This window comes from Diuraphis noxia, unplaced genomic scaffold (assembly GCF_037042655.1).
Source record: "Diuraphis noxia isolate RWA-SAM2 unplaced genomic scaffold, SU_Dnox_SAM2 contig0001, whole genome shotgun sequence".
NCBI classification, from domain to species: domain Eukaryota; kingdom Metazoa; phylum Arthropoda; class Insecta; order Hemiptera; family Aphididae; genus Diuraphis; species Diuraphis noxia.
This window is the reverse complement of record NW_028301711.1, coordinates 23052453-23124541: the sequence shown is the minus strand read 5'-3', so window position 1 is coordinate 23124541 and position 72089 is coordinate 23052453. Positions and strand designations below refer to the sequence as shown.

At 28.0% G+C, this 72089-nt stretch overlaps 5 protein-coding genes across 7 annotated transcripts; 4 read left to right on the top strand and 1 right to left on the bottom strand.

Moving 5' to 3' along the window:
- The first annotated feature begins 11886 nt into the window (after positions 1–11886).
- On the top strand, positions 11887–24781 carry LOC107170050 (uncharacterized). Of its 3 annotated transcripts, none has more exons than XM_015520056.2 (3): positions 11887–12155; positions 19735–19956; positions 23951–24781. In XM_015520056.2, the coding sequence occupies exons 2-3, from the start codon at positions 19770–19772 to the stop codon at positions 24301–24303; spliced, it is 540 nt and encodes a 179-aa protein (XP_015375542.2). In that variant the 5' UTR covers positions 11887–12155; positions 19735–19769; the 3' UTR covers positions 24304–24781. The 3 variants fall into 3 exon arrangements, with proteins under 3 accessions (XP_015375542.2, XP_015375543.2, XP_089073382.1); XM_015520057.2 differs by lacking the exon at positions 11887–12155 and adding an exon at positions 17241–17403; XM_089217256.1 differs by lacking the exon at positions 11887–12155 and adding an exon at positions 19415–19435.
- A 7961-nt stretch (positions 24782–32742) lies between these two features.
- LOC149060350 (condensin complex subunit 2-like) lies at positions 32743–37895 on the top strand. Its single transcript, XM_089218132.1, has 12 exons — positions 32743–32974; positions 33053–33169; positions 34550–34657; positions 34730–34900; positions 34964–35240; positions 35342–35524; positions 35739–35909; positions 36010–36277; positions 36360–36450; positions 36534–36671; positions 37290–37397; positions 37463–37895. The coding sequence occupies exons 1-12, from the start codon at positions 32951–32953 to the stop codon at positions 37673–37675; spliced, it is 1869 nt and encodes a 622-aa protein (XP_089074258.1). The 5' UTR covers positions 32743–32950; the 3' UTR covers positions 37676–37895.
- A 705-nt stretch (positions 37896–38600) lies between these two features.
- LOC149060349 (condensin complex subunit 2-like) lies at positions 38601–44170 on the top strand. The gene is made up of 12 exons (XM_089218133.1): positions 38601–39240; positions 39319–39435; positions 40816–40923; positions 40996–41166; positions 41230–41506; positions 41608–41790; positions 42005–42175; positions 42276–42543; positions 42626–42716; positions 42800–42937; positions 43565–43672; positions 43738–44170. Exons 1-12 carry the CDS (start codon positions 39217–39219, stop codon positions 43948–43950), a joined length of 1869 nt encoding a protein of 622 aa, XP_089074259.1. The 5' UTR covers positions 38601–39216; the 3' UTR covers positions 43951–44170.
- A 705-nt stretch (positions 44171–44875) lies between these two features.
- Positions 44876–50460, top strand: LOC149060348 (condensin complex subunit 2-like). Its single transcript, XM_089218134.1, has 12 exons — positions 44876–45515; positions 45594–45710; positions 47091–47198; positions 47271–47441; positions 47505–47781; positions 47883–48065; positions 48280–48450; positions 48551–48818; positions 48901–48991; positions 49075–49212; positions 49840–49947; positions 50013–50460. The coding sequence occupies exons 1-12, from the start codon at positions 45492–45494 to the stop codon at positions 50223–50225; spliced, it is 1869 nt and encodes a 622-aa protein (XP_089074260.1). The 5' UTR covers positions 44876–45491; the 3' UTR covers positions 50226–50460.
- Positions 50461–54652: 4192 nt separating this feature from the next.
- TfIIA-S (general transcription factor IIA subunit 2) lies at positions 54653–59323 on the bottom strand. Its single transcript, XM_089218135.1, has 4 exons — positions 59045–59323; positions 57503–57607; positions 54985–55114; positions 54653–54906 (listed from the first exon to the last, which is right to left on the bottom strand). Exons 1-4 carry the CDS (start codon positions 59114–59116, stop codon positions 54875–54877), a joined length of 339 nt encoding a protein of 112 aa, XP_089074261.1. The 5' UTR covers positions 59117–59323; the 3' UTR covers positions 54653–54874.
- Between the last annotated feature and the right edge of the window lie 12766 nt (positions 59324–72089).

Here is a 72089-nt window from a genome sequence, read left to right as displayed (position 1 = left end):
TTCCAAAATGGTCACCACACCGGTACAATTTATATTGCGTGACCAACAATTTCTTATTTGTTGAGACTTGGTACGCATCATTTGGTCCTTCGAACCGGATTAGTGATTCCTTATAGGCAAAGAAAGAGTTTATACGTGCTCATTAGTGTTTTATTCCGTTAAAACGTGGAAAAAAATTATATTTATTTAGTAATTAATTTTGCTAGCATTATTTATAATCACTCTGTATACCCTGGTCAATTCCCCATATCTACTGGCTACGATATTTTTGTGTAGGTAATAATAGTCTGTGTACACTCACACCAGATGTAAAGTACAATAGTGCAACGATTCCTGAATGCTACAATTTTATCATTACGTTCAACTATATATTATATTAGATTTAGATATACCTAATATATAATATACAGATATTCATATTTCATATGTAATTACGCGTTCCTATAAATATCGTTGTGGGTCATCGCCACTGTCACCGTACGAACATTTGGGCTTTTAACTATCAACGGTTATCTAGCAACTTTGTCCAGGTATATTTAACCATTGATAACTACTACCGGTCTTCATTTATTTAGTCTTGTATTTGTTGCAAGTTATCTCCGCACTAACTTCAATTACGACACTCAATTTGCGATTCGTGTTACGGTCATAAAACGTAAACAAAATAAGATATAGCTAAACAAATAGTGTTACTATTTAATATCTCTTAGCATATCTACGCGAAATTAAAAACAAAGATTTAATCAATTTCGTATATTTTATTAAATCGTTTAAAAATTGAGTTTTCATTATGTCTTTAAGTGCAGGTGACCGAGAGCGATTTTAACGCGCACTAAAACGGAATATTATTAAACGCGACCAAGCTGTCAAGCAATTTTCAATTTTAATGGGTCTTGTGAATAGTTCTAAAACCGACGAGTCCGGAATCTCGATACTACAACCGCGAATAGACGACCTTTAAATCTTAATAACTGATGTCCGTCAATATCAAGATGCTATTTTAGACCAGCTTATCGAACTCGACCGTGATAGTGAATTCCCGACAGTACACAATCCGAGAGGAAAAATCGAGTTGGAACACTATTACGCTATTAAGGCTATAAGTGCTGAACTTGGTATAAACAATCGCAATATTACTCCAACTCCTAGTACACATAATATTAAATTACCAAAAATACAATTGCCGTCGTTCGATGGAAAAATTCTACAATGGCGATCTTTCCGTGATACATTTACGGCGTTAGTGCATGATAACAGTCAATTATCACTGATTCAAAAATTCCACTATTTATTGTCCGCCGTATCTTGTTCAGCGGCCGCAACGGTTAAATCGGTTCCGTTAACAGACGCCAATTACCCTATTGTATGGCAAAGTTTGAACGATCGCTTCGTCAATAAACGTGTCCTTTTAGGTGCACAAATGAATGCACTGTTTCGAATTTCTCCTATGAAAACCAAATCCCTCGTGGAATTAAAACATTTTTTAACTACATTCCAAGAAAACATATCAGCATTAAAGGCTCTTGAAGTCGACGATTTCCCAGGTTTTTTATTTTTTATATTGCATCTCTCGTATTAGATCCCGTTACTCGCCAAGCATTTGAATTTGAATACCACGCCGCGGACGTACCTACATTTGATATGTTGGCAGATTTCGTACAAATTCGTTACCAAGTGTTACAAAATTCGTATCAAGCGTCAAGCACTCATATTAGACACAAAACCCACCTTAAACCAAAAGTACCACTAGTTACTTCATCAACTACTGAATCACTAAAATGTGTGATGTGTAAATCAACCCATATGTTGTAGCAGTGTCCAAAATTTATATAGCAAAGCGTGAAACAACGTTTCCGCCTTGTGAAGGCAAACCGCGTGTGTACAAATTGCTTAGGTACGTCCCATAAAATGTCGGAATGTAAGTCTACATACACTTGCCACCATTGCGCCCAAACACCACTCGTTATTGCACATGGATACAGCACAAATGCGGAAAAATTCATCTCCTACGAATAGCAGTATCGGTGTTAGTCAATCGATACCTCTGCCCACCGCTATTTCTACACCAATTGTATCAGATACTGTTGGCAGTACGCCGTTTGTGGGGACGTCAAGCTCGAAAACAAATGTAGTACTCGGTACAGCCGTTATACGTATACGTAATAACTGTGGACAACTATCTCCCGTTCGTGTGCTCATTGATACAGGGTCACAAATATCTGTAATCAAATCATCTTCAGGGAAGTCCTTGAACGATCTGCTCCATGTTGGCCCCAAACTACAGACAGATATAACTGATCTGTTACACCGCTCTCGTTTTAATCAATACATATTTACGGCAAATATTTGTAAAATGTACCGCCAAATCACAATTAATACAGAAGATTGTCAATACCAGCACATATTTTGGCGTGCAGCACCATTAGAACCTCTACGTGACTATGAACTTATGACAATTACCTAAGGACTCACGTCGTCTCCGTTTCAAGCGATTTGTGTGCTGCATAAATTGGAACAAAACGATGGACATCTTTACTCTTCAACTAAGGATGTGTTGTCAACACAGACATATTTAGAAGATATCCTTACTGGTCGTAATAGTATCACAGACTTACTTAAATTACAAGATGAAGTCACACAATTACTACTTCGAGGTGGTTTTGAACTTAAAAAATGGTCGTCAAATTCTAAAGGACTACTGTCTGAAATTCCTCTTGACGATCAAGCTAATAGTTTATCATTCGATCCTAAAGATGATGCTGGAAAAAAAATACTTGGATTACATTGGCAACCAGCCACCGATACGTTTAGTTATCATACTTCATCAATACCTCTAATTTATACAAAAAGATCAATAAAGCGTTAACCCCCGGCCACTTCCTTATTGGCCATCCCATGGTGGAAATCCCAAAACTAGATGTGACACGTCATGTACTCCATGACTTCTCCGTCAAATGCACCAGTCATTTTGGAATCGATGGTCTATAGAATATTTAACATCATTACAACGCCGTAAAAAATGGGATGAAAACCAACCGAACATCAATGATTGATGATTTAGTATTAGTAAATATGCCCAACCAACCACCAATACAGTGGAAATTTGGTCGAATACAACAAATCCATCCAGGCGTGGATGGTGTGGTTCGAGTAGCCACGGTTCGTAAAGAACACGGAAGCCTAACACGACCCATAGTCAAATTAGCCATCCTTCCCGTTGATAAGTAAATTAACGTATGTTCAACCCTGCTTCCTTGAGTGAATTATTGTATTTATTATTTTTTGTATTATTTCGTATTATTTTCTTATTATATAATTATGACAACGTAACCACTAATATATGTATGTGATGAGCAGTGAAAATGATGCGTCCCAAGAACGATGATTGAAATCCAGCCTGCATTCCAATGGGGGAGTATGTTACGTATACTTTTCGTAGTTATTTATTGTGCCTACGTATTACATAAGCCAATGCGGTTGTCGCGGAGGTCGCGGTAACAACGGACCTACCCAGCGATCTCTGCGTTGTCGCGGCGGCAGTAGACGTTACACACCCGGTACAAACAGTGGCAAGGTTGCTTGCGCCTTTTTCTCTTATAATCAAACCAACGTACATCGTCCGTACTCATACGCTCGCGCCCACATACGCATATGAGCACCTAAATGGTAGACATTACAATGTACCTAATATATTACCTATAGCCATAACGTTCGCCCGTTGTGTCACCACCTGCCGCATTGTCTGCACCAAACCATTATATAACCATCACCATCTTCGACAAGTTCATCGCCATCTTCATATCCACCCAGGCATACTACATATAGGTTACGTGAGTCGGCTTTACGCCACATCATAACCTTGTATTCTTATATATGCCATGTTATCTATTTGTTATTATTATCGTCATCGTGTGTTAAATGATGCGGGGGGGGGGGGGGGGGGGGGTACTAACACTAGTATTTTAAGTACCCTGTTATATATCAAATAGTTATTATTTAGTATTATCATCTAAGCCAATATTTGTCTGTTTATTATATATATTACTATTTCATTACACCTATATTTCCTTGCCATAATGGTCACCACACCGGTACAATTTATATTGCGTTGCCAACAATTTCTTATTTATTGAGACTTGGTACGCATCATATGCATATAGCATATGCAATATTGAAGAACCGAATTCCCAGTCAACCTAACCACATGATCAGAGAATGACTCAACAGCTTAGACTCGGGCTCGACGGGGACATAAATTTTAAAGTTTTTAAAAACCACAAATTGTAAAACCATATTATACATTATAACAAAAACAAAAAATTTAACTAATAGCCATCGATATTAATTAAGAACAATTAAAAAAGTACATGCATAGCATTTAAAGTATAATGCTTTAATGTTTGGACTATGAAATTAAAAAAAGACGTATTATGCTTTTCAAAACAACTTCAAACTTTGTAAAAAAATATTTCAAAAATGTTAATACTTTTTGAAATATGAATTTTTACTATTAAAAAAATCACCCTGAGTAGTGAATAGTGCAGACTAGTGCAGACATTAGAAACGTAATACAAACAGTTGTTTTTCATGGTTTTATAAAAAAAAACACAATTCATCATCATCAATTTTTATTGTTATTATCATTATTATTATATTTATAGGCGTTTCCATAAAAAAAATATTTTTAAAAGAATTGGAGACATACAATCCATTCAAACACAATAATTGATATGTATCAAAATTAGATATGTTCTCATTATGTCAATAAAGTAATTTTAGATTTTAAGAGGAAATACCGATGATTTGCCTTAGTTTTATTTATTAATCTATTGTTTTTTTTTTTGTGTGTGTTCGTTGTCACTTTAAGAAGTAAAAATGCTTCAATTTTTAAATTTTAGTGTGTTGTCTTTTAGAAAATTTTATCAAGCTAATACTAATAATCGGGTCAAAAATGTATCTTTTGTCATTACGTAGCCGTAGGTAAGTTATTATTTACTGTATAGGTATGTCCGATGAGATATTAAAAGTATTTAGATTAAATTTAAGCTATTCACACGGTTTTATAGTACGTCACTATTGGCATATAAGTTAATAACATCTAGTAAAAACTATAATTATCCATGAAATGAAATAATATTATATTAATCATTAAATATATCTTAAATTGTAAAGTACATGTAATTATTGTTTTTGAAAAAAATAGTAGAATTTATCGTACTAACTGGAAAATAAATACATAGTACAATAGCCTTAAAAATATAATTTGAGTCCACTCAAAATTGTTTTTCGTCGTATACAACAATTTATTGTCGAATTAAAATTCAACTCGTTAAAGTGACCTTCTCACACTCAACATCTACTATACAGTAGAGCAAGTACTCTAGTTTTTGACTTTATTGAAATGCTTGTACACAACCACTCTACCATATAGGTATTATGTATAAATAAACATACTGCATAGCCACATAAGTATAATATGCATAATTACTATAAATTAAAAATTGAACTTATAATTTTATAACTACTTAAATTCGTGTGTCGTATTTCAAATCATATTATCTACCATCTTGCAAAATACAGTTGTTTTCTTCTCGACACATTAGAAAACACACGTACATGTGACGTTTTATTACAATAGTGTAATGAAAGTGTTAAAGAATGCTGAATAATATTGAGACGTGAGAACCTAGTCAGATGTCCTATAATCGTCTGTATAGGTATAAAGATAGATATGCATCTGCTAACAGTAGGAAAGAACCTCAACATATTTTTTGGGTGGTAAAAATTTTAGTAACCATTGTAGTTAAATCTATAGTATGCACTATAACTGAAACAGAACGTGAGAATATGTTGTTTGTTCGATTAAAATCGATGTTCTCGTCTTACTTGTGAATTATTGGCCGTGAAAAGAGGAATGAGGGTGTCATCGTATCCCCAGAGCTTAAAGGCTCCTTTATTTTATTTTTATTTTTATTTTTTTTAACTGTGTATTAATTAAACGTACGATCTATTATGCGACAAAATAAAATATATGAACTGAACTTAAACCTTTAATATCTGATTGGTAGGTATGGGTGTATTGAGAATAGAGATTTTATTATCATCTAGATCATACATTTTAAAAAGCTGAGTATGTCAAAGAGCTATATAAAAAAATCATATTTGATAAAATGCAAATCATATAGTATAATATGTATTAAAGACTGATATTATTATTTTATTAGTTTGTTGTATTAAAATAAACCATTTGACTATATTCTATAATGGATTTTAATTAAGAATGTGTTTTTTAACCAGTGTATATTTATAAATGATTTTTCTATATTATAAAAAGCATATCATTTGAGTAACTTTAGATAAAGTTCTGAGATATTTTCCATCGTAGATGTAGATCAAATTTAACTCCCATGTATTTTGTATGATTAACTATATACTTATGATAAGACAATTACATTGTATGTCCTGTTTAATGTTATTATCATTGAGTTTATTTAATAACATTAGAAATTTAAATCGATTTGTCATTTGTATGGTCGAATTTTTTCACACAAAACTAAATTATAAAATAATAAATATGTTTAATATGAACCTCCGTAGATGACCTGTTTTTCAGGCTGTTTCATTTGACTGAACACCATATTCGGCGTACATGATTCGTCTGAGGAATGAGCAGCTAAGCTTCTTTTAAAATTTTCTTGTTACTGTTATTATTAATATATTTTTTATTATTATCACTGCCATCTATTACATATGCATAATTAATTTAATTATTTTGTTTTTATTCTATTGTTGTTAAATCTATAACTGTAAGTCTGTGTTGTATTAACAGCTATTATTTAATGTATTAATTGCTACCACTGTATATTTATAGTGTATACTGCCTTTTGATATTGTGATATACTGATATATTTGGCATTATACCCGTTAAATAATTTAATATTATAATATTATCATAACGAATAACGAATAAGCTAGTCGGAAAAAGGTAGTTTTCTGTCGAGACCCTAAAAAACCATAGGTACTGTCAAATGAGCCTATTCAAAATGACAAAAATCGATTTGTTTAAAAAATTGTTAAGTGAAATTGACAAGTAACAATCAACGATGTATTTTTATATACACGAAAAATAAATATTTATTATAAACCTGAATTTTATATTTATTTATGATAATCTCTTAAAAAATAATTTGAATAGAATATTAAAAGTATTTCCGGTATTGAAAGCCATGGGCCAAATAAACAAATAAAATAAATATTTTCATTACATAATAAGTAAATATTTTTATCAATATAAACTTTTATAGAAGTACGGATTACCGAAACGTTATTGATTGACGACTCACGAAAATATATAGTAATTAGTAATATATCATATATTTTACACAGGTTAATTTAAATGCAAACCTACCTACCTATTTTTTTTTCGTTATTTAAAACAGTACAGAAAAAACAACATATTTTAAAAAGGATACATTATTTACAGTTCTACAGTAAATTGTAAATAGTTCTATTTCGAACTTATCATTTAAATTTTATTAAACAGGTAGGCTTTTTTTTGAGAAGTTGATCATGTTGTTGGTGTATTCTGTGTTCGAACCTAAAACTGTGTCTAAGTTGACAGGGATATTGAATTTTTTTGACGTTTTCTAAACATTTGTGAAATTCAGTTATGATGTGCTTTGTGCTTAACTGTTAAGTTGACGCCGCAGGTTGAGCACTAAGATGGTTTCTCTTTAGCCATTAAGAACTTATCGTTATCCCAGTGTGACCTATCTTAAGGTGATTTATTTTTTTTCTCATTGTCTATTTTAAAACACTTTTTATATATCTCTACTAGTAGTTTATTTTTTTTGGAACCCAAAGGTACCCATGATCTAATAAAGCATTTTATGTGTTGATAGGCAAATAAGAAAAAATATAATGATAATTTTTAAATTGTAGGCATATATATTTTTTAAATAATTGTTATTTACAATCTATATTAAATAATACAATAAGAAAATGTTATCAGAGTAGAAAAAAATGTCATGAAATTCCTATGGCTGGATAAAATATTCATCGCTGTATATAAATATATTACTCTACAAATATAATAATATATATACCAACATAAATAATAATAGCATACTTAGTAAGTTTTATGATATATGTTTACAATTTAAGAATAATTTTTAAAGTGTCTTAATAAATTCTTCAATTAACTGAATCTCCGCTATATGAACCTTCTCATTTCGAAATGCAATTGCAGACGTATACCTATTCTTAATATCATATTATTTTGTTTTACTCAACATAATAATTCTAATTTATATACTATCTTAAAAAAAAAACACAAAATACAACTAATTGGATATTTTACTTGTTAAAAAAAATATATAGTACCCATATTTATAATTAAACATGAACACATTAAATATATTTAATTTATTACTGATAATACTAACTTTAGTTATTTATAATACCTTAGTGTAAAACTGATATTGATATTATATATCAATATATATTATAAATTTTTATAATATATATACCCTACCATTTTAATAAACGTATAAAATCAATGACTTTTTTAATTTTGGTTATTTTGATTTTTTAAACATCAATTTAAATTTCTAAACAAATCATTAAAAAAAGCATTGAAATATTAAATAATACCTACAGCAAAATTGGCTTAATATATTTATAAGGTAAGTACAATAAGTACATACTACCTACAAAATACACTAAACATTATGATATGAAACCATGCTATAGATACCTAGGTACCTAACTCCTAAAAAAAATATTACATGGGTAGGTTCGACGCTATATTATGTACTTTAAGCTCGACAATGGATGGATAGTTTGCGTATTATTCGTAGATTTGAAGACAATACATTTACGTAATTGAAATATATACCTGTATATTGCTTATAATATGCATATACCTATATCTAAAGCTAATAAGACATGCCCTTGAAATATAACTGCAGTATAACAGTTATATTTGTCTCTCAAAATCTGATGCTCTCTGACAACAATACTGGTCCTGTCAACGTCCTCTGTAATTATTATAATAATAGATATATCCTTTTTCTAATAAATAACACCATTAGTATATAGTTGTCACGCTCGCATAAACAAAATGTATTAGATTATTCCTTGCATCGTATTAAATATTAATAACATTATAAAGGACTGTTGATCCGGGCGTGTTGAATTCCACACGGGCGTATCAAACAATGACGCGTCCGTAAATAGCATAAAGCACAAAAAACTATATAATTAGATGAAATGCCAAGAAAATACCAAGCACGGTATATGTTAACTATATTGGTATATTATGCTATATTTCCCATCAACATTGATTGCTCTGCGAAAGCTGTAGAATAAACAAAATAATTACTAAATACCATCGTTAGACATCTTTATCATTATATTGTTAAAAAATAAAATCTCGTCATTTCACAACTATAAAAATTGAGAAAAAAATCTGTTGATATAATATTTACTAAGTTTAATAATGACAATCTGAATAAATAAAAAAATAAAACGTTAACGATATATTATACAAAAAAAAAAATTTTTAATTAAAATTAACTGCAACAGTAATAAAAGTCAATGCAGTATTATAGTTAATTGCATATTAGTAAACAATAAATTTAGATACATGAAATTTTCACCAAATGTTTATATTAGTATTTTCTACACATGATGGTATATCTAATTTTCAAAATATTTAAAATATTTTGAGTTATTTACTTATAGCTAAGTACCTATATAGGCATTTGAAATTTGAAATTTTAGTTTTGTTTGATATAAATATTTATAAAAAAAATTTGTTTATCTTATATAATATAGGTTGTCAACTTCATAAAAATCTCATCTCAACTTATGAACACAATGCAATAAAATAAAATAATCGTTCCACCCCTATACCTTCTCAATAAAGCTACTAAGTTACTCCACTCGAGGGTTAGGTTAGGTTAGGCTCCACAGCGGGGGTGCTCCAATAAAAAATGTAAACAATCACGAAGGAAATGTCACAAGCATCGATGCAAGTTCAACCTGAAAATACAATCTCCAAATCCTTCAAAGAACTTAATTCCACCATTAGCCCCATAAGCGTAATCAAAAATAATAGAATAATATTTCATATACATTATACATACTATAACCTATATTATTATGGTTTCCATTTGAACGTACCTATATGATAATATGACAATATTGTAAATAATCGTTGAGATATAATACTACTTATAATAGTTATAACACATAAAATGATTAATTTCTCAACAAATTAAAAGTATAACAATACTTTGAGTCAGACTAGACTGTGCTCAATGAGAGAGTTTTTGATGGTGGTCCAGAAAATATATTAATGAGCACTCACCCTTCTCACAGTAGTTTTTTTTTACAAGCTAAACAGACATTTACACAGACACTGACACTATTATAAAAAAACATAATTTACATCAATCTTCAAATTAAATATTTGGAACGTGCATTCCTATTTAATAAATAGTGATTATATCCTAGTTTTGAAACTTAACTTTTTAACTTTGAAATGCATGAAACTATTACACTAAATTTTAGTGTAAATGATCTTTTAGTGACTAAAAGATCAATAACGAAATACACTGAATAAGTTTTATAGTGATATTTAAGAATATGCAAAACCCGAATAAAGTACCAATCAGATAATGTTAGCAAAACATAGTTAACATTCGATCAAATTTTCTGCTTCAAAACGTGATGACCCAAAAATTAAAAAATATAAAAAACATTCATCATCATATGTGAACATGGTATACAACTCAAAATCATTATACATATGCTTTGCCCTTCTAAGAATAATACATTCATAAAACAACTTATAGTATGATGTTCAAGTGCAGCTCATCTTAGTATACCTTGTACCAGTTGTACCTACGCACAAAACGATGTTATGTTGAGAATCCGTGGACCGTACCATAGGTACACTCATAAACATATAATTAACCGGTAAGAAGTCACTGGAAACTGACATTCATATAGGAAGTAATTACATTTTAATATTTTATACTAGTTTATAAATACATTTTTTTAAATCGTAAAAGGTTTATTTTTATTACAATTTTACCTACCTATTTTATAATTTATTAAATTTTTAATAACCCTCTCATTCACTTTCTCGAAACACCACAGATTTCACGAAATCATTATTAGAATGATTTAATTTAATTAAAATTAAATTTTGGCAGGATTTTAAATTTGATGAGACCTCTAAAAGAATAATACAATTTATAAAATAAGAATCAAAAACATTAGTATTTTCAAAAAGCTGCAGTTATAAATAGAAACCGAAATTTTTTTGAAAAACTGTTATCATTAAACACTTTATTTTCTATGGGTTCCTTCAATTACTTTTATCAATTTTACGACTTTACAATAATAATTTTCCATACTCTCCCCTGCACCACAAAAAAATACACTTTTTATGTCTATGATCGTCGCCGCTATCATGGAAGACATGACGTGACTATCTATCATAGCGGTTCTCATAGTACCTTATAGTTATATATTATACCTCATAGTTCTTATACTATATAATTATAATTATTTATAGTATCTCGCTTATACCTATTATATTATTATTATATATCAACACAATAATAATTATACTTATCTAGTAATGAACAAGATTTGCGACATTCGGCACGTCCGTTTTGTAGCGTCTTCGGGCAAACCGGTACCTATAATAAAAGTACGATGTCCGTGACCGTGGTATTGGTAGGTATACGGCCACGGTTGACGCGGGCGAACCGGTGCGCGGTTTTTATTTCATTCGCTTTCCACAGGCTTTCGCACTCTTTCACCGCCCCGAATTCGCCTGGTGGGAATCAATTAAATACCCGGCACCGGACTGTACCGGCGAACATTCAACCGGAGCATTTTGTAACCGCGAACACGTTCAGCACTCGTCCAACACGCAACGGTAACATAACACGGTCGCGAGTCTTATACGATTTGATTTGAAATAATTGTATTATTGTAATATTAGATTGGTCATCCGTCCTTTTGTCTGACAACCGTTCTTTACACTTGTCTCAGTTTTTTTTTTTTTTTATTGATCCTTGCAATTTTTTGTTCGCCGCACAGCCGTATACACCGTCGTCGAATCCCAAACCAATCAGGTACCTACTATAATATTTAATATGAGATTAATAATATAAATATTATCATGATGATAGCAAAATGTAAAGTAATGTATAATTTGCCATCGAACAGACGGAAGATGCCACTTGGAGTATAACACATAATACACTTCATATACCATATATATACTCATTAGTACTAGTACATAATAATAATAATATATTATAATATCATATACGTATTTAGGTAATTATTAAAACGGTTTTATGTGTAATAGGGCAAAAGCCTTCCCTAGAATTCTAAAAATGCAATTTGGTTTAAGGAAGGCTTTGGTTTTCGATTAGAAACCGACTTTAGACTGTTTAGACAGTTTGCGATTTAGAACGACGTGTGGAATTAATAAACTAGTTACTTAGTAATCACGAAACCAGAGCTATTGATACATATTATTTTGTAGTACCTAGGTACTATAAATTAAACCAAATTAAATTCATATTTCATAATAAGTCTATAAGATGTATTTTGTATGATGAATATGTAGAGAAGATGAAAAGGAGCCACCCAATAGTGACACACTTAATAAGGTTTTTAACCAAAAAAAGACATGATAATTTAAAAAATGTTAAACATCTCTAAAATAATTAAAAATTTATTAATTATGGCTTTTATTTTCATAAAATAACTAGGTACACCAAAAAATATTTATGTTAAGGAAACAAATAAGCAATGGACAGTGGCCATTTACAAATAAAAACAGAAAAAATAAATAAATATAAAGTTATACTGACCTATTAACTAGACACAATTCATTCTTTAGATCAAAGCAAAATATTATATCAAATTAATGTCACAGACAAAGCAATTCGTCAAATATAATATATAACTACAAAATAAATCATTTTGCTTTAGTTGTATTTTGATACTATTTAGTAGGAATTTCTATTCGCCCAAAATATAAGAAAATACTTATAGATAAAACATGTGTAAATAATTGATTACACAGGGAAAACGTAAATTTGGTAGATATTATAATTAATAATTTATACACCAAACAGTAAGATCAAAAAAAAAAAAAATGTTTTATATCAAATTAAATTAAATTAAATATCACACATTTATTTACATTAGATTTTAGGTACTTATATAGTTTTATTAAATAAAATAAATTACTATATTTAAAGATCTAAAATGTATGCATCGTTAATTCATAATATTCATACTTCTAAAATTACAATTCCATTAAATTAAAAATGTGTTTAATGATAATTGTATTATAGACACAATAATACCTTTAATATTATAATAGGTATTATATTATAGTCTATAAAACTTACAACAGTTTAAAAATTATTTTTTATTCAGAATTAAATTATATATTTTTTTATTATTATTATTCATTGCTAACATCAGTAGCAATGGCCATTACTAAATAATTTTTAATAATTATAAAAATAAAGACAGTATGTAAATATATTTTAGATTCGATTTTACGCACAATCAGTTTTCGACAAAGTCGATTTTGGTTTTTGATGTAACTTTAAAACAAATGACCATCGACACATGAAATTTTCACCGAATGTTTATATAAGTATATTCTATCCACCATGCAATTTTCAAAAAATGTTTATTTAAGTTGAACTATTTATAGGCATATGCAATTCTTAATCATTATAATTTTTTTTTAAATTAATATCGATAAAAATTTAGTTTTCGGGATAGGCAAGATTTTTTTTTATAAGCATTTAAAGTTCAAACTTTGACTAAATACGTAAAAATTACGGCAATGTTCAAATTATCTTGGATAGAAATTCATAAAAGTTTTTCTTTTTAAATCTAAGATTTGAAAATTTAATACAAGGCTTCTAACATATTTTTATAAAAGCAGTTGAAAAATAAAAGAAATATAATAAAATAGTCACAATTTTTTTTTTATAAGCATTCAAAGTTTGAATTTTGACAACATACGTAAAATTCACGAAAATTCGCAAATTATTTTAAGCTAGAAATTAATAAAAAAATTTCTTTTTTAATTTAAGATTTGAAAATTTTTAATAATTTATAATATATCCTAGACAGATAAACCGTCTTTGCTCAGAATCGTTTTTCGTATACAATGATATAATATCATTAGATTCAAATTTAATTCCATCCATTACAATAACCGGCCATTTGTAACCTACTGTACAGCAGTGTGACATCCACGACTTACCCGCTTTTTTATTTACTATTATTAAATAAGATTTCTACTGTGAAAATAACAATCATAAAAATTTAAATCTTTACAATATTATCATTGTACCTACTACCTATATAGTTTATCAATATCATGATAATTTGTAAAATATTGCAGACAATAATAACATAGAAAATTACTGCCCACTATTCAGTAACAACTGGTAGTCAAAATTAATTTCATATTTTATAGCGTATTAGCTTAAATATGTTAATCAGTTTTAAGCTTTTTAAATAAAAAATATATTTATAAAAAAACTAAACGTCTATTGAATTTACCTATATCATAATATATCGTTAAGATAAAGCTTAAAAATATTATTTCTATTGTTATCATTACTATTTGATTTATTGTGACTTGCAATAATTTAGAGTATGTGAAGAATGTATAGTCTTGCGGGCATTATTACCTGTTTCACCGTAATAATATGTGCGATACGTCTAACGAGTTAAAATGTAATTTAGTAATTTTCATGTATACATTTTTATATATATATATTATACAGATGTATAAAATCCCGATGACACATTTCATCCGGTCATATCAAACTGGTGTTAACTTATATTTTCCTTGACTAATTGTCAACCACAGTTAATATATAGGTAATAGGTAGGTTAGGTTAGATATTATCCAGATATCCAGTTATTATGAATTCTATTACGTGGAATTTTGATAAGTATACATGTAAACTATACACGTTTAACGGAAACATATTTTTTACATAAATATTTATTTGAAATTTTACGAAACTATAGATTAATAACACTGTTAATAATATAATTTTGTGTCCAGGTCCCAAATCATAATTGCTTGATCATTTTGACTCAAATAGAATGATCCTTTAAACGTTATATTATTTTTAACTTGAAGATTGACGTTGAGTAGTAGATCTTGCCAAGATCATCTCGGCCTAATAAGACTTCTGTGAAGAAAAAGAAATACAACACGTCTATGTACCACCCCTGGTTCCTCCTTTATTAACTATTTCGTAAGCATTAATCTTGTCTCTAATAGAGCTCATGTATTTAGGGTACCCTCGGGATAAAACTTTTATGTCACTCGAGTTTTGACAGTTTTAATTCGATCAAAATTATAGTACGAACTCGACAAAAAATTTACACAAGTCATAGATTTTTATTACAATATAAATAACCACGGTTTATAAAATTACAAACAAAAAATCACAGGTAAAGTGAATTTTTCTCTTTCTTTTACGTCAAACTATGTAAAATGAACATCCATTGCTTTTTAAAAACGATTCAGTTTTCTCGTATAAAGAATTTAACGGTCCAACGGCAATAAATCATTGATACTGTAATTAAATATTAATCTGATCTTTCACTCAAATCCTGCCACATCAATTATTTAAATTGCAATAGAACTGCAAATCATTTCGTTCTGGCCGATGACACTTCTAAGTAGGTATACAAACAAAATAATCAGTAATAATTACTTACATATGTTATACAATATGACATGATATTAAGTAGATACCTATACCTGTGTTGTAAATCACAGAAAAACAATATATATCATTTAAATTTTAAATAATTAAAAACCGGTGTTGTTTTAGTACATAATCTTATGCATGGTTCTTTATATTAAGTTAAAGAAAGTTCAAGTTCACAATTTTGATGTACCTATCATATAATATTTGCATAAACCACTAGGTGCCTAGTTGTGTTTGAAAACTATGTAGGTAGGTGTGTATATATATTATATATAGAAACAATGATCATTAATCGTGATCGTTGGGAAAGCAGTCTGCGCTTATAACAATTAATAAGTGTATGTTTTTATACAGTTTAAGCAGTTTAGGTTGCAGTAAATTTCACGTTCAACAGTCGGACGATTTCAAGTCATTTAGGTATACTTAGTGGCTAGTACCTCCATATCACTCAAATATTCGACTGAAACTAGTTTATCGGAAATTCTAAAAGAAATACATCCTTGTCAGACATTAATGTTTAAGATAAAAACGTAACAAAAATGATATTAATTTATGTAAGACATACAATTTTCTTTTGGATATATCGACGTAATATAACTTATAAGTAGGTATAGATGATAGAACTAAACTATTCGTATATCATAATTAATAAATCAAATCCATAATTGGCTATTGACATACAAATATACGAATTACTAGGTATATATATTACATATGTGACCTAATATACGTATAATAAATAACAAATATTGATTTGTGAAACGACAAATGAATATTATACATATTATTTACTATGTATATAACTATTCGGCTTCAACTGGAATAGTTCGGCGTCTCCGGTCATTTTTTGAATTTTGAATCATTATTCATTAAAAAAGTCGTCGCGTGAAAACAGTAGTTAGAACCGCTCATCGAATGTTAATAAATAATAATCGTGTTTGTTGCACAGCTCGTGGCGAATCATTGTCATCATTATAAATGGATGAGTTTGTAGTTAATAAAAGCGGATACGGTCTATCGGCAAAAGACTATGTTGATATTCCTAAGTGGCGTGATATATTAACCATTCGGTTTCAGACTGGGACGCGACCAGAATTATGTTAAAACTTTAAATCATTATTACCGCCACACCAAGAGTTTCGATTATAGAACTATAGAAATAATAATTAACGGACACAATGGAAAACTACTAAATAGTAATGTGCATTATTAGAAATCCGATCATCGCGCACATGCATATTAAAATATTAGAGCGCGTATATAATATACCTATATTAACTGTTTTATTGTATGTGATGGGTACCTCTATATATTATAAATTATAATAATATACGGTGAGAGTATTTGGTGCCAGACACGAGTCTCTGTTCGTAACCGCCACATTGTGGTTTCCATTACGACCGGACACCCGCATAATATTACACTAGACGCCGTCGATTACAATGGAATTCAGTCGAAAATGTATACATATGACGACGTGTGCTCCACTCCTGAGTTTGGATCTCACGATTGTCGTTCGATCCGAAAACAAATGACAATCATTATGCAAACTAGAACGATCCTCAAAAATCAACACACACATGAACGTACGGCATAATGAAAAGTAATTCAATGTTCATATTAACTGCTAAAATTCGATAAAGTATAGCTTGTTAATAATATAGGTGTGTTAAAAATGATCAACTACTTCATTTAAGTATAATATGATATTAGGTATCCTACGAGCGGTAGGTATTCTTCTTATCGTAGCATAAAAAAATTAATAACACAACAGATAAAAATGAACATTATTCCGTATATGTGCACGTCTAAAATAATATAAATTATAATATGTTTGTATTTTACAATAAAGTTGAACAGTAGAATAAAATATATTATGTATAACACATTAACACCTATACTTCAGTATCATAATATAAACATATTCATTTGTGTGTTAAAAATGCAAAAAATATTTCTTCTGACGAAAATATGACAAAAAAATATAATAAAATATATAAATATAATATAATATAATATGCTATTCATAATATTTAAGCGTACTTATATGGCTACTATAGCCACTATGGTTATACCCAAAAGAAGCTATTTGTGAAAACAAAAAAATAAAATAAATTTACTTGAGAAATATTCAAGGTAAATTTTTCGCAAGAAAGTATCTTATCATAACCAGGCAATATTCCTATTTTGGATATTTAGATTAATTTTGGATGCATAAACTAACAAAAATCTCAAACATAATCATCCTATAATAGAAATGGTTTTTATAATGTTCATTTTTGAATAAGACATAAAATAACAAGCTATACAATATACAGTTTAATTAAAGTCCTAGCTGATAATAAAATTACAGGTCAAAATACAGACTGGTTTGTTGAGTAATGGGTACATATTTTTAGTTAGATTTTTTTCCAATATTGCTCAATAGCTTGTCGCATCCTGCAAGTAACTTTCGAGAAATATATTCAGTAGGTATAGCTGCATGGTGTAGGGATTATACGGTTTAGATAAAAAAAACATTATAACGAATTAATTATTTAGTTATGTATTTTAATTTTAATTTCCATATTTAATGTTATGGGACACTGGGACAGTATGTGTAGTCTTAGTCTATTAAAAAAATAATAATAATCAATAATATAATTTTTTAAATAGCATAAGTAATTTAAAAATAAATTATTAATACATTTTTATTTAAAACATAGGTACCTAATAATAATTTTCGTAAATTTTATCAATTTAGTGTACCTATCTACAAAAACTAGATCGAGAAAAATAATAAGCACAATATATAATACTGAATAGGATATGCAAAACATGTTTTCATCACTCAAATGATTGAAAATATAATGGAATAGAGTTGACTAAATAATAAATTTACTATTCATGTTCTCTGTAGCCATGAAGACTATACGTATTTAATTCGTGGATAGTGGACTGTATATTTCGATTTAACAATTATAATTTATTATTATTAAATACATTTGATTCTTTTTTATTTATAATTAATAACACTTAATTAATATCGGTTCGTAGCGACATTACGATCCCCGGACGGTGAACGACAACTTTCGACTGTTGCAGACGACGACTAACTGTTAATACAAAATTACAAATTTACAAATATAAATTATTACAATCGCTACGATCGACGATATCTTATCTTAACACACTGATATGGACAAATGGTCATTATTTTGAATCAGCGGAGTATTAAATATTATACATAGAGAATTAGAGACGCTACATTCTCTATAAACTACAGTTTATAATTACCTATATTAAGCCTATGCAAACTACGTACATAAATACATTAATATTTAACACTTTAATACTTATCATAATATATATTTATATATTATAATATTATAATTAATTATACATTAAGTGTCCTGATAATTTAAAAATTGGAATTATATATTGTTTTACCGCAGTAACGATTATTTTTATTGATTTTTAAAACATACTTATCTGAAATTTTATAATAACCTACTGTTGATACGCATAATATTGACATATAACCCGAATACCCGATACACGTTTCAATCCCGCGTTCCACCGTGAGTCGTGACATCGTTTTAGAGCCTAAAATTTAGACTGCTGTTGCCATAAAATATCATTAAACATAATACTTAGTAAGTTAGGTACATATAAAGCTTGGGAGTTTTCAGTTTTTATGTCAAGTTTTTTGCCAAAATTATTGATACCTATAAATAAATATTTGTTTATCCATACTTGATTTTTTTCATTTGTGCTCATTTGGTAAATTATTGGTGCTAATATCTTCATGTATATATTTTGTGTTTACAGTATTTAAATATAACATATTAAACTATGCGCACTAAATTATGTTGAAACTATTATATTAATTGTCTATCAATAGTCCTATACGAATATTATTATTATTTGTTTGTCTGTTTTTTTTTTTTCATAGATTTCTAAGTCGTCGAAGTAAACAAAATATACACAATGAACAAATTACTATCGATTGCCGTCTTGTTAACCGTAGCTGTTTGCTCGTGTCATGGTATCTCGAATCGTAGGAGCATCAGATCAGAAGCATCAGATGTTTCTGTCGACATAGACCCGATGTCTGTTGACACCATCGCACCACGAGATTCAGCAGCTGCAGAGGCTGTCGATGTGTTCAATACAGGTAATATTTTATAATATCGATAAGACTACTTCAGGTTTCTGATAGTTTTAAACTCAAGTCACTTCTATTTATCTAATAAACTTCTTATAAACTTACACAATGATTTGCAAATAATTAAATAAATATATTGAACAGGTTGACCATACCTATTAATTAATAATTAGTAATTATTTGTTGGAGTTTAAATATATTATATGTATGAATAATAATATGTAAATTAAAAAATGATTATTACATAAATATTTGGAAGTGACTTCAGATTTTGAGTGATAGGAGGAGTGGCGAGTAAATTATTAATGATTACTTAATTTAAAACAAATAGGTAATAAGAGTATAGGTGTAGGTGTAATGTTCTGAACGAGTGGCAGTATTGTGATGAACAGTTACCACCCGTTTTTTATTTTTGAATAGGAAAAAAAAGGAGTAACGTCCTATAGATTACTAAAAATATAGATACCAACTAGTTTTTTATTCAATACTAACAAAAATATTCTTATATTTAATAATTGAACTAGTGAAGAATCAAATGAATCAAATAATCTCTAGGGTAGTTTAGTTCTTTTTAGATACCTAGCCACAGTATTTACTTTTATCTTTAGTATTAAAGTATTTTTGCCAACACACATAATTGTACTATTTTGTATAGGTACCGTCTGCAGTCATGCACCGTTGAGTAGGTGCGTTGAAAAACCAACTCGTGACAATTATCCGAACTTCCGGTGGTATCACTTACTTTTCTTTGTAACGACGTTAAGCGTACATAATTTTTGTAATGGTTTACACAAGATAAACATGTATAAATAGCTCGACAATTACAAATTTGAGTTCGCTATGCAGCTTAAATTAAGGTACATCATTATTCTCTATCTATGTCTATAGAAAAAAAAACATTACGACCTTATTGTTTGACCTTATTATATTGGTTATTATAACTTATTATATGATTACAAATTACAATATATAGATATAGGTAGTACTAGGTACCTACTTAACAAACGTATATCAAATTTGTAGGTAGGTAGTGATTTTCTTCTTCTTGAATTAACAACAGTAGGTATACCTATACCGCGTTATATGCATACATAAAAATGAATGCTAAATTATTCTCAGACACTCAATCAGATTTATTAGGTAATTGAAAAATCATCTAGTCGCACGTATTGTTCTATAATATTATGTTTTATAGGTTCTCTTACCAGTAAGCTAACCAGTAACCTAACCACAACAAGTTCATTCGCCTTATTCTTAATGCATGCATACGCGTGTATGCGGCTATGTACTACACACACGTATACGTCTTGCTACAGACGGTTTACTCCCAACCTTCAGTACACATAATTATCGCTGTCTTCGCTGCTCCTTTTATTTATATTATCATTAATTAAAAATTGTATTAATTGTATTAAACAAAATGATATGTGAAAGGTAGAAATGTAGAATACATTAGTTAAACCTTATATATTGTTATTAGTACGATTTTCAATGATACGCACGTGTTATTACCCCGCATGAAACACATATCTATAGTCTATACTTATCGACAGCGACGGGCTATAGTGTCAAACTCCCAACTATTACTTACCTACCGTTCACGTTAACGTTTTCTTCGGTGCTCCCATTAATATAGTCTATTATCGTGAATAATCAACATAGTAGATACGATCAATCATAATATGATAAAACATATATAGTATAGCTAATAGTTTAATATGAAGTAGGTAAGGTACCGCTACCACACATAGTCTACGTATATTCTATACCTATAGTGAGTAGTGACTTATATATAGGTGTATTGCGTATTGGTGTATACTATAATAAAGCAAATAAAGGTAGTCTATATAAGAAATATAGACATAATAGGTACTATAGAAGTATAGAATCTATACCCAATGCCACATGTCGCATTTCCAATTACTCATATTATAATATTAATCTATTTTTTTTTTTAAATATTATAAAGCTGAAGAGTTAAAAAAGTTTGAACACGCTAATCTTAGGAACTACTGGTTCGAATTTAAAAGTTATTTTTTTTATTGGATTTTCCTTTTATCGAGAAAGGCTATATGCTATAGGTACAATATTTTTTAAAAGTCTACAGGTTAAATCTGAACCTAAGAATTTATAAGAAATTTATGAATCTGCTATTTATAAAACCATGAAATTATTGCTGCTTATCGAATTCTATAACGTAGTGACACTTCAGTAGGATTAATATACTGAGTGTCTCAAGTTAAACTAGTGTTAATTGTTCAAACTTTTTGCACTGTTTCAAAAAAAAAAAATTTTAAATTTTGCCTTGGGCAAGAATAGAAGAATAAAAAATATCATAGTTTTAAAATATAACTAGGCAACGAAATAATATTAATACGACGTATTCGTTTTGGTATAATTGTTTTTATTTAAGTTGTTGTCCACACTCAGTTTGATTTAAGCAGTATAGTATTTGATTTTGAAGAAATTTTCTATTGGGTATTGTTTCGCTAGTTCTTTCAACGTTTGTATTATGCTTAGAAAAAGAACTCAGCTTTCTCTGCAGTCTGCTACACTAAAACGGCTACGACTTTAGTGCAGAAATTAAACAGCGTCACAGCGAATGAAAATATGCTTAGGTTGGCTACTCTACGAGTAATCAGTGAACAAAACCAAGCTAGGGAATTAAGTGTTGAACATTCCCGTCGATTAGCTCAACAAAATATACGATCAATAATGAATAGAGCTCGCAGGCCATACAATTTTTTTAATTCTACTGTATATGACTTGTTCTGCTTATGACTGTAACCTTGACTATTCTATACTAAATGATGTTGATATTTGTAGGATGGATAAAATATGCAACAAATGTCAAGCAAAGACTATGTTTTAGTGGTGGAAAAGTAGTTATAGGTACCCAAAATTACCAAACCAACATCAGTTAGATCATCCACAGGAAATTTTGAACATGACTATCCGAGTATTAAACGACGAATCAAACACAAATTTTGAATCATATAGAGTTGGTATTTTTAACGAGCAACGAAATGCACAGGGATCAGCTAGTATATAAATCATAAAATCTATTCAAGTACCTACTCACACTATTTATTTATACAGAGTAGGCATAGCATAGACATTTTAACATAGGTACGAGTATAATTATCGTAGAAATAAGGAATACATACTGATTACTACTTATACACTACATACTTATCCCGACTATTTTTTTTCTCATATGAGACTCCCAAGTCACCATCAATCACTATAATCATAAGTCAACCAATTCGACGTGACGGCGAATTAGCGTTGAATCAGAAATCAATAATGACATGTGCAACGTTACATTAGTAGATCAATAATATTAACTTTATATATTAACTATAATACAGCCGTTTTAATTCTTTTAATTCAATACAATTATAATTAATTAAATGAAATATTTTCGCATAGTATAAAGTGTATAGTGCATTATAGTGCAGTATACCTAGATCATAAGTTCATAAGATAATTGATGGAGACCAACAACATGTACCTACCGGCTACTAATCTATCTTAAAAATATTAGCCCCCGCCATGCCTCACTTTGTCATCATGCCCCATTCCATACCATTTATAAGCATATAAATTCATATATACCTATAGGTAATACGGTGAAATTATATGAATAATATATAGTTAGCTTATAGCTGCTGACTGCAATGGTTACAGTTGGTTAGGTTTCAGTGGCAAGTTGGCAAAACAAATCCCCATAATTATATCAATTAAAATAATATGTCATACAATATATTTTAAATGATATTATTGATCATATTATTGATCATATTATGCAAAGAAAAGTAGTTTCTCAAAAAATTAATTTGTTTCGGGAGGAAGGCAGCTCGAGAATTCTTTAAAAAGCTAAGTGCCCGATTACCACTCCTCAAATCACGATGATTATATAACCCTTTTATACCTAGGTATATTATAAGATATTATGGAATATTGCGTATGATATTTAATGGCCGCGAACTATTGGTTTCAGTCAGGGACAATAAGGGCGATAACAAGCACAAGATGGAGGTCATGCAAATGGGCCTTAGCTACGTGAAAATGGTGCTCAGCACTCTGATGGCAGTCATCGGTCACGTGTTTGCGTTCAAAAGCGTCGGGCTGAGCCTGATCAGCGTGCTCATCCAGATCGCACAGTTCATCATGGCGCTGAAGAAGAACCGTGAGAGCCAGCCGCCGTCGTACAAGATCGTCGAGACCCCGTGGCACACCTCGCCCACCGAGTCGTACGGCGTTTACGATTCGTACGCCGGCCACGCCAAGTCATCGTCAGCTGCGGTCAACTACTCGCCGTACGCCGCAGCGCAGGTCAGGAGACGCCGATGATAACGGCGACGGTGACTGAAGGATATCCGGTCTGCGGAAACCGGCAAGATGACATTAATATTTACGTACCTTTATTATTAAAGCAAATAACAACAAACAAAATGCTCACCCGCCGTTGCGGAGGTATATATTATACGTCTTACCGCGGAACATAACATTTCGGCCATTTTTAATTACCTATTATTATTACTATTATTATTATTATCATCATCATCATCATTACCTATTTATTATTTTATTTATTTATCATGACATGTGTGGATGTTACTCGCTTACATGCGAATATCCCTATATTATATTATTATTCCCTATTCATTATGATTCGTTTCGTGTCGTCGTCTGCAGCCATAGTCCGTAGTTGACCGCGCACGATTGCGTTTAATACAATATTATGATTATTATGTAATTTAATTGTTTATTTGTAATGACTTATTTGATTTCACGAAATTTATTATAAAACATGTTTGCAAAAATCGAATTGTCAACACGTTATTGCTATAATAATATTAAGTATTATACTATTATAATATTGTAAAACCCTTCCAGTGTCGGCCCTGCAGCTCGTCCAATATAACGCCTGCAGTATTATAGGTACATTAACGTCATTAGTGCAATCACCGGGTACATTATGTATGTATGCACAGTAATATTCACCCGTCTCTTGGTAACGAGCTCGGATCGTTACATTGAAAACCTTCGTATTTTATGCAAATCTTAAAATACATTACAGAGTTGCGTTATAGTGTATGGGCACCTCTACTATAATATTAATGTCGTACGCGTTTTCAAATTTTGTGTTCCCGATTATATATACAACATGATAATAGAGAGAATTGAAGAACACTGAACAATGAACACCGAATAGAATATCTTAGATATACTAATATTATTCAAATTTATCCATTTTACTTTTAAGTGTTTATATATTACCGTAAATGCCCGATAACTAGGTATAAACTTAGGTTTTAATAGTAGTTAATGCGCACAAATTATAATTATATTAATTTATTAAAACAAACTACTGACAGTTATTTAAATTTTTATACAAGATAAAAAAAAATGCAATTAAAATGTCATAATCATACATGTGCAAATAAATAAAAAATTAAATAATTATTTATTACTACTCACCAATTTTACTAAATTTGTATGAACAAATGTATAATAATTCTGTTTTTTAATGCATTTTTATTTTGTATAAAAATGTAAATAACTGTCAGTACCTAATTTGTTTTAATAATATGTAATTATAATTTTTACGCAGCTTATCGCCTAAATGTTATGTGTCGTGTATTGATCAGCTTTTACTAAGTCAATTTGTATATCCTAGGATATACACAACGTGTTTAGTATAAAAGTCCGAATAAAATTAAGAATTTTAGAATTTACTGAGCACATACAGTAAACCTTAGCTTTAACTACTAGTAAAACCTAGGTTTACCTAGTGATCGGGCATTTATGGTAACATATTATAAACGCCATTATATTTGAAAATGCTATTTTTACAGAAATTAATATAGATACCTACCTAATTTATTGAAAAATAACATACCTGCCTATTTTATGTATTTTTTTTTCAAATAACAATTTGCCTAAATTTTAAATTTCTTATTTTACCAGACAATATTTCATAGTACCTAAACAAAGATAAAGTATATAAAAGTAGAGATCGAACGAGTATTTAAGTTTGTTGATGAACACGAGGTATACCATTTGAGGCGTAAGTACCTAACCCTGAGTCACCAATAACCATAATTAATTTTAACTTAAAATATTTTAATACTATTATAGTCTAAGTAACTAGTTGTTTAAAACTCGATTGTCATGACTATATTGTATTGAAGTAAGTATACTCCAAAAAGCAATATTTTGTTCTGAATATGAGATTAAAAATATATAATAAGTAGTTATTCTAAAAAATTAATAACTTATAAACTTGTAAGCATTAAGTTTTTCAATGACGTCAAATTATTTAGAATTATGTTTCAATTTCAAAAAAATTAAATTTTTCGAAATATAGGTAATAATGCTGACCCCCCTTGGCCCATAAGATGTGTAAGAATATAACTGCATGTGTGTGATGTAAAACTTATAACCACGATTCACCAAAAATTCACCAGGTTTCTGATTTTGTTTTGATACTTAATATTTAATTATATTATTTATATTATACTTTTTGTATTTATAAGTCAACCGTGAAAGCTGCTATAATAATGTAACGTCTTATCTTGTACTGATGTAAAAAAATATTGCTCCCCCCCCAAAAAAAAAAAAAAATCTAGGTACACCACTGTGTACAGGGCAGTGACGCGTGTTGATCTCGCGATGGCAATTAATGTGTACAAAAGGAATATCGGCTATTATGTTTTCTCTTCTCTTCGCTTCCGACGTTCGTCCGCGGAACTATCTACGCGTGACCCATTTCGGTTGGACCATACGATTTTGTATCACAATAAATGGAGGAGTAGCTCTGCAATTTGTTGTCCGGTGCGCTCCGACGGGTCGGGCTGCCAAATTGGTACGCGGTACGTAAATACAAAAGTTGAAATTTGTATATATATATGGTATATAGACATATAGTATATACATTTGCTTTGGCCGCAGTGGCGTAGTGAAGTATAAAGTATTGCTACACTTCCACACCCCCTTCACCGTGTTTATTTACTACATGACGTAACTATCACTATGTTATTGACATTTGACATAACAATGGGTGTACCCGTATTTTATAAATTAAAGTATATAATGTCAAAGATTGATAAAACCAACTATGATGGTGTATGCCGTTTCTGTATGGTTTATAGTTATTTGTGAATATCGGTAACCACATTTTTCATTTTCCAATCCAGATAAATAAGAATGTTGACATCAATATCAGTGCATTATTTATAATATTTATAATTAAATATTAGTATAGACAAGTACGATTTATTTTTATTTCATAATTTATATTCATGGTTTACTATTTCAATTAAAGTTGTTATTTTTTGTAAAATAGTAACATTCCCCCCCCCGCCTTGGAAATTACTGGCTACGTCCCTGCACGGCCGGTATTCATTTTGCACATTATATTTCTATAGTTATTTTTATTACTTATATATCGCGCGTCATGACATATTCGTAGCCAATTGGTACGTTATTCTAATGATAATGAATTAATGACCGAGTGGTAGCCCGATGAGGCATGCCGCAGCAGCCGCTAGAGACGGGTCACAAGTAAAAATTGATAGCCCAATTTTTTCTTATACCGTGGTCGGGTGCCCGTGGTATGGCCGATACTCCCAGTCATTTATATATAATATTAGTAATTTTGTTTATATTTTGTGGAATGGTTGTGTCATATCGTCGTTCCCGATGATATGATTTTGTAGTAATATCACTTTATTTGTGAGAAGTTTTTTTATGCCGTGAGGCTTTTCTTCGTGTTAACGTAAATTTTATTCATAAAATAATGTAATATTCAATTTCTTATACCATACTCTATTATAGTTTTTTTTATTACACTTTTTTCTGCTCTTCTATGTGTTCGACACAAGAACAAACAAAATCCAAAGTAATACTCTGGTTTCGTGGTCTCGGTCTCTGTTTGGCGACCCTACTGCCTATACCGTGTCCGCATGTCGTCAAATGACACTCAGCAGATCCTGGCCAAATTTCCGTGAAATCAAGGGCACCCACAGGGGTGGCTGGCCATGCCCCCCCTCCCGCTTTTTTTCAAATGTTTTTATATTACATTATATTTTTATAAATATTTTTTGAGTAAAATAAATGATTGTTTATTAGTTTTCGTGTTTGTTGTGTTCGTAGCATTTTAATAAAATAGACCGATAATTGATTAATCATTTATAGTGAATGAAATAATAACAATATCGATTTTCTGAAGATGAAGTAACATTTCTACCTTCAATGAAAAAATTCTTTTAATAGCTGCTATGCTTCCATCTACTACGTGTAGGGTGTAGCGTTGAAAAGTCTTTTTGGTTTGTATTACAATTTATAATATATCGTTTTATTTTTACTATACTTTAATAATTAATTATTAATTATATTTTGTATTTGCTTTAAATCAGCTCGTTTAAAAGAATTAAAACATGGCTTCGTGGTACTGTTACTAAGAACCTTTGAATTGCTTGGCAATTAGTTTGCATTAATGAATATTTACAAAACTTATGTGCAAGCTCAAAAATCAAACATAATATAGAATTATTTGATATGGAGCCTAGGCGCATACAATTTGTATTTAATGACCAAGAATCTCAATATTTTTTATAAAATTAGATAGTTAATATAATATTAATGATTTATAAGATTTTTTTCGGCGCTCTTGATGTTTCAAGTAATATTTTGATGAAAATATACAGTTAATCATATCATGATGTTATTAGTTTGTAATAAAACTATAAAATACTATGCCTAATATGTTATGGTTGAGTATAAATATATGTATAATATACGCCTTGCCCAGTTGCCCCCACCCCACCCCGGATGAAAATGTCCACGGGAGCCCTTGCGCGAGATGTTACAGTAATTTATTCGTTGTTAATACTTCCGTTATTTTTACAACTATATAGAACAATATATTATTATAAGTGTTACCTATACAGTAGTAAGTATTACGTATTTGAATATGAATAGATCTATTGTAGCTTTAAGTCAAAAAAGATTTTTAATTCGTATTGCAATTAAAAATCAATCGTCACATTATCATTATACAGTGTACAATAGTAGGCAGTAGCCGAGAAGGTACGTCGTAACACTTCTACAGTTCTACCTACAAATAGTTAGGCGTAGGTACCTACATTAAATACAGAATAATAATTTATAACACGTTTTTTGACATATCAATTGTATTGTTTTAACTTTTTTTTTTATCAATATATTAATGTATATAATTACACAAACAGTTCCGTTGTAAATTGTTAAAACATTTTTCGTTTGATCATTGACGTCAACAACCTGTACAGGCCACAACAAACTACAGCGTGCCTAGGTGTGTCTTCAATTTGATCTATTTTTAAATCTTTCTCTCAAATAAGTCAGTAATTTTCCTACGTTCGACGAGTGGAACTTCAATAGCATAATATACTATTATAATATAATATAATTGTATTGTATTTTAATGTATAATCTTTTCTTGAGGCGTATAATACACTATATGCATATTATTGTAAATGGATAATAGGCCAAAGTGTAACACTTATTATAGAAATACTACGTAGGTACCTAATATTGTCGTAATTTTTAAGGTACGCTTTACACTCGGCAAATTATCATCAAATGGAATATAATATTATATAGGTGCCCATATCATATTTATGTGTGAATATTTAGGCTAATTGTTAGGGACAATAATTGTACAGTGTAGTACTACTGCAGTATAAATAGACTAATTTTAGATGCTGAGCAATGAATGCAGTTGTATACGCAGGATTTTTCAATAGGAAGACCAAGGAGGGCTTGAAAATTAATTAAAATTTAATTTTTATTTTGTCCTGTCAAGTAATTTCCAACGTTTAGGTGAGATATTTGAAAATGTTTGCATAATTTCAACTACTCTCAACTTTTCTAGTATAAAAAAAATGCTTTGGCCATAAACTTCGTTGGAAATTTTTGGAAGCAGATTAGATCTAGTTCTTACTTTTGGGAGGTCAAAATTGAAAATTCTTAGAACCAACTTTTTAAAATAACCGGGAAAACAAAAATAAATAAATATAAATTAATTGTGTGGTAACTTTGGTTAGCTAACAGTCTTCGCTTGAATTATATTTGATTAATTTAAGTTTTTTTTTATAAAAATGGCAATAAAAAATTATTCGTTCTGTCAAAAAGTTTAAACATGTAACACTAGTTTCCTCCATTGTTCCTCATAAATTTTTATAGTAGTGATTTAAAAATATTAAAGACACAATATACATATATAAGTATGGTGTTATTTTCTAAGTATTTACAAAACCACAATAAATTTCAAATTTGTACTTACAAATTTATAAAATATTAAATTTGTTTAACTAAAACTTGACAATTTGATACAAGGTCTTTTATACAAGTATAATTCATACTTTTACTAAAAAATTACTGATCATTTTAGGAAAATTGGTAGGTACATAAATACAATATTTTTGCAATAATGAATTTAACCAACCTATTGATAGGTATTTATTATTACTAATTAGTTTTTGACTATAGCTAATACAGTAAGATTTATATGAATTTATAACCTTGCTTACTATTAAACAACAGGTAAAACCTGATACATATTTTTAATAAAAAAGTAATAATAATGCTGGCCAAGAAGGGAAGGCTTTGGTCTTGTACTCTTGTTAGTGTACGCCACTGAATGAAAGTGTTAGATTTAAAACGATTTGTGTTTTTTTATTATAATTTATTATATTACCTATATAATATATACCTAGTATTATTATATTCTTGATGTGTTGATTTCAAGTTATAGAATATGATTCAATTCAACTAGAAGGATCTTTCCTGGTAGCAAATTGGATATACATTTATTGTATTTGGTAGTTTGGTATTTTGAAAAATTGGCAAATCAAAAATAGAAAATTCCTAGTTCTTTTTTAAAATGAATGATAATCTGATGAAAAACAAGACACATAAATCTCTCATAAGATGTTCTTATTGTAATTTAAAAATATCAAAAATACACAGATAGATTTTTTTATAAAAATGTTTGACAATAGAAAATTTAACGCAAATTCAAAAATTATTTTTCAGTTTGAAAGTCAAAATTGAAAATTTATATGTATGAAGAAAATTACATTTTTTCCTTCAAGGGTTTTAGATATTTTATTCTAGATAATGGTAAAACATATTTTTTTTTCTAATATGTTATTTTGCATTAGATACTAATAGCCTAGGTACTCATGCTTATGTTTACTAGTCATGCACTGAGGTTCAAGAGATGGGTGGTCTATCAGTTTTTACTATGCCTATAAGTAGTAGGTATATTAATATGCCAATTAGATGCGCTGATTTACCATCTTCATAATACTGACACACTACTATTAAACTAGTGCTAGTGGTGATGTCCCCATTTTTAGTTATTTATCAATTATTGTAATAGTATGCTAAATTGCAGTTCGATATAACAACAAGTACTGCTATTTATGACTTTAAAGATTTTTCAATGTCAATAAAAGCGATAAAAAAAAAAAAAAAAAAAAACCACAAATTATTATATGTGTGGACATTGTGGTATATATGTACGATATATAACAATAAATTTAAATCTTTTAAATTTATAAACTATTTATTAAATCATTTTAGGTACCTAATCAAAGGTCTAACAACTCATTTATTACTTTATCAGGAAAAATTCTATACCTACCAAGTTGTACACCTTTCAGAAAACTTTGTGGATCCAATAACTGGAAAAAATAGGTAGGTACTCAAATACATTATACTATAAAAATCTTGTGAGATTTGATTGAAAGCAATGTGCTTGAAAATCATTTAATGGAATATTAGTGTTGAAAAAAAAAAAAAAAAATATTAAATACTGACCAATTTAAAATCATTCATGAGATATATCATATATGAAATTATATTTTAAAATTTTATATGATATTACTACCTAATCGGGGATGAGAAGAAATATAAATTGCATATTGTCCAACAATTATTGTAGAGTACAATATTATAGAATTATACTTGTTTGTAGATTTTTTTCGACAACAGCCGTTTGAGAATTTACCGGTTCTTAAAACCTTTTTTTTTATGGAAGCTGACGATTGTGATATATTCTTGTATTACATAGTATTTTAGTAATTTTGAGAAATGTATGTCAAACAAAAATTCGAATTATAACTTATAATTCAAAATTCAAATAAAAATACTTCGACTTATCGAGGAAATTTATCACACATATTGTCATAATATATCGTAGGAAAGGTCAGGGGCCAAAGCTGGTGTGGTATGAACCATAGGTGATAACGAAAACGGAATTTTTGGCGCACATCAAAGGGAAAGTGAAATTATTTATTATTTGTATTTTGTATTAAGTCGCTTATAAGTTATAACATGTTCGATAGTTTACATTTAATTGGTCAAAGTAATATTAACTAGCTCAATGGTAAAAAACATTATTGGTGTTTAAATAAAATTAATTTGGTGAACTTTGATCTAATTATTGATTGTTCGTTAATTTTTTTATTTCGTGAAACATTCTGATGTCCAAGTATTTGTATATCACTAAATTTGTTAACTGGTTGCTATGAGTATTATAAATAAATAATATTAATATTATTATTATTAATTAAATTCAAAAATTGACAATATCAGATTGATAAAAATGTTATTTATCATAAACCAGTATCTGTAACCGCATATAAACAATATGGTAACGAATTTTAGTAGACTCTTTGCTCACAGCATACCGTGTATAATAGCTGCAGCTGGTATAGGGATGTCCTATCCATGTATATATTATCTATGGTGTGCAGCGCTGATTGAGTGTACATTATATTTTTTGAAACCGCCAAACTTCGATAGCGTTGTACGCGCCGAAATATTTTTTCTTTGTTCAATTGTAACCTACCTTTAAACGGTTTTCGTTCGTGAAATGTTTTACTGAGTCGTTGTGAGTATTTCATTTGGTATTGCGGTCACGAGTGTTGAACATCTATACGAAATGGAAGCAAACAGCAAAGCGTCGGTATGTTTATGGTTTATTAATATAGTTTTTTAAACTTGAAATCAATACATTTTTTACATTACATTAAAACATTTATAGACGTCAAAATTTAATCAATCCGATTCGTCTGACGATGATGATGAAAATCCTGAAAATTTATCAACTGAAGAGATTTGTCTTAAAATAAAGACATTTCGTAATTTATGTCTTGGAAACGTAAGTCTTATAATTATAAATGTATTATAAATGTTAACGTTAATATAACTAACACTCTTTCATGATACATCAACCATCGCTTAATACTAATTATGGAGTCATAAACCTGTATTCTGTAAAACTATAGCTATAATGTCACAAACTCAGTACCAATGAAAAACATGAAATGAAACCATTATTATAATGTATAATACATTAAAACAAAAATAGTTTACAAAAACATAGAATATAAATATATAATTTATAAAATTTAAAAACTATTCATTAACATGTGTGTTTATACCCAATATATCCACAGAAAGAATCTTTTTTTATTAAAGTTCTTATGATCGGTAAAAATCCACTTTATAATAGGTTACTAATTGTTATTTAAACAATAAGTAATAATGAACCTTTATAAAGATGCATAATAATGTACATCAATATTTTCTACAGGTTTTTTTTTATTTAGGGTTAAGGCTTCGACAACTGAGGTCATTAGCCTGGGGGAACTGTAGGGGAAGGTACTGTAGGTTTAAAACATGTGAGTATTTTCGCAGAATTTTGAATGGGCACCCGTAGGTTTCTGCCATGCCCGGTTGGGGGGCGGCGGCCTCTCTCTCCAGACACCGCGAAATGCCCAAAGAGCGATGCCACCCAAGACTGAGGTTCGAAACGGCGACTGCGTGCATGGCAACAGACGCCTTAGTCCGCTCAACCACTCCACCCCCCTTTCTACAGGTTTATATTCTATAATTTATACACATTTTGAACCTTTATAGAAAATATAAAAATTATGTCTTTGAGAAAAGTATTGGTACAGATTTGTAGATAGACACTTTTTGAGTAATTTAAAAACTTACAACCAACGAATTGAGTTGAACTTCACTTGTAATTTAACGAAATTTGATTTATGATTTTGTTCTCTATAAAATGTTACAGTTAGCTCTATAGTGCTATACTGCTTATTGAGTTAAGACAAAATGTCTGTATAATAATTATATATATTCTTCTTTTGATCAGTAGAATCCATGTTATGGAATAATTTTTAATAAATATTAGAGTAAATTGAGAAAAAATATCATTGTCAGAATATTATCTGTGTTCTGTCATTAATGTTTTCATAATTTTAAGTGGATTGAGAATTTTAAAATTCAAATCTTTTATATAATACCTACTTATGACTTGTTTTATAATTAAATATAAAGTGAGAACACTTTTAATACTCTTAACTTAAATTATATGTAAGACAAATCTGTAAATTTATTATGATATTAAAATTCACAAATCATAATTTGATTTGCCGTGTTGTATGGTTATAAGATGGTAAAAACACATGTGGCATCATGTCTTCTTAGGAATAGATAAAACATTAACTTTTTTTCAATTTATTTTTTTTAGAAAATAAATGTTACCAACGCATTTGACATTGATATGATTGGATATTTTTATTCTTGGTTGGAGAAAAAAAAAAGCTCAATTTTTGATGAAGACAAGGATGTTAACTCGGTAAAAAGTTACAGATAGTGTACATTTAGACCTTAAATATATTAATCTACTGCAATTTTATTTGTTTATTAGTTCCAAGAGATAAGTGACTATCTTGAAGCCTCGGCCAAAGTCTATTCTTATCGTGTTGACAATTTAACAGAAACAACTGGTAAACTAGTTGAACGATTCAAGTCCATGAACAATGCAAAAATTACAACACCAGAAGATGATGATAGTGAACAAAAAAACCAGAAACCAAAGGTATCTATTAAGGTTTGATAATAATAATTTTTTTTTTTAATAATTAATTTATATGAATTTTAGAGACAAAGACTAATGCTGACTACTAGTGAAAAATTAAGGCGTAAACCAAACGAATATGAAAATACTTTCAATCCAGCTTTAATAAATCATAGCATTTCTAGCTTTAATCATAATGATTTATTTTATAAAACTCGTCCATCAACACTTCTTAAATCAATGTTCTCTGGTACATCCTTGGCAGAAGAACTCAAAATATCTAGAGATCGACAAAAAGAATTTGAAAGTAAAAAAAATGAGGAAACAATAGAAGTTGAGGGAAATTTTTGCGAGATAATGGGTACAAATTATTTTAATTACTAAATCATTATATTATAATTTTTTGCTGTTAATTTAGGTTAGAAAATAATTTAATACATATTAATAGAAATTTTATTTTAGATGAATTATTGGAAAGACCCCTCTGCCCTGAATTTGAAGGTTTTATAGCTGAACGTGACAAAGTTGAAAATTCTAACGATGACGAATTAGATGGTATTGAGTATCGCTTTGATCCTGATAATCATCAGTTTCTTGATGATTCTGAAGACTCTGATTGCGATGAGCCAGATAATAATGAACTTGGTACATATATAATAATCACTTAATGGCCCATGAATTAAACTTTTGTTTGTCTATTACAAAAACATATTTAAAAATTCATATTTTTATACTTAACACAAATTAAACTTACAGTTTATAATATTTATTGTTATTGAATACTTTTTGATTCAAAAAAAAAAAAAAAAAAAAATGTTTTTCTTTCAAAATAATTTTTTTATTTAAATATATATTTAAGGTGCCAATTCAAATGATAAAGATACGACAGCACTTGATGGACTTTTGGAATGTATTGACGGTGTTGAAAGAGAATATAGCTATTTTAATCCTAAGCTTCTTGCTAATTGGAAAGGACCAAAGGCCTGGAAAGCTCAAGCAATGATGAAAGCATTAAAATCGTGTACTCCAAGTACATAAAAATTGATAATTTAATTAAAAACAAAATTTAATTTAATTTTCTTAAATTTTCTATAAACAATTGATTGTTTTATATGTGTTCTAATTTATAGGTGAACGAAAAGAAATTGTTGAAAATATCGATGAAGATATTGATGAATGTACGCAGCAAAATAATAAAAGTATTAAGACCAACAAAAAACGCAATCAAGTTAAGAATGATAGCTATCAAGTAAATTGGTTAAGTGAAATTCAAATAAAAGAGATATTTGAAGATAATGCTAAGGGTAAAGAAAAAATATTAGCTCGTACACTTCAAAAATGGGATCCACTTGACAATATATCTGATACACAAACAATTGCTGTTGATATTAAATATAGGTATGTAAACAATTGTTACAACCATTTTAAATATTTATGTATCAGCCCACATAAAATTAATATTTAATGTTATAATCTGAAGGTTTAATTTTTTACAATATCTCGAAATTAAACCAGATTGGTGGATCTGCAAAAACCGAAAAAAAAATGCTATGGCTTTTAAAACCCGTCAGGTACAAACTGAAATTTTGTATTTCTTATATGGAGATCATTTCTATAAATTTTTTATAAATATATGTGAATATTATATCTCTAGAATATCAATGATCCTGCTGAAAGCGTTGCAGACTCATTAGAGTCCATGGAAATTAATAATGAACACTCAATAAATAAAAATGATGAAGAATCAATTATAAATATTGAAACCGATGACCAATTGGATGTATCTAAAGAGGTAATATATGTAATATTTTGTTTAGTCAAAATTCAATTTTAAATATCTAATGTTATACTTTATTATTTGTTATGTATTTTAATCACATTGTTTCTCATTCAATATAATATAATATTATATATATATATATATAATAAAATATAGAATTAATGAGTATTTTTTTATTTTGCATAAAAATGCATTTATTAGAGAAAAATAATATTTAAAGTACATTGTGGCATTTGTGATCATAATGCATATAAACAATATATTAAAGATATCTATTGAGTATACCTATTAAGAGAATATAACTGTGAAAAATGATGTAAATATAATGCAAACATATGTGGGATTTAGAATGACTAAGTGCTCGTATTACAATAGTTGAAAACTATGATTGTAAAACGAGTCCTAACAAAAATAGTAACTAATACAAATTAGTTTACTATTTGTTTCTTTAATATTCAATGCTTTATACTCGTACAATTGTAAATTAATAACAATTTAAATAGTAACACTTAATGACGCCCAAATTTTACAAATTTAAACATCATTTTTTGAGACACAAGCTATTAAACTTCTTCATATATTTGCAACCAGTAATCGCAATTAATTTAATTTAATTTGTTTTTTTATTAGGTGAACTCTGAAGATGAAGATGGTATGGGCGACATTCAATCTGAATCTAGAATGGATATAGCAGAATTAAAAAAAGAAATATCTGATATTATTGACGAAGAATGTGTTGTAAGAATTTATATAATGATTTGTAATGTTTGTTGTTTTATTAATCTTCTTAATTACTTTTAAAGGAAACTGATCCCAATAGTGAATGGAGTTCAAAGTTATCATTTTTCAACTTGCTAATAAAATTACGAATCAATGAACGAGATGGACTTACAATACCTATAATATTTGTTGGTCTTCTTCATTTAGCAAATGAAAAGGGTTTGAAATTGTTCCAGGAACATTGCACCATAAATGATATAGAAGAAACTTTTATTGCCAAACCAATAAAAAAATAATTAATTGCCATTTGTGATTAAAATTATTTTATATTCCTCAGACATGAATCATTTTCTTAAAATTATATTTTATTTTTACTTTTGTATTTCATGAAATCTAACTTAAAATTAATAAATAAGAAATATTATTATTCATAAGTAAATTTGTTCTACATTGAAAATGTGTAATCAATTCAAATATTTCATATATATTAAAACTTAAAATGATTCATAGAACTAATATGATTGCATTTATATTTTATATATTATCTGATTCCACGTTTTAAGTTCTTAAATATGTTTGATCTTTGGATTTCTAAAATAATTGTTCAGTTAAACTTATTAAGGTCCAACCTTGATAGAGTTCTCGCTTTATAATTCAAAGTAATAATAGGACCTATAGTTCCCACAAGATTGTGTTGGGTTTTAGGTAGATAGTTATTGACCCTAAAAAACCATTCTGCCAAATTACATGTAAAAAAAAAAAATGTTAACTAGATTAAGAGAAACTCTGCTCTTAAAGTTGTGATATCAAGCTATACCTGTCTTTGAACTAAAGATATTGTTTATATTTGAATAGTCTACTAATAACTTAGCTTGGCAACTTGAAAACACTTGTTACTCAACACATTCTATGTGTAATGTGTGTGAATGATAGTGATAATAATATGTAGCCATTATCCATTGTTGAAAATGATATCACATTTTTTTATACTTGGCGTTTTTTACCTGAAGTGTTTTTGTTGGAATATCATTCGTTTTCGATATATTATTTTTATATAATATCTGTATAAATTTTTAAATTAATTCAAATTTCAGTGATTATTAAAAATAAGATGTTGAGAACTTATTGATACATTATATTTTGAGTGATATATTGTTTTTTTACAATGATGTATTTTTATTATTATTACTATTATCATTTTATAAAATTAATACTTTTTTCTATTTTATCATATTCAATTTTTTTATTATTTTAAATTTTTTCCGTCTACTCAAGCCCATTTTTTGGATTACCATGTTTGGCAATTCTGGTCCAATAGTGCATAGTAATCATAAATAATATAGGATGAATTCACCATTCACCCTAAACATACTTTCTAAAATAAACTAATTTAGGTGCTTTGTTTTGTTTCTGTTATCTACAGGTGGTATGATGTCTATAACTTTATAAGGACCTTTGTGCGACAAGATAATATAATATGTTCTATGATAATATAAAAATGTTATTTATCATAAACCAGTATCTGTAACCGCATATAACCAATATGGTAACAAGTTTTAGTAGACTCTTTGCTCACAGCATACCGTGTATAATAGCTGCAGCTGGTATAGGGATGTCCTATCCATGTATATATTATCTATGGTGTGCAGCGCTGATTGAGTGTACATTATATTTTTTGTAACCGCCAAACTTCGATAGCGTTGTACGCGCCGAAATATTTTTTCTTTGTTCAATTGTAACCTACCTTTAAACGGTTTTCGTTCGTGAAATGTTTTACTGAGTCGTTGTGAGTATTTCATTTGGTATTGCGGTCACGAGTGTTGAACATCTACACGAAATGGAAGCAAACAGCAAAGCGTCGGTATGTTTATGGTTTATTAATATAGTTTTTTAAACTTGAAATCAATACATTTTTTACATTACATTAAAACATTTATAGACGTCAAAATTTAATCAATCCGATTCGTCTGACGATGATGATGAAAATCCTGAAAATTTATCAACTGAAGAGATTTGTCTTAAAATAAAGACATTTCGTAATTTATGTCTTGGAAACGTAAGTCTTATAATTATAAATGTATTATAAATGTTAACGTTAATATAACTAACACTCTTTCATGATACATCAACCATCGCTTAATACTAATTATGGAGTCATAAACCTGTATTCTGTAAAACTATAGCTATAATGTCACAAAATCAGTACCAATGAAAAACATGAAATGAAACCATTATTATAATGTATAATACATTAAAACAAAAATAGTTTACAAAAACATAGAATATAAATATATAATTTATAAAATTTAAAAACTATTCATTAACATGTGTGTTTATACCCAATATATCCACAGAAAGAATCTTTTTTTATTAAAGTTCTTATGATCGGTAAAAATCCACTTTATAATAGGTTACTAATTGTTATTTAAACAATAAGTAATAATGAACCTTTATAAAGATGCATAATAATGTACATCAATATTTTCTACAGGTTTTTTTTTATTTAGGGTTAAGGCTTCGACAACTGAGGTCATTAGCCTGGGGGAACTGTAGGGGAAGGTACTGTAGGTTTAAAACATGTGAGTATTTTCGCAGAATTTTGAATGGGCACCCGTAGGTTTCTGCCATGCCCGGTTGGGGGGCGGCGGCCTCTCTCTCCAGACACCGCGAAATGCCCAAAGAGCGATGCCACCCAAGACTGAGGTTCGAAACGGCGACTGCGTGCATGGCAACAGACGCCTTAGTCCGCTCAACCACTCCACCCCCCTTTCTACAGGTTTATATTCTATAATTTATACACATTTTGAACCTTTATAGAAAATATAAAAATTATGTCTTTGAGAAAAGTATTGGTACAGATTTGTAGATAGACACTTTTTGAGTAATTTAAAAACTTACAACCAACGAATTGAGTTGAACTTCACTTGTAATTTAACGAAATTTGATTTATGATTTTGTTCTCTATAAAATGTTACAGTTAGCTCTATAGTGCTATACTGCTTATTGAGTTAAGACAAAATGTCTGTATAATAATTATATATATTCTTCTTTTGATCAGTAGAATCCATGTTATGGAATAATTTTTAATAAATATTAGAGTAAATTGAGAAAAAATATCATTGTCAGAATATTATCTGTGTTCTGTCATTAATGTTTTCATAATTTTAAGTGGATTGAGAATTTTAAAATTCAAATCTTTTATATAATACCTACTTATGACTTGTTTTATAATTAAATATAAAGTGAGAACACTTTTAATACTCTTAACTTAAATTATATGTAAGACAAATCTGTAAATTTATTATGATATTAAAATTCACAAATCATAATTTGATTTGCCGTGTTGTATGGTTATAAGATGGTAAAAACACATGTGGCATCATGTCTTCTTAGGAATAGATAAAACATTAACTTTTTTTCAATTTATTTTTTTTAGAAAATAAATGTTACCAACGCATTTGACATTGATATGATTGGATATTTTTATTCTTGGTTGGAGAAAAAAAAAAGCTCAATTTTTGATGAAGACAAGGATGTTAACTCGGTAAAAAGTTACAGATAGTGTACATTTAGACCTTAAATATATTAATCTACTGCAATTTTATTTGTTTATTAGTTCCAAGAGATAAGTGACTATCTTGAAGCCTCGGCCAAAGTCTATTCTTATCGTGTTGACAATTTAACAGAAACAACTGGTAAACTAGTTGAACGATTCAAGTCCATGAACAATGCAAAAATTACAACACCAGAAGATGATGATAGTGAACAAAAAAACCAGAAACCAAAGGTATCTATTAAGGTTTGATAATAATAATTTTTTTTTTTAATAATTAATTTATATGAATTTTAGAGACAAAGACTAATGCTGACTACTAGTGAAAAATTAAGGCGTAAACCAAACGAATATGAAAATACTTTCAATCCAGCTTTAATAAATCATAGCATTTCTAGCTTTAATCATAATGATTTATTTTATAAAACTCGTCCATCAACACTTCTTAAATCAATGTTCTCTGGTACATCCTTGGCAGAAGAACTCAAAATATCTAGAGATCGACAAAAAGAATTTGAAAGTAAAAAAAATGAGGAAACAATAGAAGTTGAGGGAAATTTTTGCGAGATAATGGGTACAAATTATTTTAATTACTAAATCATTATATTATAATTTTTTGCTGTTAATTTAGGTTAGAAAATAATTTAATACATATTAATAGAAATTTTATTTTAGATGAATTATTGGAAAGACCCCTCTGCCCTGAATTTGAAGGTTTTATAGCTGAACGTGACAAAGTTGAAAATTCTAACGATGACGAATTAGATGGTATTGAGTATCGCTTTGATCCTGATAATCATCAGTTTCTTGATGATTCTGAAGACTCTGATTGCGATGAGCCAGATAATAATGAACTTGGTACATATATAATAATCACTTAATGGCCCATGAATTAAACTTTTGTTTGTCTATTACAAAAACATATTTAAAAATTCATATTTTTATACTTAACACAAATTAAACTTACAGTTTATAATATTTATTGTTATTGAATACTTTTTGATTCAAAAAAAAAAAAAAAAAAAAATGTTTTTCTTTCAAAATAATTTTTTTATTTAAATATATATTTAAGGTGCCAATTCAAATGATAAAGATACGACAGCACTTGATGGACTTTTGGAATGTATTGACGGTGTTGAAAGAGAATATAGCTATTTTAATCCTAAGCTTCTTGCTAATTGGAAAGGACCAAAGGCCTGGAAAGCTCAAGCAATGATGAAAGCATTAAAATCGTGTACTCCAAGTACATAAAAATTGATAATTTAATTAAAAACAAAATTTAATTTAATTTTCTTAAATTTTCTATAAACAATTGATTGTTTTATATGTGTTCTAATTTATAGGTGAACGAAAAGAAATTGTTGAAAATATCGATGAAGATATTGATGAATGTACGCAGCAAAATAATAAAAGTATTAAAACCAACAAAAAACGCAATCAAGTTAAGAATGATAGCTATCAAGTAAATTGGTTAAGTGAAATTCAAATAAAAGAGATATTTGAAGATAATGCTAAGGGTAAAGAAAAAATATTAGCTCGTACACTTCAAAAATGGGATCCACTTGACAATATATCTGATACACAAACAATTGCTGTTGATATTAAATATAGGTATGTAAACAATTGTTACAACCATTTTAAATATTTATGTATCAGCCCACATAAAATTAATATTTAATGTTATAATTTGAAGGTTTAATTTTTTACAATATCTCGAAATTAAACCAGATTGGTGGATCTGCAAAAACCGAAAAAAAAATGCTATGGCTTTTAAAACCCGTCAGGTACAAACTGAAATTTTGTATTTCTTATATGGAGATCATTTCTATAAATTTTTTATAAATATATGTGAATATTATATCTCTAGAATATCAATGATCCTGCTGAAAGCGTTGCAGACTCATTAGAGTCCATGGAAATTAATAATGAACACTCAATAAATAAAAATGATGAAGAATCAATTATAAATATTGAAACCGATGACCAATTGGATGTATCTAAAGAGGTAATATATGTAATATTTTGTTTAGTCAAAATTCAATTTTAAATATCTAATGTAATACTTTATTATTTGTTATGTATTTTAATCACATTGTTTCTCATTCAATATAATATAATATTATATATATATATATATATATATAATAATAAAATATAGAATTAATGAGTATATTTTTATTTTGCATAAAAATGCATTTATTAGAGAAAAATAATATTTAAAGTACATTGTGGCATTTGTGATCATAATGCATATAAACAATATATTAAAGATATCTATTGAGTATACCTATTAAGAGAATATAACTGTGAAAAATGATGTAAATATAATGCAAACATATGTGGGATTTAGAATGACTAAGTGCTCGTATTACAATAGTTGAAAACTATGATTGTAAAACGAGTCCTAACAAAAATAGTAACTAATACAAATTAGTTTACTATTTGTTTCTTTAATATTCAATGCTTTATACTCGTACAATTGTAAATTAATAACAATTTAAATAGTAACACTTAATGACGCCCAAATTTTACAAATTTAAACATCATTTTTTGAGACACAAGCTATTAAACTTCTTCATATATTTGCAACCAGTAATCGCAATTAATTTAATTTAATTTGTTTTTTTATTAGGTGGACTCTGAAGATGAAGATGGTATGGGCGACATTCAATCTGAATCTAGAATGGATATAGCAGAATTAAAAAAAGAAATATCTGATATTATTGACGAAGAATGTGTTGTAAGAATTTATATAATGATTAGTAATGTTTGTTGTTTTATTAATCTTCTTAATTACTTTTAAAGGAAACTGATCCCAATAGTGAATGGAGTTCAAAGTTATCATTTTTCAACTTGCTAATAAAATTACGAATCAATGAACGAGATGGACTTACAATACCTATAATATTTGTTGGTCTTCTTCATTTAGCAAATGAAAAGGGTTTGAAATTGTTCCAGGAACATTGCACCATAAATGATATAGAAGAAACTTTTATTGCCAAACCAATAAAAAAATAATTAATTGCCATTTGTGATTAAAATTATTTTATATTCCTCAGACATGAATCATTTTCTTAAAATTATATTTTATTTTTACTTTTGTATTTCATGAAATCTAACTTAAAATTAATAAATAAGAAATATTATTATTCATAAGTAAATTTGTTCTACATTGAAAATGTGTAATCAATTCAAATATTTCATATATATTAAAACTTAAAATGATTCATAGAACTAATATGATTGCATTTATATTTTATATATTATCTGATTCCACGTTTTAAGTTCTTAAATATGTTTGATCTTTGGATTTCTAAAATAATTGTTCAGTTAAACTTATTAAGGTCCAACCTTGATAGAGTTCTCGCTTTATAATTCAAAGTAATAATAGGACCTATAGTTCCCACAAGATTGTGTTGGGTTTTAGGTAGATAGTTATTGACCCTAAAAAACCATTCTGCCAAATTACATGTAAAAAAAAAAAATGTTAACTAGATTAAGAGAAACTCTGCTCTTAAAGTTGTGATATCAAGCTATACCTGTCTTTGAACTAAAGATATTGTTTATATTTGAATAGTCTACTAATAACTTAGCTTGGCAACTTGAAAACACTTGTTACTCAACACATTCTATGTGTAATGTGTGTGAATGATAGTGATAATAATATGTAGCCATTATCCATTGTTGAAAATGATATCACATTTTTTTATACTTGGCGTTTTTTACCTGAAGTGTTTTTGTTGGAATATCATTCGTTTTCGATATATTATTTTTATATAATATCTGTATAAATTTTTAAATTAATTCAAATTTCAGTGATTATTAAAAATAAGATGTTGAGAACTTATTGATACATTATATTTTGAGTGATATATTGTTTTTTTACAATGATGTATTTTTATTATTATTACTATTATCATTTTATAAAATTAATACTTTTTTCTATTTTATCATATTCAATTTTTTTATTATTTTAAATTTTTTCCGTCTACTCAAGCCCATTTTTTGGATTACCATGTTTGGCAATTCTGGTCCAATAGTGCATAGTAATCATAAATAATATAGGATGAATTCACCATTCACCCTAAACATACTTTCTAAAATAAACTAATTTAGGTGCTTTGTTTTGTTTCTGTTATCTACAGGTGGTATGATGTCTATAACTTTATAAGGACCTTTGTGCGACAAGATAATATAATATGTTCTATGATAATATAAAAATGTTATTTATCATAAACCAGTATCTGTAACCGCATATAACCAATATGGTAACAAGTTTTAGTAGACTCTTTGCTCACAGCATACCGTGTATAATAGCTGCAGCTGGTATAGGGATGTCCTATCCATGTATATATTATCTATGGTGTGCAGCGCTGATTGAGTGTACATTATATTTTTTGTAACCGCCAAACTTCGATAGCGTTGTACGCGCCGAAATATTTTTTCTTTGTTCAATTGTAACCTACCTTTAAACGGTTTTCGTTCGTGAAATGTTTTACTGAGTCGTTGTGAGTATTTCATTTGGTATTGCGGTCACGAGTGTTGAACATCTACACGAAATGGAAGCAAACAGCAAAGCGTCGGTATGTTTATGGTTTATTAATATAGTTTTTTAAACTTGAAATCAATACATTTTTTACATTACATTAAAACATTTATAGACGTCAAAATTTAATCAATCCGATTCGTCTGACGATGATGATGAAAATCCTGAAAATTTATCAACTGAAGAGATTTGTCTTAAAATAAAGACATTTCGTAATTTATGTCTTGGAAACGTAAGTCTTATAATTATAAATGTATTATAAATGTTAACGTTAATATAACTAACACTCTTTCATGATACATCAACCATCGCTTAATACTAATTATGGAGTCATAAACCTGTATTCTGTAAAACTATAGCTATAATGTCACAAAATCAGTACCAATGAAAAACATGAAATGAAACCATTATTATAATGTATAATACATTAAAACAAAAATAGTTTACAAAAACATAGAATATAAATATATAATTTATAAAATTTAAAAACTATTCATTAACATGTGTGTTTATACCCAATATATCCACAGAAAGAATCTTTTTTTATTAAAGTTCTTATGATCGGTAAAAATCCACTTTATAATAGGTTACTAATTGTTATTTAAACAATAAGTAATAATGAACCTTTATAAAGATGCATAATAATGTACATCAATATTTTCTACAGGTTTTTTTTTATTTAGGGTTAAGGCTTCGACAACTGAGGTCATTAGCCTGGGGGAACTGTAGGGGAAGGTACTGTAGGTTTAAAACATGTGAGTATTTTCGCAGAATTTTGAATGGGCACCCGTAGGTTTCTGCCATGCCCGGTTGGGGGGCGGCGGCCTCTCTCTCCAGACACCGCGAAATGCCCAAAGAGCGATGCCACCCAAGACTGAGGTTCGAAACGGCGACTGCGTGCATGGCAACAGACGCCTTAGTCCGCTCAACCACTCCACCCCCCTTTCTACAGGTTTATATTCTATAATTTATACACATTTTGAACCTTTATAGAAAATATAAAAATTATGTCTTTGAGAAAAGTATTGGTACAGATTTGTAGATAGACACTTTTTGAGTAATTTAAAAACTTACAACCAACGAATTGAGTTGAACTTCACTTGTAATTTAACGAAATTTGATTTATGATTTTGTTCTCTATAAAATGTTACAGTTAGCTCTATAGTGCTATACTGCTTATTGAGTTAAGACAAAATGTCTGTATAATAATTATATATATTCTTCTTTTGATCAGTAGAATCCATGTTATGGAATAATTTTTAATAAATATTAGAGTAAATTGAGAAAAAATATCATTGTCAGAATATTATCTGTGTTCTGTCATTAATGTTTTCATAATTTTAAGTGGATTGAGAATTTTAAAATTCAAATCTTTTATATAATACCTACTTATGACTTGTTTTATAATTAAATATAAAGTGAGAACACTTTTAATACTCTTAACTTAAATTATATGTAAGACAAATCTGTAAATTTATTATGATATTAAAATTCACAAATCATAATTTGATTTGCCGTGTTGTATGGTTATAAGATGGTAAAAACACATGTGGCATCATGTCTTCTTAGGAATAGATAAAACATTAACTTTTTTTCAATTTATTTTTTTTAGAAAATAAATGTTACCAACGCATTTGACATTGATATGATTGGATATTTTTATTCTTGGTTGGAGAAAAAAAAAAGCTCAATTTTTGATGAAGACAAGGATGTTAACTCGGTAAAAAGTTACAGATAGTGTACATTTAGACCTTAAATATATTAATCTACTGCAATTTTATTTGTTTATTAGTTCCAAGAGATAAGTGACTATCTTGAAGCCTCGGCCAAAGTCTATTCTTATCGTGTTGACAATTTAACAGAAACAACTGGTAAACTAGTTGAACGATTCAAGTCCATGAACAATGCAAAAATTACAACACCAGAAGATGATGATAGTGAACAAAAAAACCAGAAACCAAAGGTATCTATTAAGGTTTGATAATAATAATTTTTTTTTTTAATAATTAATTTATATGAATTTTAGAGACAAAGACTAATGCTGACTACTAGTGAAAAATTAAGGCGTAAACCAAACGAATATGAAAATACTTTCAATCCAGCTTTAATAAATCATAGCATTTCTAGCTTTAATCATAATGATTTATTTTATAAAACTCGTCCATCAACACTTCTTAAATCAATGTTCTCTGGTACATCCTTGGCAGAAGAACTCAAAATATCTAGAGATCGACAAAAAGAATTTGAAAGTAAAAAAAATGAGGAAACAATAGAAGTTGAGGGAAATTTTTGCGAGATAATGGGTACAAATTATTTTAATTACTAAATCATTATATTATAATTTTTTGCTGTTAATTTAGGTTAGAAAATAATTTAATACATATTAATAGAAATTTTATTTTAGATGAATTATTGGAAAGACCCCTCTGCCCTGAATTTGAAGGTTTTATAGCTGAACGTGACAAAGTTGAAAATTCTAACGATGACGAATTAGATGGTATTGAGTATCGCTTTGATCCTGATAATCATCAGTTTCTTGATGATTCTGAAGACTCTGATTGCGATGAGCCAGATAATAATGAACTTGGTACATATATAATAATCACTTAATGGCCCATGAATTAAACTTTTGTTTGTCTATTACAAAAACATATTTAAAAATTCATATTTTTATACTTAACACAAATTAAACTTACAGTTTATAATATTTATTGTTATTGAATACTTTTTGATTCAAAAAAAAAAAAAAAAAAAAATGTTTTTCTTTCAAAATAATTTTTTTATTTAAATATATATTTAAGGTGCCAATTCAAATGATAAAGATACGACAGCACTTGATGGACTTTTGGAATGTATTGACGGTGTTGAAAGAGAATATAGCTATTTTAATCCTAAGCTTCTTGCTAATTGGAAAGGACCAAAGGCCTGGAAAGCTCAAGCAATGATGAAAGCATTAAAATCGTGTACTCCAAGTACATAAAAATTGATAATTTAATTAAAAACAAAATTTAATTTAATTTTCTTAAATTTTCTATAAACAATTGATTGTTTTATATGTGTTCTAATTTATAGGTGAACGAAAAGAAATTGTTGAAAATATCGATGAAGATATTGATGAATGTACGCAGCAAAATAATAAAAGTATTAAAACCAACAAAAAACGCAATCAAGTTAAGAATGATAGCTATCAAGTAAATTGGTTAAGTGAAATTCAAATAAAAGAGATATTTGAAGATAATGCTAAGGGTAAAGAAAAAATATTAGCTCGTACACTTCAAAAATGGGATCCACTTGACAATATATCTGATACACAAACAATTGCTGTTGATATTAAATATAGGTATGTAAACAATTGTTACAACCATTTTAAATATTTATGTATCAGCCCACATAAAATTAATATTTAATGTTATAATTTGAAGGTTTAATTTTTTACAATATCTCGAAATTAAACCAGATTGGTGGATCTGCAAAAACCGAAAAAAAAATGCTATGGCTTTTAAAACCCGTCAGGTACAAACTGAAATTTTGTATTTCTTATATGGAGATCATTTCTATAAATTTTTTATAAATATATGTGAATATTATATCTCTAGAATATCAATGATCCTGCTGAAAGCGTTGCAGACTCATTAGAGTCCATGGAAATTAATAATGAACACTCAATAAATAAAAATGATGAAGAATCAATTATAAATATTGAAACCGATGACCAATTGGATGTATCTAAAGAGGTAATATATGTAATATTTTGTTTAGTCAAAATTCAATTTTAAATATCTAATGTAATACTTTATTATTTGTTATGTATTTTAATCACATTGTTTCTCATTCAATATAATATAATATTATATATATATATATATATATATAATAATAAAATATAGAATTAATGAGTATATTTTTATTTTGCATAAAAATGCATTTATTAGAGAAAAATAATATTTAAAGTACATTGTGGCATTTGTGATCATAATGCATATAAACAATATATTAAAGATATCTATTGAGTATACCTATTAAGAGAATATAACTGTGAAAAATGATGTAAATATAATGCAAACATATGTGGGATTTAGAATGACTAAGTGCTCGTATTACAATAGTTGAAAACTATGATTGTAAAACGAGTCCTAACAAAAATAGTAACTAATACAAATTAGTTTACTATTTGTTTCTTTAATATTCAATGCTTTATACTCGTACAATTGTAAATTAATAACAATTTAAATAGTAACACTTAATGACGCCCAAATTTTACAAATTTAAACATCATTTTTTGAGACACAAGCTATTAAACTTCTTCATATATTTGCAACCAGTAATCGCAATTAATTTAATTTAATTTGTTTTTTTATTAGGTGGACTCTGAAGATGAAGATGGTATGGGCGACATTCAATCTGAATCTAGAATGGATATAGCAGAATTAAAAAAAGAAATATCTGATATTATTGACGAAGAATGTGTTGTAAGAATTTATATAATGATTAGTAATGTTTGTTGTTTTATTAATCTTCTTAATTACTTTTAAAGGAAACTGATCCCAATAGTGAATGGAGTTCAAAGTTATCATTTTTCAACTTGCTAATAAAATTACGAATCAATGAACGAGATGGACTTACAATACCTATAATATTTGTTGGTCTTCTTCATTTAGCAAATGAAAAGGGTTTGAAATTGTTCCAGGAACATTGCACCATAAATGATATAGAAGAAACTTTTATTGCCAAACCAATAAAAAAATAATTAATTGCCATTTGTGATTAAAATTATTTTATATTCCTCAGACATGAATCATTTTCTTAAAATTATATTTTATTTTTACTTTTGTATTTCATGAAATCTAACTTAAAATTAATAAATAAGAAATATTATTATTCATAAGTAAATTTGTTCTACATTGAAAATGTATAATCAATTCAAATATTTCATATATATTAAAACTTAAAATATTCATAATAAAAATGATTCATAGAACTAATATGATTGCATTTATATTTTATATATTATCTGATTCCACGTTTTAAGTTCTTAAATATGTTTGATCTTTGGATTTCTAAAATAATTGTTCAGTTAAACTTATTAAGGTCCAACCTTGATAGAGTTCTCGCTTTATAATTCAAAGTAATAATAGGACCTATAGTTCCCACAAGATTGTGTTGGGTTTTGGGTAGATAGTTATTGACCCTAAAAAACCATTCTGCCAAATTACATGTAAAAAAAAAAAATGTTAACTAGATTAAGAGAAACTCTGCTCTTAAAGTTGTGATATCAAGCTATACCTGTCTTTGAACTAAAGATATTGTTTATATTTGAATAGTCTACTAATAACTTAGCTTGGCAACTTGAAAACACTTGTTACTCAACACATTCTATGTGTAATGTGTGTGAATGATAGTGATAATAATATGTAGCCATTATCCATTGTTGAAAATGATATCACATTTTTTTATACTTGGCGTTTTTTACCTGAAGTGTTTTTGTTGGAATATCATTCGTTTTCGATATATTATTTTTATATAATATCTGTATAAATTTTTAAATTAATTCAAATTTCAGTGATTATTAAAAATAAGATGTTGAGAACTTATTGATACATTATATTTTGAGTGATATATTGTTTTTTTACAATGATGTATTTTTATTATTATTACTATTATCATTTTATAAAATTAATACTTTTTTCTATTTTATCATATTCAATTTTTTTATTATTTTAAATTTTTTCCGTCTACTCAAGCCCATTTTTTGGATTACCATGTTTGGCAATTCTGGTCCAATAGTGCATAGTAATCATAAATAATATAGGATGAATTCACCATTCACCCTAAACATACTTTCTAAAATAAACTAATTTAGGTGCTTTGTTTTGTTTCTGTTATCTACAGGTGGTATGATGTCTATAACATAATTACCTTTGTGCGACAAGATAATATAATATGCTGTTTTGGAACGTTACACCTAGTATTATAAGCATAGGTGTAGAATGTTTATTTTTTATTATCTATGATTGGAATAGATGTCGTTGGGATATTATATAATAAAATTTTTACTAAACGCTACAATAATTTTTAGTTAAGACGCCTGCACATGAGTACATGACCCATGTATTGCTCAAAACATTCTTTACAGGATAAATTGACGTCTTGTAGGGTGATCTGACTTCAATATATTTTGGAAAGAAAAACCTTTCTTACAGAGCACTCAGCACATTGAACTTGGATTTTAAATCTATGTTTCTGAACCACATATATTACAATTTTGAATTTGGCCTATTTTCACAAACTTCTGTAGTTTTGAATAATATGTTTGCTTAAGCAACGAAATTAAAATCTGAAGTCCTGTAGAAAATTATCCAACTTTGAACGATAAAAAAATAAGCAATTCAGATAACTCTACGATGCTTGAGAATTTGCATGTTAGTTGGAAGTTCCGTGGACATATGTGCATGTTAGAGAATAGCCTGATATCTACATACAATCATGCTCACACATATCAACATTGATCACGAACTCAAATGCAATGATCGGCAACAACATAGTTCTTATATATTGTCTCTTTATATAAAAACACAAATAGCTCCCTTAAATCGGCTACAGCTATGTTGTTCTAAATTATTTGAAAAGATCAATGTCCACATCTATGTAAAATTTCTAATTACATAATTAGATTATTGTATTTTTAAACCTAATTATTTAACTAAAAATTCTCTTGCTTTCACAAAATTTTATTTTTTTGTGAATCGTCTTGTTTTCTCTAATTTTACCTGGAATGTCAAATGTTGTGTTGCCAATATGTGACAATCTTAAGACACTGTTTCTTTATGCTTGTTAGTTCTTTCCAGTTCATTAAATGAATTTGAAACACTGAAAATGGTTGTTACATTCTTATAAAATTACAAATAAATCATAGAATAGATGCCTACTATAATTAGCTCTAAATGTTAAAAATAAAGTTTACACATCACTATATCAGAACAGCTCCATGTATATGCTTCATTTCCCAAAGTTTTTTTGTAAATTTTGTTGCAATAGCCATTTCTATTCATAACCATTTGTTCTATCTACACCATCCCATGTAAATCCTGGTTGAATACCAGACCTAGTTGGTGGGCAAAATCCTTGAATACACAAAATCATACCAAGTAAGAATATCACTGGGTTTAATAGGAAATACAAATATTTACAGAGAAAATACATTAATTTACATAAGAAGTTAAATTTTACAGATTTTTTAACAATTTAATCTAAGTAAAAAATGAAAATAAAGTCAAAACAAAAGATTTCCAGAATAATATTTTCTATGTATATAAAATAACATGATGTATAAATAGAACATTATTTTTATAGTCGCTTAAATGAAAACTAAAAATTGAGAATTTACCGTGTTTCACGCCATCAGAAAGACCTGAAAAACTTTACTAAATTAGAAAAATTTAAGGCACTATGGCTTATCATCTAATGTATTTTTATATGTTATATGTACTAAGCTATTAAAGTCTTAAATACTAATTATTATTTATTACTAATTTTCTATGAATTCTTTGATTCTTTCTCGGTTAAATAACATTTTCTACTTATAAATAAATGATAACTAGAGATAGGATTTGTGTATCATGATTACCTATAAATTCTGTGTTAATCATGGCTCAGAGTTTATAGCACTAAAAATAATAATTTTTAAAACACGAAAAATAGCAAAAATTAAAATGTTTTCTGTTTATAAAAAAAAAAGTACTGACAAATGTATGACAGATTATTCTATACCAGCGGTCGCCAACCGGTGGTCCGTGGATCACTGATGGTCCGCGTGAAAATTTAGGTGGTCCGCGGAAAAATTTGAACTTAACTTGCAATATTATTTAATTAGCCAAGAAATTCTTCAAAACAAACAGGAACAAATATCACATTAAAATTTAATTAAAACTTAAAACTTTCATCATAAATAAAAATAAAACCTTTTTTTATTATTTTACATAATATGTATTTTTTTTATAATATTTTGGTGCAAAATTTATCAGTAGTAGTACGGTATTTATGTAAAAAAACTATTTTAAGATATAGATGGTCCGTAGAATTTAGAATATGGTTTCAGTGGTCTGCAAAGTCCAAAAGGTTGGTGACCGCTGTTCTATACAATATATATATATATTATATATAATCATAATTGTTTACTATTCGATAGACTAATAATTCACTGGACTATTTTAAAATAGATTTTAATATGAACAAAAATGTGGGTATTTACATTTCCCCTATGGATTAAATCAAAATATAACTAAAATAAATCACAGACTTTTTATTTTTCATTTAAATGCAAATTAAAATAAAATAGCACCAAAACTTTAAAATAGCGTTACACATAAAACAAATTTATTGCTCACTACTTTTTATCTGTATCCTATAACAATAATTAGCAAATGCTATAGATCTCAGCACTGGTGCATTTTTCAGGTGTTATTTTCTTGAGTTTAAATCACAGATTTATACCTATATTATAATTTATTGTTTTAATACATGCGGTATAAATTGATTAGTTGTTAGATAATATGTACAGATTTTGATTATTCATGACCAAATAAAACTAGTTTATTTTTCCATATTTTGAACATAATACATACAATTACATGATTCAATTTTTGAAAATCTCATGAATTTTAATAAGTATTTATTTAATGAACATCCATGATAATTGATAACTATTGAGTTGTTTGTAAAATTGTAAATTTATTATCTAATCTCATCTTGGTCAGACGACATAATAAGTCTAGTAAGATTACCTTTACATTATTTTTGTTTTTCAATAAGAGATTTATAGTCCTAATTCAAATATACCGTGATTGTAGTTATACTTGCATAGTTTCTTCAGGGAATTAATTTCTTCATGTATTTAAATAAAAAATCAGTTAGAAATAATCAATGTACTGATTGCGCATTTACGAACAGATGATCTAAGTTCAATACATTAATATAATATACTGCACATTACATATATTATTTTCTTTAAGCCCTAAATACACATATTTTTTTCTGGAAAATTAAAAAGATGATTCAGAATATTTAGTTGATTTAAGGTAGAATTAAAACCATGCTCATTTTCAACAACATAAATGAAAAATGTTCAAAGCTAAATTAATTTAAATTGTAAGGTTGAATTTAAGAGTAATTTACACATTTTTGAATCGGCTAATTTTAATAATTTATTTGAAATACTAAATGCAGTCAACTTTAAAAAAATCTATGGCAATTTTGGGTAGTTAAATTAAATTCAAAAATGTAGAAAATACACAAAAAATAAGTACATCAACAATGTTATATAAGTACATACACAATATTTTGTGATCGTAAAAGTTAATAATAATAATAATAGTAGTAGTGACTCTTAAACAGTCAACATTAATTTTTCTTCGAATTTTCATCAGTTACACCTGAAAACATAAATTAATCATAAATAAGACAAGTGCATTAATCATAATTAATCATACAATAAGGTTAAATATGTTTACTTTTTCCATCACACGCAACAATTTTCAACTTTTCCACTTTTGTAATTTCTTGTGTTTCTTTGAACTCTACGTCACTTAGCATAAACGTCCAAACATTATCACAAAATCTATATGTGTCCATTTTTCCAGCCTAGCAAATAAAATAAATGTTAACAAAAATATATAAACATCTTTCAACAAAATTTCAACAAAATTTCTTAAAATATACATTAATAGTTATACAATGTGCCATTAAAAAAAATGTTTGCAAGGTTTCATTATAATAATTAGAATAATGATATTTATTTTAGTTTTCAAATAAAAAATGTACATAAAAAAAATTTAACAAGCAGTAGTTATAATCTATTTGTTTTATAAAAGACAATAAAGAAGGTATTTTTAATACATTTATGCTGAGTTCCGTGAAAAATTAAGTAATTTAATGGATTAATAAAATTCAATGGACCAATCATGAGTCACTTAATTATGTTTGAAAGATCAACAGCTCGCTATTTATAAAATTAATGTTTAGTGATTGCTCATGCAACCCGGCATTAAAATATAAAGACATATTTTGGTGTAATAGTCCACATAACTCTTTTATCACATATTTTGTATTTAAATTATAATTTAATAGGTGTTTAAAACAAGCTATTCTTAAATGCTAATTGAATATGAGTATAATAATATGGAATGGTAAATGGACGTTTTGATTCTGTAAAAAAAAACCCCCATCCAAGGAAGTTTTGTCTCCATTAATTATTAATGTGGGACATTTGACCCCCGGGAATTATAAAATGTTATTTAGCAATAAGACATAGTTGAATTATATGTTTTTTTTTATATTAAATTTTACTAATGAAAATTATTTTGTAGGTAAAATATTTTATTAATACAAATTATACTGACATTTTCCCTTTAAAAAAAAAAAGAATTGAGATTTAAAATTTAAAAAAAATAGTAATTTAAATTTAGTGATTTAAAATAACGGGAACCAATTTTTTTTTATATTTCCCTACTTTCTGACCCCGTTCACCCTTATTCTTTAAATTTTTTGCAAAAATTGAGATTAGGTTCGAAATAATGTCAAGAAATTCTTTCTTTAATCAGTTTTAAAATTAATAGCGTTAATACAAGAGATCAACAACCTTTTTATCCACTTTTTAATTTTTTCAACTAAAAATTATAACTCGAACTCTCTTGCTAACCTTATTATTGCTGCAAGTAATCCTTATGTCATTGGTTATATTTTTTTTTTTTTTTTAAATTATACTTGATTTGTATCTTTATTCACTTTTACGTCTTCTTATTACATAAAATCTTTTATTAAGTCAAAACTATAATTAGTGTTGGGTAAATTACTTTAAAAAAGTAATAAAGTTACTTTACTCGTTACTTAGAGAGAAATGTAATAAAGTTACTTTATCCGTTACTCTAATAAAATTGTAATGAAATTACTTTACTTTTGAAACTGAAAAGTAACTCATTACTTTCTCGTTACAAAAAAAATAAATATTTTTTTATATTTCTTAACAATATTATCATTGCGTCTGGCAATAATGTTACTAGAAATACATTACCTATAGTCAATAGATGTAATTTGAAGAAGAAATCTATATACTATAATCAATATAATACAATATTATTATTTTATATTTATTTATGTTTTAAATTAACTTTACACAATTTCACACAATAGTGTATCTTCATAGTTTTTGTCACTCATACGCGACTTTTTTTAGAACAAATGTCCCTTGAAACACTAAATAATCGCTCTACAGAAGCATTGAATGGTAAAGCTGTATTGTATTAAATAAAAATATTCTTTACTAATGTCATTGAATTCAAAATTGTGAGATCAGCTGTATAAGGAGCTTTAATAAATATATAGTATATTACTATACTAGATTGGTAAACATAATAATACCCGCATTATAGACATATTTTTTTTTCAATTCGCAAAAGGTAGGTACTTAATAATTTGAAACTGTAACGCGTTATTCAATAAAAATTACTTATTAAAAGTAGTTACATTACATTACATTACATTACATTATCCATTACATTTTCATTACTTGGAAATAATTCTAATGAAATTACATAAAGCGTTACAAGCAAAGTAACGTGTTACTTTTGTTACGTTACTACCCAAAACTGGCTATAATTTGTATTTACCAAAAACATTGTTTGTCATAATATGATTTAGGAATCAAATCCGTTTATTTTAAATATAAAATAAAAAATATGTTAACAATAATTAAGGACCTAATTTATGGATTTTAGACAAAACCATTCAAATCTTATAAAGAATTTGTAAAAAAAAATTATCAAATATGAATTTATCATAGTGATATTCATCTTCATATATTTGATTGGATAATTTAAATCAATGTTTGTAAAAGGTGTAATAAAAAACATAATTCACCATTTAATAAACCGATTCCACAACATAGGTACTTACACAATTTTTAGAACTTTTGCTTATAAGTATAGGAATGTGATGTTAATTATTTAAAGTTCTTAATTAAAAAAAATTTACCTTAAATGTAATTTTAGACTTTACACGTGTGGCCAATGAATTGTTTACAGACTTATCAAACTGCAGCAGGATTTTCATGCCAAGAGCAGGTGTTATTTGACCATACTGAAACATCAAGATGCACGATTTAGATAATATATTATGCAAACTATTACTATTACGTCCACAATTTTGCATATGAAGGATGTACAATAGAATGTTGGTAATCTGGCCATTTGATAACCCAGTACATCCAGTTATCTATTTATCCTAGTTAACTTAATCTATATTTATTCTGTCGGATAACCATAGAATTAGTATCAAAGAAAAATACAATAGAAAGTTTTAAAAGCGTAATTTCAAACAAAAAAATAAAAACAAATTGTTAATTTTTTTAAACCCGTCCAATCAAAAGATTAATTCAACACAGTATACAACAAAGTAGTAAACATGTAGAATAAGGTTATTTATTTTTTAATAGGAATAAGTAAAAATGTGTTTTTATGTTAACCATTAATGCAGCAGTACCCTGGTTTCTGTCTTTTATTTATTACAGTGGTGTACCTACCCAGAGTTTTCGATTTTAGTACTGTGGGTCTGCCTCACTTAAGAGATGGAACGGTGTATAAACTTCAACCGACTATGTATTACAAAGTCACTCACGATTTCATTTAATTATTTCTATCACATTTTGATCCAAACATTTCACAACATTAATTGTAAATATTTATATTGCATAAGTCATAACTTGTACTTAAGTACATTTTAAATTTTAGAAACTTAAGATATCAATTAATTGTTATTTTATTCGACTTAGATACATTATTTAAGTCAATGAGTTTAAGTAAAATTTCATACCCACTATTTATATTTATATACTCAAACTTCACATCTATATATCAGTGGCGTTATTTGGGGTAAGTGGGCATTTACCCTTGTCTAATTCTAAAAGCAGCCCGAAAGGTAGGTGCCCAGTTATTATTGCCTACATTATTATATTTTGAGGAATATTATATTGTGCACTAAGAAATTATCGTCACAATCTTACAATTATGGATTGTTAATTATTAATTTATAGTAGGAATATATGCATATTTAGACTAGATATATTCTGACTAGATTTTCATGAAAATTGGTACCGATGAGTGTTTTATGAAGATATATGAAGTAGGAAAATACTAGCTCACTGTTTCTTTTGAATTACCCATTTGTGCTGGTCAAAACTTTTGCCTCCTCTATTAAAAACTGAAATGACACCACTGCTATATATTCATTATAAAATAGGTACTTATTAGAGTATACCTATAATTTTATAGAAACATCATTGAGTCTGTGTATATTTTATAAAATCGTTTATAAATTAATATTAGTCATTTTATTATTGATGACTGCACAAATTTTTTAAATAAAAAAAATGTTACGTGGCTTATCGTTTTGAGGGACCACATTTTACTGAGGAAAAGTCAGCGAGTCAACTGACTACACCAACCCACGCCTAGGTCCGCCACTTACTGGTTCGATATCTGTCGGATTACCACGATTCTACAGTATTGTCAGTATTACCTGAATCATTTCGTCAATGCTCTCTTGAAGAGTATTTCCCAGAGTTGTGTTTCTGTACAGTTGATAAGACATGTTGGCACGAAAAGACGCCTCGGTTGTCGGAGAAATGCGGTGTTGGTCGACGGACTACAATTCAAAGCCGTGACATAGATATTTAATTTCAATTTAATGATCAATCGAAGCCAAGCTACCGACAAGTGACAATACGAAATTAAGAATTTAAGAACCCGTGTAGCCGAGTACCAAACAAAAATGTCGAACCAATATTATTATCTAGTATCTACAGCAGCTCTCAAACAACAAACATTATTACTGATAACTGTTATAGATAACGTTCAAATGGCGGGAGGATCATTAGGGCCCGTATTACTGGTATTACAATAGTTGAACTCCGGTTAAACCACAGAATTTGGCCGGTAAAATCAGTGGTCCAAGCATAACCGAGGTATGATTGTAAAACGGGTCCTTAGTCCAGTGTGTCTCCACTACCACTATCCTCAGGGTAAGATTCATGGCTATATTGTTTATAGTTGAATCGTATCAAAGCATAAAAAGTCTGTGGTTAAAAAAATCAGGTATGTTTTACAGAAAAACTATTTTACATAAACTATTCACACAAAAAGTTAGTTATTCAGTAGGTGCATAGGTATATGAGTAAAACATAGAACTCAACAAACTTTTAATTTTAACTTTTAAAATTAACAAATACTAGATTGGTAATTTAGTTAAAAATAATGACTTGATGATCAGTAGGTAGGTATATATATTATGTTATAATACATTATATATTTATATGCATATAGTATATACTATGTACAACGTAATGTACTATGTAGTATAGTATAGGTACCTATGTTCAGGCCCGGATTGGGCCGCCGAGTTACCGAGCAAAACTCGGTGGGCCGGTGAAAATGTGAAAAGTTTGGGCCGGTGTCCACTACTCAAAAATGCGGATTATAAATAGCATTTCAAAAAAAAAAATAATAATTTGTTAAATTATCGTTATTTTAAAATTCAAAATGTTGATAAATGAAAAATATTGAAATATGTGATAAGAATCCTCGTGATTATTACAAACTTAGATCATATACAATCTAGCATTACAAAGCATACATGGTGATTATAATCAATGACGATTTAAGATAATAGTTTGGTAACTAATGATTTTCTAAGTTAAAATATATTTTAAATCGATTACGAAATTGTTTATCCCAAGAAAAGTTGGAATCATTTCTTTTAATGTCCGTAGAAAGAGACATTTTGAATAATGTTAGTAATACTTCCATAATGGACATAATTTGTCAAAAAAGCAATACTATGAAAAATCTGTTGTCATAAAAAAAAAACAATGTGAAATACAATAAAAAAATTGATTTAATCCTCATACTGTTGTATGTTATATATACCTATTCAAATAATTAACACATTTTAAAACAGAAATCATTAAAACTGCCACATTTAGCAGTAATTTATGATTTAAATTTTATGTGAGTGAAAAAGTTTATGGGGGCTCCAGCCCCCCCTCCCCAAAAAAAATTTACTGAAGTAATTTACAATACTGTTTTATAGGGGGGGGGGGGCTGTGATTTAAATATAATATATTAATAAAGCCTATGATTTAAAGATAATTTTATAGTTTTAAGTAGTGGAGGACGAGGGCCGCTTTAATTGTTGTCCTCGGGCCGGTTTTTCTTGCCAATCCGGCCCTGCCTATGTTAATGGGTTTAATATTGCGAGCTTCATACTTCATGTTATTCAAATATTGATAGTATTAGTAATAATCTGCAAGATAAGTCATTAATGGTCAATTATTTCGTCAAGGTACGTTTATAATTATGTTAAAAGGAAAAAACCGTCCTAAAAAGACACTATATTTTCATTTGCTCCTTACCGTTTTCATCAAATAACAGAATTTTGACAACTTTGTTATGTGATTTTCCTGCATAAAACCACACACGCTAAACATAAATTTACATAATAAATAAGTAATTACTAATTACATTTCAGATTCTGAGAGAAGAACTAAATATTTAAATTTTACAATAATGTGTTTTAATTTTTATTATTATTTTTTAAAGTTATTTTTTATTATTAAAAAATTCACAAAAATGTTTCTATTAATGTCCAAGATTTTCAAATGTAGTACAAGATCCCTAACAAGTTTAAAATTCGAAATTTTAGATTTTTAGTACCTATATCTAGTTCTTTTTAAATTATCGTCAAAACAAAAATTTTCACTTGGCCATAAAGCTTGAAAATTTGATACAAAGTTCTTCATAAGTTTTAGTACCTTAGTAAAAATAAAAAAAAATTATTAGGTATGACGACATACTTGTAATATATTAGTCGTATTAGGTATATAGTAACAATTTAACACATGATTCTTCACGAGTTTATCTTCTATACTTTTATCTAAATAAAAATATTTACCGGAAAGTCGAATGAGGTACATTTTTAAGGGGGACTTATCGATTTTGCCAATGTAGCATTGATTCCGCCAGTATCGACTCCGCCAGTTCAGGTAGTCTAAAAACAACCTATCGATTCCGCCACCTTCCAAGTTTTACCTCAGCCTAGCAAATACTTAAAAAAATTATTAAATAATTAATTTTAATATAAATTAATTTAGTCAAATATATTTTTTATAATATGAAGATGAAAAATTAATGCAATGCGAATTAATATAATATATATAAAATAATACAATATAGTTAAATAAATAAAATGTTACAATAATAATAATATAGCTACCTATCTACAAAATAATTCAATAATTAATTTAGTCAAATGTAGTTTTAAGTTATACAATGGTATTGTTATAATATGATGATGCAAAACTAATGTAATGTGAATTAATATAATATATATAAAATAATACAATATACATAGTTAAATAAATAAAGTCGGTAGGTTATTTTTAGACTACCTGCACTGGCGGAATCGATAAACCTTATCCCCAAGTATAAAAAGGTCTGACGAAATCGATGAAACCCCATTTTTAAGAGTGTCTGAACTCTGGAGTTCAAATTTTTCCATTTAGATATCTATTCGATTTCTCATAAAACGATTTTCTGATTAGTATCAAAAAGGTATATAATTTACAATAATGTAATGAATACCTAACGTAACGTAAGTACCTACCTTTTTTTATATTAATGGTAGTATCAAGCCACTATTATAGTATAAACAATAAACATAGGTATATAAAATAGTAATAGTAGATACTATAGTAATAGTAGATACTATAGTTTCATAGTTATATACTTATACACATACCTATAGACTATAGCCATAAGTAAATCTAATTTTCATCTCTTAAGATATAATAATATATAAGATGTTAATCTTTAACATCCCAACAAAAGCTGAATTTTCCCACTACTGAAATCCTACTCACAAACATAATAATATAACATAATTAAATTAATAGTTTTTATATATTTAGTAAATATAAAATATATTACATACCTATATTTTTTAACTATCCAAAATTTACAAATTTGGTTAAGTTAGAGTAGGTATTAACAAATAAAACACTTGGTCAGTTGATTATTGATCTTAATTTTTATTTAAATGATTAGAAATTATGTCTTATGAAATAAAATCAATATAATTTGCAAGTTTTTACGTATTTTGTCAAAATTCAAACTTCAAATGCTTATAAAAAAAATTGTGACCATGTATTTTAATATTTTTTAGGTAACTGTAATTTTAAAAATATATTAAGAACTTTGTATTCAATTTTGAAATTTTTTTACCCAACGAATACATATATTGACATTTAAACAAAAAAAATTTCAAATTTCAAATGTCTATGAATAACTTGAAAATATTTGAAACATTTGAAAATTTTGCTAAGTATAGAAAATGCCAGTATAAACATATTTAGTTTATTTAGTTTAACACTATTTGGTAACTATAAACTTCTCTGCTTATAATCGATTAGACTTTATTGACATCACCAGATTTTCAAGCCAGTATTTCATGCAGTATTTTTTTTTACATTAAATAAAGTATAATATTATGCTTTTACGTATTATTAATAATTTATATTAAATTTTATAATAATAACTGATACCCGTGCACTTCATATTCCGTTAAAAATACCAACTATTTATGGTTTAAAATTTGTATTTAATTTGTCGTTTAATACCTAATGTAGCTAGTGATGTTCAAAACTTCTCGTGTGACAAATTCTCGTAGATTTACCCTATCTTAATCTCCATTAAAGATTTTTAACACAGTCGTTTAAAATACAGACATCATCGTTATAGAAAGAAGTAAAAATCACGGTCTCATTCTGGACCCGACAATCCGTTGGGCTTGGGAAACAAATGACCCGCAACAGAATAATGCAGTAAACGAAGAAAATGAAAGTACCTACCTATCTATAGGCCATGTATTCCATTGTTTCAACAACAGTATAGCATCGCAAATTGGGAAGTTTTTGGACTTTGGTTTGGAGCTCGGGATACAGCCTCAGGGTTCCTAAAGCCATTCTTCCGATCACACAACCTTGCTATGCAGGAGCTTATCAAATTATGTATATCAGTTTTGAAGGATTCACTATACATAATAAATTACCATCTATATTCATATAGTAAAATAAGTCCCTTTCGATTATGTTACATATGAATTTTATTAAATCGTTAATTGTTAAATTTAAAGATTGTCATAAACCCTAGCAGTGGCGCATTTGAGTGGGGTCCAGAGGGGCCTGGACCCCCCTGGGCCACTAATATGTATAAGAATATAATTGTGACGTAAAATTTATAATCACGATTCACAAAAAATTCAGGTTTCTGATTCTGTTTTGATACTTAATATTTAATTATATTATACTTTATATTTATATAAGTTGACCGTGAAAACTGCTATAATGTAACGTCTTATCTTGTACTGATGTATAATAATATCCCCCCCCCAAAAAAAAAAAAAAAAAAAACATAAAAGAAATTCCTAGGTCCACTACTGAACCCTAGCTATTATATGTTATAATACTATACCCACCAAATTGTTAACAATTACTCTAAATTTCATTCTGTGCCTTTATGCATTGATTAGCATGCTGTGTCCATTGGAAACTCACATTGTCTGCAGCTTGCTTTTAATTAGTATTAATTAAAGTTGTTTCTCTCTAGTTGTTAATGTCGTTCATAACTTATATTAATACTTTATAATAAATTATATATACCTTCTATGAATGACTGAGTGAGTCGAGTACATAATAAATCTGATTTGATTCATTTGGAATTTATTTTATAGGTATCTATAGTCAGTGGCGCCGAAGTCAGTTTTTAGAGGCATTGCAAAGCATACCTGCAAAGCAAGACCCACCCACCTACATTAGGTTGAGCGACTGCCCCTCAATTTTTTTCCACTCATCTATCTATAATTTTAACAACTAAGAGTTATAAGTACATTTAAAGATTGCCAGCAGGGCCGTGTTAAGAGGGGTAGTAGAGTATATAAACCACGGTAGCATAGTGGGCCGAAGCTCCCCCCCTCCCGGAAATTACTCAATTGTTAGCGTTTAGGCTAATGGTTTATCCTAATTCATAATGTTAGCTATGATGATAAATAAAATAATTTATAACTTTCATAAATTAAAATAATTTTAGCCAGTGTGTTTCGTAGGCTTATTACACCCACCTACCCTTAATACCTGCAATACCTGGACATAGGGATCGGCGCCACTACTTTGAACGCACAAAGTATGTTTTATAAGAAAAAACCATAGAAAACTACGGCCTGTCGCGACGGCTAACAACGCTATCACTTGAGCGTTATAATAATGGGTGGACTGTGTTTGCGCCTAAATGCCATATTTGCGCCTATACGCAAAAACCTCGATTGCGCTTAAAACACGTTAAAATACTTGTTTGCGCCCATTACGTTACAAATCAATAAATTTGGCAACAACGTTTTCCCAACTATTTTCATTTTTGAACCACTGTGAAATATTGGGAAATTTAATTTCTATATCAGTCGTGACTCGATATACCTTCATAGGATACTAATCTTTAATCATATCTAACTTTTTATCTTTGCTATAGATAATTTTTATTACCTACATAGTCGATATACGGCATTTTACGGCGGTATTTCTAAAATCTTGACCGCAAGATAGTTAGTCGTCGCTGTACTTCACTTAATTAAACATTTCAGTTTGGTGTATTTTTGTTTCAAAAATGACAGAAAATAAAATTATATTAGCAAAAGGTGCGAGTAACAATTTTAAAGATTTACTTATAATCGACAGTTTTAAATTCAGAAAAGTTTATGAAAGTATATCTGGTAATGTAACTTGGCGTTGTACAATGAAATCGTGTTTAGCAAGACTAATTAAAAATGGAAATGTAACTGTAAGTAGCAATTTAAATCATAACCATAATACTGATGAAAAAAAATTAAATCGTCAAATTATTCGAAGTGCGTGTAAAAAAAGAGCCAAAGACATGACTGATCGTCCAATTAAAATTATACGTTCTTAAATTACAAAGAATAATTTTGACACGTTAGATTACGGTGACGTTAAATTAATTCGTGACAGAATGTACCCGTGTAGAAACACACAAACAAATATTCCAAAAAATATTGTTGAAGTTCAAGAATTTTTAGTATCAAATAATATGTTATCATCTAAAGGAGAATCAATGATTGCAGTAAATGACATAGAAAAAAATATTGTAATTTTTACGTGTACCACAAATTTGCAGTTTTTAAGTTTGTTTAATACTATATACGTCGATGGTACATTTACTTATTGCACAAAATTTTTTTGTCAACTTTTCACAATTCATGGATTTTATAATAACCATTACATACCTCTAGTGTTTTGTTTGTTACCATCAAAATGTTGTGACGTCTATGAATATGTATTCGAAAATATTAAGCGTTTATGTTCAAATTTAAACTTTGAGTTTTGTCCTGTTGAAATATATTCTGACTTTGAAAAAAGCATTTTAAACTCTGCATCTAATATTTGGCCGGATATAAAACTTTCCACCTGCAGATTTCACTTGGGACAATGTTGGTACAGAAAAATTCAAAGTCTTGGATTAACTAATATTTATAAATCTAATAGTCCAGAAGGAAAATGGTTACAATATTGTTTCGGTCTTCCATTTTTACATCCACAAGAAGTATCAGATTGCTTTTTGGAACTAATGTCTGAAATTCCAGCAGAAAAAAAAATACAATCATTTGCTGATTATTTAGTTGAAAATTTCGTAAGCGAAGATAGTCTATTTCCCCCTGAATTATGGGCAAAAGGTTGTAATAATCTAACACAGACAACAAACGCATGTGAATCATTTCATAAACATTTTAATTCATATTTTTTTAACGCTCATCCATCAGTCATAAAATTTGTGGAAGTTCTAATAGAATTTCAAACAGATACATATTTAAAAATAAATCTTGCTAATACAACAATAAAACAAATAAAAAATAAAGCAGTTATAATAAAACACCAGGTTATCAACGAATTAAGAGATACATTAACATCAACAATTAACTTCATAAAAAATATAAGTAACAAAGTCAAAGTAACGCGAAAAATTTAAATTTCATTTTATTAAAAATATAATAGGTGCCTACATAAGAAATAACAACGACACAACAGAACAGTGAAGAAAAATTTTAAATTAAATGTATTAAAAATATAAAGGTACATTAGGTACAATAAAAAATAATAACTACACAACAGAACAGTAAAGACAAATTTTTAACCACACCAGAATAATTCAATAAATTTTATTCTGTCAGTTCGAAGTCTGAAAAAAGTGGGACGAGAAATTTAAGTTTTACTGCAATGTTGCCAAATTTATTTATTTGTAACCTAACTAGGCGCAAATAAGTATTTAACGTATTTTAATTTTATTAAGCGCAATCGAGGTTTTTGCATATAGGCGCATATACGGTATTTAGGCGCAAACACGGCCCTCCCATAATAATATGTCTACTCATTTTTATGAGACGTCCACTTAAATTTAGAAATAAACTGAAAACTGAATGAAGTGATTAAGTGAAACAAAATAAAAATAATCAAGTATGTACCTACTAATACTAGCGATCAATCGAAATTAATACCTAGTTTGTAAAACTTTATTAACAGCTAATATTCCAAAAAGCACAAGGCTTAAAGATTTTTTAGAAAAAATAACTGAAATTCCAGACGAATCTAAATTGCGTAATAATCATATTTAAAATACTATTTTAATACAATATAAAGTATTAGACATTAGTAGGTACATTACATAGGTTAGATGATACATGCAACTTGTGAGTTAGTGAAGATATAATATAAATTTAAATTTGTTCACATATTTAAGTTGAACTTTTGATAGTTTTTAAAAGTTTTTAGGGTTGTTGAATAGTTTTACATATTCGTGTGTTATTGTCTTATTGATGAGGTCATACAAGTCCTATATCACTGGCAACAATTTAATAAATATATACATAGTTAAACAGGGCCGGTTATAGGTGTAGGCGACGTAGGCACAAGCCTACGGCGGAAAAATTTATAACTATATAGAGGCGGCATATAAGAAAAAATTAAATATCTTATTTTTCACGTTTATTTTAGATTTTAACAAATTTCAAAGTACAATATACAAACATATTGTATGTGAGATGTGACCATAGTAAATTATTTTCATTTCTTTATAATATTTCTAATGTCAATAATTATGAACGTTTAATGAAGTGCTGTAAAGATCTTCAGCTACCACTTTCTTCAAATGACGGTTTAAATTCTGATATAAATTCTGTTGAACTTTGTGAAGAAATAAATACATTACAAAAACATTTGAAAAATGAAAATGATCCAAAAGCAAATTTTACAATTTATATGTGAAAACAAATTAATAGAATTATTTCCTAATGTATACGTAGCTCTAAGAATTTTATTAACATTACCAGTAACTGCAGCTTCAGCTGAAAGAAGCTTTTCAAAATTAAAAATTGTAAAGAACTATTTAAGATCACAAATTTCACAGGATCGTTTAGTTGGATTGGCAAAAATTTCAATTGAAAATCAAATTGCGAATGATCTTGACATTGACGATTTAGTTAAAGATTTTGCGTCATCAAAAGCAAGAAAAATACATTTTTAAAAATTATAACTAAATATTGTATTTCATAATAACTATTATTGTAATACCTTACAAACAATCTATGTAATATTAATTTAGTAATTTATTTTTTATTATATAATAATTGACAAGTGTAAAAAGTTTTTTAATTTTTTTGCTCCTACATATGACATTTATCTATTTAAGTTATAAGTTATAATAAAATAAGAGGCGGCAATTTTGATCTTTGCCTACATATGAAAAATTGCTTGCGCCGGTCCTGTAGTTAAACTATGAATTATGAAAATGTAGATGTTAGGCTTCAATAATCTGACATCTTATAATCGTACCTAAACATGTAATACGTGCTCGTTAGTCGTTATGAACATTATTGCTTATACAATATTCTTATGAATCATGTTGTATATTGTTATTGCACCTATGGTTACTAACCTAATTGTGTATTGTTTTATATCATTATACAGGGTGATCCAATTAAGTGAGTACACTAATTATCTCGAAAGTATTAACTCTTTTTTTAACATCTAGGTTAATGTTTTTCTAAAACCGTATAATATTTTAAGTTTTTTTACTCTTATATGTTTATTGGTGAAACCATTATAAACATTTGATTTTCAAATGATAACATAGGTAATATAATAAAAATATCATGAATAAATAAAGCCATTTTTAGAATGAATTAATGCGTTAACATTTTTATTTTTATTTGATTGGCTCATGAGATACAGTTCCTCAAAGTATTGGTGGTTGAAGGAGGTGTTATATAGTGGGTAGATACGGTATTGTTTATATTTTTCCTTTATTTGTAAAGACTAGGAGCTATAACTGATAAATTCGATACCGTTCGACCTAAAAGGTAACAATATTGATAACTGTTGTACTTTGTACCCCATTAATATTGATTATTATTATATTATTATATTACACCCATATGCCAATTTGACCTTAATTTAATTAATTGTTATTCATTTAACCAATTGTTATTTGGATTCAAGGATATCGAATTTATCACTATATCTCCTACAGGTCTTTATGATTATTGGAAAAATAGTAAAAACCATTAATATTTTAAGGAGCTGCATCTCGCAAACCAATCAACGAAAAATAAAAATTTTAACACGTACATTTATGAAAAAAAAATGATTTTTATAATTTATGATATTTTTATTATATTATGTTACCATCTGAAAATCAAATGTTGATCGTGGTTTTATCAATAAATATAATGGTAAAAAAAATTATTTAAAATATATTATTAGAAAAACATAAACCTAAAAGTTATAAAAATAAAAAATAAAAAAAGTTAATACTTTTCGAGATAACTACAGTGTACCCACTCAAATGGATCACTCTGTATACTAAATATTTAAGTACTTTTGAAATTCTTAACTCTCAACATTTAAGTTAATTTGAGTCAATTTTTTTTTTTTAATCTTAATACTTCATAATTTAATAGATTTTCATAAGAAATCTAAAGTTGTATTAATTATTTGTAAGTTAATAATCAAGTGAAGTTTAAATTTAAAAATTTAAATTCATAACTTATCTAAAGTACCTTATATATAGGCATTAGGCATACGTTTCTTGGTAATACAGGAATTCAGATATGGATGATATTTTTTTTATCATTATATGTATAATGCCTATATGGCTTTATTGTCTGTATAGTCCTAAAAATTATTCATTAATATTATTATTAATGTTTAAAATGTATCAAGTAGTATAATATAGGCAGGTACATAAACCTAATAATTCGCTATATAGGTTTATGAGGTACAGTATCTTTTAACATATCTTTAATATTATTTCTACGTATTTATAATTTATTACAAGTATGTAGGTATCCATTAAAAAATGGGTAATATTTATGTATATAATGAATTTATCTATACTCTATAGAGTTAAAAATATCCGTTATTTTTTTTTAATGAATATTTTCTGTTCTTCACTATGTTTATTTTGCAGATTGACTACCAATGCCTAATATGAATATGGGATACCTATCTATTAGGTACACCTATTTTTAGCTTTACAAGCCCTTTATAGGCTTTTTGCTGCTGAAACTAATTCTTTCCATTTTCTTCTGTCCTTTGCCATATCCTAGTTTATTTCTCTTGATTGCATTATAGTTACATCATTATCATTGTCTTGTGTACACTGTTCATCCACCTTCGACGCGGTCTAACTGATGGTCTCTTTCCTTCCGTTTCTTTGCTTAAGACTTTCAGTAGTTTCCCATATGCTCGCCAAACATGGCCCATCCATTATATTTAGTCTTGTGCTCCTAACGAAATATAGGTGTATTGTGTATGAGTTTATGACGCGAAATTTAAAAGTATTTAGGTAGGTACTGTTTTTTATTGGGAATGTGTCCATTTCTGAGAAGTATCCATTAATAAATATTTCACTATTTATTTAAATTTGATAAAAATTTTAAGTAGGTACAACTAAATTGTTGAATAATCACAAAAAACAAAGTTTATTTTGTCTAGATTTAGTTTTCTACCTTAGTACCTACATCTGCATAATACACCCTCAATAAGTTTAAGATTGTGGCAATTTTACTTTTCCAAATTTAAAGTACAATTAAAAAAAAAAATCTCACTGGTAAAAATATTGTAAATACATTCGGCGCACCAAATTATTATAGTTGGCTATATCAGCTATTGCCCTTTGGTCTAAAAATTAACTCAAATTTTAATTAATGATGCATATACCATAAATATTTTAATGATATGGCATACAAATATAGGTACTTGGCACACATAAATCATAATATTACACATAGCAAGTAGAGATGCATATTTTATCTAGGTATAGTATATAATTAGGTACCTATTAACAGAGGTTTAGATTGTGAACGAAGTGATGAATGTATTGATTTTACAATGATGTGTTTTTTTTTTGTGTGTGTCTGAGTACAGCATAACTAGTCGAAATAATGCTTCAATTTCAAACTTTGGGGGTGGTTTCTGATGTAAAGTGAATATCCTTGGTGCTATAAAAATACTTGAAAATTTAATAAAAAGTTCCTCATAAAATATTCTTATAGTGATAAAAAAATTATAAGAATACATAGGCACAATTTTTTTTTATTAGCATTTGAAGTTCAAATATTGACAAAAATTCGGCAGAACCATGAATATTTGCAAATTATTTTGTAGTTCAAAATTCATAAAAATGTTTGTATTTATATCTAAGGTTAAAAATTCAACACTAAGATTTCTATAAGTTTTGCTTCAAATAGCTATAGAGAAAATTTGAAGCGTCATCATAGGAAAAATGTTTTGAGCGTTTGAGTTTTAAATTTTTATGAAATCGTGTAACGATAACGATTTATCCTCAAACCAGGTATATGACGTATATATATGATAATATAAGGTATTATATATTCATATATGAATTATGATAACTACATGCAATGTTTTTGGAAAAATTGATTAACCATGCCTTATGCAAAATGCGTCCTAATTGAAAAATAAAATATTTGTTTTAGAATAGAATATATGACAATATTTAAATATAATATATCCTAGACTGACAAATCATCTCCGTTCAGAATCGTTTATCGTATGCAATGATTCCTATCATTGCATTCAAATTTAACGTATCCAAGTCAGAGGTCCACACCATCCCCTAATGTACAGCAGAGCGACATCCACTTACCCTCTTTTTTTTTTTTACTTTAATTCGTTCTCAAAGTTGAAAATCAAATCATTTTTAGTTTTACAGTTTCACAAGAAGTGATGAAACACGCACAAACGTCTTCCATCGCTTCGCTGTGAATATCATAACAATTATCCTACGTTTATAGCCCATATTTTAATGTCTGATAATTATCTACCTATATAAGCGTAGTATCGTGACGATCAGTGGCGCACAGTAGATTTTTCACAAGGGTGTCGAAAATATATATCTCGCGGTACCCACTCACCCCACAAGTAAAA

Bases quoted from the DNA above. Each gene is read 5' to 3' on its own strand.
- LOC107170050 (XM_015520056.2), top strand. From the start codon at position 19,770: ATGAACAAATTACTATCGATTGCCGTCTTGTTAACCGTAGCTGTTTGC. The intron at 19,957-23,950 runs GTAATATTTTAT...TATTGGTTTCAG, and splicing joins TGTCGATGTGTTCAATACAG to TCAGGGACAATAAGGGCGAT.
- LOC149060350 (XM_089218132.1), top strand. From the start codon at position 32,951: ATGGAAGCAAACAGCAAAGCGTCG. The intron at 33,170-34,549 runs GTAAGTCTTATA...TATTTTTTTTAG, and splicing joins GTAATTTATGTCTTGGAAAC to AAAATAAATGTTACCAACGC. The intron at 35,910-36,009 runs GTACATAAAAAT...TCTAATTTATAG, and splicing joins ATTAAAATCGTGTACTCCAA to GTGAACGAAAAGAAATTGTT.
- LOC149060349 (XM_089218133.1), top strand. From the start codon at position 39,217: ATGGAAGCAAACAGCAAAGCGTCG. The intron at 41,791-42,004 runs GTACATATATAA...TATATATTTAAG, and splicing joins GCCAGATAATAATGAACTTG to GTGCCAATTCAAATGATAAA. The intron at 42,717-42,799 runs GTACAAACTGAA...TTATATCTCTAG, and splicing joins TGGCTTTTAAAACCCGTCAG to AATATCAATGATCCTGCTGA.
- LOC149060348 (XM_089218134.1), top strand. From the start codon at position 45,492: ATGGAAGCAAACAGCAAAGCGTCG. The intron at 45,711-47,090 runs GTAAGTCTTATA...TATTTTTTTTAG, and splicing joins GTAATTTATGTCTTGGAAAC to AAAATAAATGTTACCAACGC. The intron at 47,442-47,504 runs GTATCTATTAAG...TATGAATTTTAG, and splicing joins AAAAAAACCAGAAACCAAAG to AGACAAAGACTAATGCTGAC.
- TfIIA-S (XM_089218135.1), bottom strand. From the start codon at position 59,116: ATGTCTTATCAACTGTACAGAAACACAACTCTGGGAAATACTCTTCAA. The intron at 57,608-59,044 runs GTAATACTGACA...TTGATGTTTCAG, and splicing joins GCATTGACGAAATGATTCAG to TATGGTCAAATAACACCTGC. The intron at 54,907-54,984 runs GTAAACATATTT...TTATGTTTTCAG, and splicing joins TGTTGCGTGTGATGGAAAAA to GTGTAACTGATGAAAATTCG.